Source organism: Triticum dicoccoides, chromosome 1A (genome assembly GCF_002162155.2).
Source record: "Triticum dicoccoides isolate Atlit2015 ecotype Zavitan chromosome 1A, WEW_v2.0, whole genome shotgun sequence".
Classification (NCBI taxonomy): domain Eukaryota; kingdom Viridiplantae; phylum Streptophyta; class Magnoliopsida; order Poales; family Poaceae; genus Triticum; species Triticum dicoccoides.
Window position 1 is genome coordinate 549,777,454 of NC_041380.1, and position 71,907 is coordinate 549,849,360.

General features: G+C 47.2%; 3 protein-coding genes and 1 non-coding gene across 5 annotated transcripts; 3 read left to right on the top strand and 1 right to left on the bottom strand.

Annotated features, from left to right (window-relative positions):
* The first annotated feature begins 21,839 nt into the window (after positions 1–21,839).
* On the top strand, positions 21,840–21,912 carry TRNAV-UAC. Its single transcript has one exon. It is a non-coding gene; the product is annotated as a tRNA-Val (tRNA).
* An 80-nt stretch (positions 21,913–21,992) lies between these two features.
* Positions 21,993–22,965, top strand: LOC119325796. 2 transcript variants are annotated; one of them, XM_037599548.1, is made up of 2 exons: positions 21,993–22,369; positions 22,588–22,965. In XM_037599548.1, the coding sequence occupies exon 1, from the start codon at positions 22,021–22,023 to the stop codon at positions 22,285–22,287; it is 267 nt and encodes an 88-aa protein (XP_037455445.1). In that variant the 5' UTR covers positions 21,993–22,020; the 3' UTR covers positions 22,288–22,369; positions 22,588–22,965. The 2 variants fall into 2 exon arrangements, with proteins under 2 accessions (XP_037455445.1, XP_037455504.1); XM_037599607.1 differs by lacking the exon at positions 22,588–22,965 and adding an exon at positions 22,473–22,578.
* Positions 22,966–25,256: 2,291 nt separating this feature from the next.
* LOC119325954 (nuclear transcription factor Y subunit C-3-like) lies at positions 25,257–25,971 on the top strand. The gene has a single exon (XM_037599699.1). It carries the CDS (start codon positions 25,359–25,361, stop codon positions 25,764–25,766), a length of 408 nt encoding a protein of 135 aa, XP_037455596.1. The 5' UTR covers positions 25,257–25,358; the 3' UTR covers positions 25,767–25,971.
* Positions 25,972–31,285: 5,314 nt separating this feature from the next.
* LOC119288319 (pre-mRNA cleavage factor Im 25 kDa subunit 2-like) lies at positions 31,286–35,827 on the bottom strand. The gene is made up of 7 exons (XM_037567943.1): positions 35,546–35,827; positions 34,735–34,780; positions 34,487–34,580; positions 34,317–34,390; positions 33,590–33,676; positions 33,398–33,508; positions 31,286–31,707 (listed from the first exon to the last, which is right to left on the bottom strand). Exons 1-7 carry the CDS (start codon positions 35,671–35,673, stop codon positions 31,636–31,638), a joined length of 612 nt encoding a protein of 203 aa, XP_037423840.1. The 5' UTR covers positions 35,674–35,827; the 3' UTR covers positions 31,286–31,635.
* Positions 35,828–71,907: the final 36,080 nt, after the last annotated feature.

A 71,907-nucleotide genomic window follows, 5' to 3' on the forward strand; every position in this document is an offset into this window, starting at 1 on the left:
CCCAGCTGCGCCAGCTCCCTGTCAATATCTACGGCAGCACTCACGAGACTCTCCGTCCAGTGCTCCACATTCTCCCTAAAAGCATTCTGGGCGGCGGCGGCACTCGCCAGCAGCGCCTTGTCGGCCTTGATCTCCTCCTTCAAGGCCACCTCCTACTCCCTGGCGCCGTCCAGCGTCTTGGTCAAAGTGGTCAGCTTCAACTCAAGATCTGCGTTGGAGTCCTTGGCGGCGCTGAGCTCCTTGCCCTTCTCGGCGAGACGAGCCTGCAGCTATGAATGGCTGTAGGCGTCCTTCTCCCGCTCACGCTTGAGCGCGGCAAGCTCCTCACCGCTCGCCTTGAGATCGGCCTCCAGCTGCGCCACCTTCGTCTCCAGCTCCTTCTTGGCGGCCTCGGCGGCTGTGGCAGCATCCTCCGCTTGCTTGAGGGCTCCGCCGAATGTTCGCTCACGCACGGCAAGCTCCTCCTCGTGGGCGTCAAGGTTGACCTTCCGCTGCACCAGCTCGCCCTCCTGCGTAGACAGCTTTTCAGCGGCAAGCCGCCGTTGCTCTTCGACTTCAGCCTTCTCGAGGAAGAAGGCCTTCTACTCTTCGGCGAGTTGCTCCCGCTCCTCTGCCAGGGACCGGAGAGCTTCCTGGTTGAGGCCCCGGAGCTCCTCCGCGCGCTTCTCGATGTCTGCTCCCGCCATCGCGACAAGTGCCTCACGGGATTCCAGCTTGGCTTGCCGCGCGCGGTAGAGCGACAACAGCTTCCGCAGCAACCGCTCCTCCTCAGGCTCGCCGCTGCTGCTGCTCGGCGCGTCAACTGGCGTCAGCCCAGCGGAGGCGAGCACCTCTCCATCAAAGCTCTCTCCCTCGACCGGCGCCCTGGAGCTTGACGCCCAGGGGAGGTTGATGAAGACGCCATCGTCGGCCTTCAAGTAGACGCCTGGCTGGGGCTCTTCGGAGCCTGGCGCTGCAGCAGCGGCGGACGGGTCGGCGGTCGACATAGCGCCTAGCGCTCCTGCGGCCTCAGGGCCGTCAGTGCGATCGCCAGACCCCTCGCCAGCTGCGGCGGCGGCAGCTTTGGTGGCCTCATCGCCGGCGGGATCATCAGCGCCGGCTGCTTCTTCAGTGGCAGCGGCGTCGTCAGCAGCAACCTCGGTCTCCATTGGCTCCGCAGCAGATGGGTCTGATGGCCGGAAAAGTGAGAAAAGTCAAGCAAATATCCAAAAAGAAGAAGATCAAAAGAAGAAGAACCCAAGGGAAGTTTTGAAGCGAGAGGCTTACCTGTACCGGGTTCTGCAGTCGTGGTCTCCGCCGCTGGAGGGCCGCTGGTGCTGTCCCTTGCTGGAGAACTCTCCCTTGCCGGAGACTTCTCCCTTGCCGGAGAACTCTCCCTTGCCGGAGGACTCTCCCTTGGCATTTCGGGGGCGGCCTCCGGGCACTCCTGGTGGGGCTGCTCTGCTCCTACACAAACCAACAGTCAGATGTCAGCAAATAAATAGTATCCGTGCGCGCCTAACAGCGGAAAGTGAACCATATGCTTACGCTGGGGGCTGCTCTGGAGAACAGCTGCCGGGTCCGGCAAGGTTGTCTCGGACGCACCCCCTACTGTCGCGGTGGGTTCGTCCTCGATGATAATCACCGGGACCTTGGCCCTCTTCGCTGCTCTCTGGGCCAGAGTCCTAAAAAGGAATAAGTCCAGAGTAAAGCAAATGAGATACAAGACAAAACAGCAAGAATTGAAGAACTACAAGTACAACAAGAGAATCTTACTCTTCTTCTTCCTCATCGGAGCTGAACGCGGAGAAGTCAAAGTCCGGCTCACGTCCGGCGCGAGGAGGCGGAGGAGTAGTTTCCCTTGGCCGCTTGGCGGGAACAGTGGCGGTGGTCTAAGAGGACCCCGCTCCGGCTGCCGCCGCGGCGTGAGAAGCGGCAGGAGCAGAAGCGGTGGTCCGGGTGGACCCCGCTCCAGTTGCCGCAGCAGCGTGAGGTGCTCCCGCGGCAACAGTGCTTGCCGTGGTGGAGCGTGTCGCGCGGCGCGGCGGCTGTTGACTCGCCCGCCGCTCCGCTACGTCCCCGGCCTTGCGGAGACGCCTTCTTGGTGGGGATGGAGGCTCTGCTTGTGGCGAGCTGCCTGAAGATGAGGAGGAAGAGGAGTTGATCTCCAGCGAGCCGCTCGTATCCTCGGCGGGCTCGTTCGACTCGACGCCATGCCCGGAAAGTTCTTTCTCGCCGACGGGCTCCTCTCGCTCGGCACGGCTTGCCGCCTCTGCTACATCTGCCTCCTCCACGGTGAATCCAAATTCGCTCGCGGTTGCGGCTGCCGCCGCCTCTTCCAGCATAGTGGCGATGCGTGTCATCTCTGCATCAGTGGTGTCACGGGTGACGCTATCCGTTTCGTCGGAGCGGACCGGCACTTCTACCAAGCCGTCAAAAAACTCCTGCACGACGTTGTCTGCAGGCTCTTGCCAAGTTGGGACAATTCCATGCGAATCACACAGCGGCATCATTGCACGGATGCGGTCGAGCGCGGAGTTGTTGCACAGCGGAACGACACCCTGCGGCAACCTGAACACTTCAGGATGTTGAGGGTCGTACTTGAACAGCTCCTGGAGCATCGCGTTAAGCTCCAGAACAGTGAAGTTGAAGTTGAGGCTCGGACGCAGCCTAATGATATCCGCCGCATTCTTGAATTCCCAGGCAGGTCTCCCCCGTTCCTGCAGGGGGGCGATGCGGCGACGAAGAAAATCTGCGCCAACAGCGCCTACAGTGAGCCCGGCAAGCCTGAGGCGTAGGATCCGGGTGATGGCAATCTTCAGCCTATCATCTTCTGGGGCCACGTCACTCCAATCGCTGCCGCGTGCTACTGGGGCTTGGCGTCGGGCGGTAAACGGCTGCAGGTTCTCCTCGTCAATCCAGCACCAGTCTGCTCTCCATTCCTCCCACTTGCCGCGGACCTCTCCCTCCAGATAAGTATCCTTCTTGCCGGCCCTTGAGATCCAGGCGATTCCGCCGGATAAAGGCTCTCCTCTCTCTACTCGAGGCATAAAGAAGTGGCGAAAAAGGGCTACATTGGGATGGACTCCGACAAAGTTTTCGCAGAGATGTGCGAAAACTGCCATGGTCAGAACGGCATTGGGGGTGAAGTCAAGGAGTTGGAACTCGTAGGTGTTCATAATATCGCAAAAAAACTCAGAGAAAGGCGGGCAGAGCCCGCAGTAGAAGAACAAGGCGAAGAAGGGATATCCGTTTGGAGCCATTTTCCAAGCGGCGGCTGGAAGTACCTTCGTGCGCGGATGCGCTCGCGTCTCCGTCGACCAGAAGAGGTAATAATTCTCCCTCAGCTCCCTCGCGGCGAGCTTGGGGGGGAAGATTGCCCGCTCCTTTCGCAGCGCCACAAGCCGCTGCGCCTCGGTCGACTTCACAACCTTCCCCTTGTCGGCTCTCGGAGCCATGGCGGAAGTGGTGGAGGAGGTCGACGGCGTTGGTGGTGCTGGTGGCGATGGGAGGCGGGGCGCTGCTATCTTTCAGCTTTGGAAAGACGAGGGGGCGGCGGAGATTTCCGAGATTGGAGTAGCAACCGGCGAATGGGCGAACTACCCCTGTTTCCCCTGCTTATAAAGAGGGAGGGGGTGGACGTTCCGCCTTTCCGAATAAAGAAACCACCCATGATCTCTCCCACGATGCCGCATTCAACGCGTGCCGTTCGGGGAGGGCGCGGTGGATACGGGGAGAGATACGGCGTAACCCAGGCCGCGCGTGCCCGTGCCCTGTTTTGGGCCTGGCCCAACAGCACTCGGCACCGTGTATGGCCCAGGCCCGGGGGCTCCTATCGGTGTACTAGAGTAGGGGTACCCTAGTATCCCGAACTTGTGCACGGGCAGTCGCAGCATCCCGTGGCAAGGCTTGCCGGGTGACCGCCAAGATCCTCCGTAGTTCCTTTGGAGCCATTCAAGAACAAAGTATCCAAGCCAAGGAGACAAGACCCCGGCAAGAGGAGCTTGCCGGGAAGGCCAACCAAGGCATCTCAAGGAACTTGCCGCGATGCGCCACGCGTCCCGGCAAGGCCCGGTGAGCGACAAGCTCCCGGACGCGACAAGACAACGACCGCAGCAAGGCGCTTGCCGCGGCAAGCCACCACTCTGTACCCGCGCTCCAGCACATCCACCAACTTGTCCCTCTGGGACCCTTCCAGGCGTACGTGGCGGGAGGCTGTGCAGCCAGCGGTGAGCGGTGGCAAGCGGCGCTGACAAGATAGTCATCGTGACGAGCGGTGACGTCCCTGACGGTCCCTTTTGCACTATTTAGGCGACGCAGACGGGCATTTAATGCCCTTGTCTCTTGCCGTCAGGGTTAGGTATGATACACTGTAGCGGGTAGCTGTACCAACTGCAACACCTTTCCATTTTTACCCTTGTCTACGTTGCCACCTGTCGGTGACCCCTTGAGCATATAAAAGGAGGCCCATGCGTAACGTAGGAGGGGGGAAAAGAGAACACTCACGCTCGGTCTCGTTAGCTGCTGGAGAGTACTGTAGCACTCCGCGCTCCCGAGCAAGAACTCAATACAAACCACAAAGCAGGAATAGGGTTTTACGCATCTGTGCGGCCCGAACCTGGGTAAACTGCTCGTGTGCTTTGCCTCGATCCGCTCTTTGTGCGACCCACGCCCCCGCCGAACCGAAAGGGACTCGGTCCGCCGGTCCCATAGGTGCTCGTGGATTAGTCCCCCGGCATACTTTAACTTGTTCAGGATGTGTATAAGTTCTAATATTGGTTTTACGAACAACAGTTGAAGCTTTAGCATGATCCTTTATTCTAACAGGGAAAGGTGGTTTCTCAATATAAGAAGTAGGAACAATAGGATCATTATAAGTGACAGTCTTTTCTTCAACTTTAATAGGTGCAGCTACTTTTACCTCTATGGAAGGATGATATTTAAACCACTTCTCCTTAGGGAGATCAACATAAGTAGCAAAAGATTCACAGAAAGAAGCTACTATCTCAGAGTTAAGTCCATATTTAGTGCTAAACTTACAGAAAATATCGGTATCCATGAAAGATTTAACACAATCAAACTTAGGTGTCATACCTGACTCCTTACCTTCGTCGAGGTCCCAATCTTTAGAGTTGCGTTTAATTCTATCCAGTAAATTCCATCTGAATTCAATAGTCTTCATCATAAAAGAGCCAACACAAGAAGTATCGAGCATGTTGCGGTTTTTTCAGAAAGCCGAGCATAAAAACTTTGCATAATTATTTCTCTCGGGAGCTCATGATTGGGGCATGAATATAACATTGATTTAAGCCTCCCCCAAGCTTGAGCGATGATTTCTCCTTCGCGAGGCCAAAAATTATATATGTAATTGCGATCACGATGAACAAGATGCATAGGGTAATACTTTTGATGAAATTCCAACTTCAATCTTTTATAGTCCCAGAATCTCATATCATCACATAGCCTATACCATATCAATGTGTCTCCCTTCAAAGATAAAGGGAAGACCTTCTTCTTAGCAACATCATCGGGTATACCTGCAAGCTTAAATAATCCACAAACTTCATCCACATATATTAAGTGCTCATCGGGATGCTTTGTTCCATCTCCTGTAAAAGGGTTAGCTAGCGGTTTTTTCCATCATAGCCGCAGGAAATTCAAAAGGAGTTTCATTTTCAATAGGTTAAGTAGGTTGAGGAGCAACTCTTTGCTCTACTAGATGGGGTGAAGATACCCCGAACAAGCCCCTCAGAGAATTACTTTCCATAGTAACAAGTGACAATAAATTTCAGCACACTATATAATTTTTTCCTTACCAAATTCCACCTACCAAAGGCGCTACACTCCCCGGCAAGGGCGCCAGAAAAGAGTCTTGATGACCCACAAGTATAGGGGATCTATCATAGTCCTTTCGATAAGTAAGAGTGTCGAACCCAACGAGGAGCAGAAGGAAATGATAAGCGGTTTTCAGCAAGGTATTCTCTGCAAGTACTGAAATAAGTGGTAACAGATAGTTTTGTGATATGATAAATTAAAATGAGCAACAAGCAACAAAAGTAAATAAAGTGCAGCAAGGTGGCCCAATCCTTTTGTAGCAAAGGACAAGCCAGAACAAACTCTTATAATAGGAAAAGCGCTCCCGAGGACACATGGGAATATCGTCAAGCTAGTTTTCATCATGTTCATATGATTCGCGTTCGCTACTTTGATAATTTGATATGTGGGTGGACCGGTGCTTGGGTATTGTTCTTACTTGAACAAGCATCCCACTTATGATTAACCTCTATTGCAAGCATCTACAACTACAACAAAAGTATTAAGGTAAACCTAACCATAGCATGAAACATATGGATCCAAATCAGCCCCTTACGAAGCAACGCATAAACTAGGGTTTAAGCTTCTGTCACTCTAGCAACCCATCATCTACTTATTACTTCCCAATGCCTTCCTCTAGGCCCAAATAATGGTGAAGTGTTATGTAGTCGACGTTCACATAACACCACTAGAGGCTAGACAACATACATCTTATCAAAATATCAAACGAATACCAAATTCACATGACTACTCATAGCAAGACTTCTCCCTTGTCCTCAGGAACGAATCTAATTACTCACAAAGCATATTCATGTTCATAATCAGAGGGGTAATAATATGCATATAGGATCTGAACATATGATCTTCCACCAATTAAACCAACTAGCATCAACTACAAGGAGTAATCAACACTACTAGCAACCTACTAGCACCAATCCCGGACTTTGTGACAAGAATTGGATACAAGAGATGAACTAGGGTTTGGACATGAGATGGTGCTGGTGAAGATGTTGATGGAGATTGCCCTCTCCCGATGAGAGGAGCGTTGGTGATGACGATGGTGATGATTTCCCCCTCCAGGAAGGAAGTATCCCCGGCAGAACAGCTCTGCCGGAGCTCTAGATTGGATCCGCCAAGGTTCCGCCTCGTGGTGGCGGAGTCTCGTCCCGAAAAGTTCCTCCTTCTTCTTTTCTCATCGAAAGACCTCATATAGGAGAAGATGGGCATCGGAGAGCCACCAGGGGGCCCACGAGATAGGGGGGCGCACCCTAGGGGGGGCGCCCCCCACCCTCGTGAGCAGGGTGTGGGCCCCCTGGCCTTCACCTTTGGCGTGGATTTTTCTTTATTTCTTTTAGGACGTTCTGTGGAGTTTTAGGACTTTTGGAGTTGCACAGAATAGGTCTCTGTCGGTGTCAAAACCAGCGGATCTCGGGTAGGGGGTCCCGAACTATGCGTCTAGGCCGGATGGTAACAGGAGGCAGGGGACATGATGTTTTACCCAGGTTCGGGCCCTCTTGATGGAGGTAAAACCCTACGTCCTGCTTGATTAATATTGATGATATGGGTAGTACAAGAGTAGATCTACCACGAGATCAGAGAGGCTAAACCCTAGAAGCTAACCTATGGTATGATTGTATGTTATGGTTGTTGTCCTACGAACTAAAACCCTTTGGTTTATATAGACACCGGAGAGGGTTAGGGTTACACAAGGTCGGTTACAAAGGAGGAGATATCCATATCCGTATTGCCTAGCTTGCCTTCCATGCCAAGTAGAGTCCCATCCGGACACGAGACGAAGTCTTCAATCTTGTATCTTCATAGTCTAACAGTCCGGCCAATGGAGATAGTCTGGCTGTCCGGAGACCCCCTAATCCAGGACTCCCTCAGTAGCCCCTGAACCAGGCTTCAATGATGATGAGTCCGGCGCGCAGTATTATCTTCGGCATTGGAAGGCGGGTTCCTCTCCAAATTCTGTGTACCTGTCAAAATAATGTCCGGTTTCTTGTGAATGTTTGTACTCCTTGGCTTCCACGCCTAATAATGGCCACTTTCCACGTGTCGAGCGAATGCGAAGAGCCAGGGTGTTTTCACATTTACCCCCCTAGCTGTGTGAATGAGCCGCCTATTTAAAAATATGAGGATTCAGATCCAAATCACACCATCCCCCCTTGGCGAGCCTTCATCGGAGCGCACCCGACAGAGATCCATTCCATCATGGCCGGTTGACGCAGCTCCTCCTCTCGCACCCCCAGCTCCAAGCCTGGAGATTGGGAGAGATGTTCCATCCCGCACAGCAAATTAGTGATGCTTCAGTCCAAGGGATTTCTTCCCCCAGCATACCTGGTCCCGGTTTGAGCCGGGCTTGCCACCTATAATGGCGGAGAGCAAGCAGAGAGCCTTCCCAATCCCTCCAAGGGAGAGAGGATATGCCTTGTCCCTTATTTAGTAAGAGGGCTCGGATTCCCAATTCATCCGTTTCTCCGGGGGCTCCTGGAGTTCTATGGCCTCCAGTTGCACAACCTTACACCTGCCTCCCTACTGCATATCGCGGGATTCGTAGCCCTCTGTGAGTTGTTTTTGGGCTGTGAGGCTCATTTCACTCTGTGGAAGAAGCTGTTCTGCCTTGTGCCCCGTTCTCGGAAGGGGTCAATATATCAAGTGGGCGGAGCCAAAGTGTGGTGTATTGCCGGGACCGGATACCTGTCCGGGACCCCAAAGAAGACGTCCGAAGACTGGCCTTCAGAATGGTTTTATATAGAAGACGTCCCCCTCCCGGATCCTATTCGGATCGGCCTTCTGGAGTTCGACAATGCCCCTTTGAAGAAGCGCCGGAGCTGGCGCCCACGGAGCTCTCTGGAGGAAGATGACAGGGACATTCTTTACCTGATGAGCCGGATAAGTTTTTTAGCTCCATCCGGATTGAACATGATCGAGGTCATGGCCATATGCATCATGCGGGGGGTGCAGCCGCTTCAGTATAGAGGCCACCCCATGTGGGATTTCAACGGGGAGGATGACGCCACCCGCCACGGCCGCAAAGGGCCGGGATCGGCTGCTGATCTAATAAAGATCTTATCCACTTTGTACAAGGGAGAAGAGGAGGAATTCCTCCATGTCAACCCGCAGGGCGGATTTTCTATGTACAATCCTCTGAGTTGGGTAAGCAGAGACTTTTTATCGCCCATCCATTTCGTATTCCCGTAGTTAAGTATTCATTCTAGTGATTTCATCGCAGGAGCTGCGCCAGGCTGTAAAGGAGATAAACAGCCCTCCTCCACAGCCTGAGGACCCTGGACGGTCTCTTGACCTGGCCTCCCAGGAGGATCCGGACATATCTGTGGAGCTGATCGATGGGGTATTTTACCAACGGAGTAATGACAACACCTTGGTGGCCATCATGGCCGATTACCCTGGGCTAGTTCCAGCCTCACAGGTGACTGAGACCGAAGTCCCAGCACTTCAAAAGGGATCCATACTTGCGCTTTTTTGATTGCCGTATAACAACCGTGTTTTGCAGGGGAGGTCCTCGAGGCCGAAGGCCGAGCCTACGGCGACTGGCCAACAAGGGGCCGCGAGGTCAAGCAGGCTTAAAAGACCCGCAGTACGGATTGAGACACCGGCGCAGCGGTATGGTGCGTTGTCCTTATTGCAAGATATTATTCTCAAAGGCATATTAACGCCCATGCCTTTTTTTCAGGAAAAAGAGCGCTCGCCGGACTATACCCAGAGAGGCTGCCAATTGCGCCTCCACAAGCCAGGCCCCAAGGCCGGATTCGGAGGCGGGAACGAACACAAGGCGTGCGTCGGGTGCTCCTCCGACAGAGGATGCGGATAAACTATCCGCCACCCATTCTGAGGTGGAAAGTGCCATGAACCACAGGCGTCGCCGGACTGTTCTTCGTGACGCTTGTTTCTCCCAAGAGGCATTGGATGCCTTCAACTCGGGAGACGTGCACCTCCGTGCCGCTCAAACAGTTAGGATAACCAATTTAAGGATCATTTGTTTATGCAGGTTCTTATAGAAAAGAATACTCAACTGTCCCAGGAGCTGGAAGAGTGCAAAGCCCAACTTCAGGCCGCACTGGCCGCAGCAGGGGAGCCCAAAGAGACCCCCTCTGGTAACATTTCCTTCAAATGATAAGTATCATATAGAATGCAGCGTGTATGCAGATCTGACGATAAATTTGCAGATGATGCTGGAGTAAATCCGGATAAGCAATAGCTCCAATGTCAGCTAAAGGCCGGTGAGAACGTGCTTACGAGGGTGAGACAGGAGAAAAATGATCTCCAAGATGCCAACACCAAGCTGGGCGTGGAACTACAAGATGTTCGCGCCCAACTGTCGGACTCTGTGAAGGAAAATCGGCGGCTTCGACGCAGCATATTTAGTAAGTGCTTGAACGAACTATGAAAAAGAGTTCGGCGAGGAAGCTGGCTGACAGAGTTATGTCTGTAGGTATGTTAACAGGTCGTCCTACCGAGGAAATGCCCGGTTCAATGGGTGACCTTCTTCCCGAGCTCTTACAGCTGCACGAACGAGTTCGGCAGGTGATGCAAGGCGTTGCCCAGGCCTTGTGGCCATCCGTCTCCATACCCGAAGGCCTTGGAGAGCTTGCAGAAAAGCTAAAGGGAGTGTGGCGGCGCTTCCGATTATGGAAGATATCGGCCTGCCGTCAGGGCGCCAGGGAAGCCTGGGCGATGGTGAAGACACATTACACAAAGGCTGACCCGAACCACATGGCCGAAGTTGGACCTGTGGGGCCCGATGGGAAGGAGATCCCTGTGAGCTTAGTGTACGGCCAAGTAGAATTGGCCGCAAAGTATTCCCAACAGGACTGTAGACTAGACAGCCTGTTGGATGGTATTGAAGAGGAATTCAACCAGTCAAATTGACTATATAATTTTAAAGTGACATGTATAATGCCTTCTAGCCGGATTGTAGATCGTTTGTCGTGGCGGACCTTTTCGCTTCAACCTCGGGAACCGATAGTCCGGAGTGTATCCGAATGCCCTCTCGGTTATGTAAGAACTGGGGCATGCGTGCAGACCAGGCGTAGGGGTCATTAGTGCTTTATCAGACAAGTGCCCAACTAGTTATGTTATATTACATGGGTAGTAAGAAACATCTTCCAGAGAGAATAGTTTCGTTAAGGGTTCCTTTCCCTAGGTAAGCATGCCCTAAAGTGCATGTACGGACTGCGATAAGAAGCGCAGAAAAATCATCTCGGGGCAGATATGGATAAAAGTCATATTTTGTTCACCGACCGAATATTCCCTTAAGAACGCTAGATTTCGGCTTCACCCAGTCTGAGGTACACGTCCGGCTGACCCGGCGGTAACAATCGCAGAGGTGCTCCCCTTATGCCCTAGCCGAATTAACGGGAACGTAGGGCATAAATACAAGAGCCAGGCAACCCAGCTTGGTCAAAACTTAAGTCATATCGATGCATATAATGGTGAAAAAAGGTACATGCGGAAGTATAACACATGTGTTGGGCGTGAGGCCCAGGTAAATAACTTAAGCTTCTGTGAAAGAAGCCCCCAGGTATAAAGAGTGCGGCTAGAACATCTGTTATGTATGAGTGAGGCGCAAGGTGACCCTTGAAGGCCTAGAAAAATAGAAGAAAGAAAGGGAAACAAGACAGATGATGCATATGCAGAAAATGGACAAAGGGAGGGGACTAACATAAAGTCTGGTGCTAGGCGTAGAATCTTCAGAGCCTGGTTGCATTCCATGGGTTCGGCTCGAGTCGACTAGTCGATGCATCCCGCAGTCGGTATGCTCCACCGGTCAGAACTTGGTCGATAATGAAGGGACCTTCCCATTTGGGCTCGAGCTTGTTCTTGTTCTTATCCGGCAACCGTAGAACTAATTCGCCAACGTTATAAGTTTTGGCCCGTACTTCTCTGCTTTGGTATCTGCGAGCCTGTTGCTGGTAAAATGCGGAACGGGCTTTGGCTACATCACGCTCTTCCTCCAAGGTGTCCAGACTGTCCTGCCGATCGAGCTCGGCTTCTCTTTCTTCGTACATGTGCACCCGAGGTGAGTCATGAATTATGTCACAGGGCAGGACTGCCTCTGCACCGTACACCATAAAAAACGGTGTATATCCGGTACTACGATTCGGCGTGGTCCGCAGCCCCCAGAGTACAGAGTCGAGCTCCTCTACCCAGTGCGTGTCAGACTCCGTTAAGGAGCGCACTAATCTAGGTTTAATGCCACTCATTATAAGACCATTTTCTCGTTCAACCTGACCGTTGGTTTGTGGGTGATAGACTGAAGCATAATCGAGCTTGATGCCCATTTTGCTGCACCAGAGTTTTACCTCGTCGACCGTGAAGTTCGTGTCATTATCAGTGATGATGCTGTGGGGGACGTCGTAACGGTGTACGACCCCGGATATGAAATCTATCACCGGTCCGGATTCGGCTATTTTAACCGGTTTAGCCTCTATCCATTTGGTGAATTTATCCACCATGACCAATAAGTATTTTTTCTTGTGGGTTCCCCCTTTAAGGGGTCCAACCATGTCAAGCCCCCAGACCGCGAAGGGCCATGTAATGGGGATTGTTCAGAGGGCGGTGGGTGGCATGTGGCTTTGATTTGCAAAGAGCTGGCAACCGGTGCAACGTTGGACCAAGTCCTGTGCATCTGCCCGGGCCGTTGGCCAATAGAATCATGTACGGAAGGCCTTGCTTACAAGAGCCCGGGCTGCGGCGTGATGACCGCCAAGTCCGGCATGAGTTTCTGCTAAGAGGTTCCGCCCCTCCTCTTCGGAGATGCACCTTTGAAGGGCTCCGGTAGCGCTTTTTTTGTACAATTCTCCCTCATGGACCCTGTAGGCCTTGGATCGCCGCACTATGCAGCGTGCCTCATTTTGGTCCTCCGGAAGTTCCTGTCTAGTTAGGTAGGTCAGAAATGGTTCTGTCCACGGGGAAACAATGGCCATTATTTCGTGGGTTGATTGTGTTATTTCGGTGGCGGAGCCTCCGATTGTGTCAAAGAGTTCGGTATCAGGTATTTTGGCTGGGTCCGGACTGTTGTTACCGGTGTCCCCTTCCCATGCTACGGATGGCTTGAAGAGCCGTTCCAGAAATATGTTGGGAGGTACTGCATCGCGTTTTGCGCCGATGCGGGCGAGGATATCCGCCGCCTGATTGTTTTCCCGAGTCACATGGTGAAATTCGAGCCCCTCGAACCAAGCTGACATTTTTAGGACGGCATTGCGATAAGCTGCCATTTTCGGATCCTTGGCATCAAAGTCTCCATTTATTTGGGATATCGCGAGGTTCGAATCCCCGCGCACCTCTAGGCGTTGAATGCCCATGGATACTGCCATCCGGAGACCATGTAGAAGGGCCTCATATTCGGCTGCATTGTTGGAGTCCGTATACATTATCTGTAGTACGTGTTGAATGGTACCTCCTGTTGGGGACGTCAAAACGACGCCAGCCCCCAGACCAGCCAACATTTTGGAGCCGTCAAAGTGCATGATCCAGTTTGAATATGTGTCGTACTCTTTAGGGAGTTCGGCTTCCGTCCACTCAGCGACGAAGTCAGCCAAAACTTGCGACTTAATAGCTCGCCGTGGCTTGTAAGTTATGTCGAACGGGAGGAGCTCAATGGCCCATTTGGCAATCCGGCCCGTCGCATTGCGGTTGTTTATAATATCGTTAAGTGGTACTTTCAAGGCTACCATTATCGAACACTCTTGAAAGTAGTGTCACAGCTTCCGGGATGCCATAAGTACCGCGTACGCTATCTTTTGATAATGCGGGTACCGTGATTTGCATGGAGTAAGGACAGTGGACACATAGTAAACCGGCTTTTGAAGGGGGAATTTGTGTCCGTCCACTTCTCGCTCGACGACGAGCACTGCGCTTACTACTTGATGAGTTGCCGCAATGTATAATAGCATTGGTTCGCCAATGTTTGGCGCGGCCAGGACTGGGTTTGTTGCCAATATGGCTTTTATTTCGTTGAGTCCGGCCGAGGCAGCGTCCGTCCACTCGAAGTGTTCGGTGCGCCGGAGGAGGCGATAAAGGGGTAATGCCTTTTCTGCCAAGTGGGAGATAAAGCGGCTTAGAGCTGCCACGCATCCAGTCAATTTTTGTATTTGTTTGAGGTCTGTTGGGGTAGCCAACTGTGACAACGCTTGGATTTTGGTCGGATTAGCTTCAATACCTCTACTAGAGACAATGAATCCCAGGAGCTTTCCCGCTGGTACGCCGAAAACGCATTTTTCCGGATTGAGCTTGATGTCATGTGTTCAGAGGTTGTCGAATGTGATCCTCAAGTCATCTACTAGAGTTTCGACGTGCTTGGTTTTAACGACCACGTCATCCACGTATGCCTCCACTGTTTTGCCTATCTGATTTACCAGACATGTCTGAATCATGCGCTGATATGTTGCGCTGGCGTTTTTGAGCCCGAAGGGCATTGTGTTGAAGCAGAATGGGCCGTATGGTGTGATGAATGCCGTTGCGGCTTGGACTGGCTCCGCCATTTTAATTTGATGGTAGCCGGAGTATGCGTCGAGGAAACACAATGAATCGTGTCCTGCGGTAGCATCGATGATTTGATCGATGCGGGGGAGGGGGAAGGGGTCCTTTGGGCAGGCCTTGTTAAGGTCCTTAAAATCAACGCATAGGCGCCAGGATGTGTCCTTCTTTGGTACCATCACCAGGTTTGCTAGCCATTCCGGATGTTTTATGTCTCTGATGAATCCGGTCTCCAATAGCTTGTCTAGTTCCTCTCCCATGGATTGTCTCTTAGGCTCGAAGAAACGTCGAAGAGCCTGCTTGACTGGCTTGAATCCTTTTAGGATCTTTAGGCTGTGCTCGGCCAGCCTGCGTGGGATTCCTGGCATGTCTGAGGGGTGCCAAGCAAAAATGTCCCAGTTCTCGCGTAGGAACTCTCGCAGTGCGGCGTCGACATCAGGGTTTAATTGTGCCCCGATGGAAGCTGTTTTTGTAGGGTCCATTTGATGGACTTGGAATTTGACTATTTCGTCCGCCGGTTTAAAGGAGGTGGACTTGGATCTTTTATCGAGTATCATATCGTCCCTGTTTATCGTGGAGCGCAGCACAGTTAGTTCCTCGGCCGCTAGGGCTTCGGATAGTGCCTCGAGGGCCAGTGCGGCTGTCTTATTTTTGGTGCAGAGTGCTATGTCCGGATCACTAGCAAGAGTGATGATTCCGTTGGGCCCGAGCATTTTGAGCTTCATGTACCCGTAATGGGGTATGGCTTGGAAGATTGTAAACGCCTCCCACCCTAGTAGAGCGTGGTATCCGCTGCTAAATGGGGCCACTTGGAATGTAATTTCTTCGGACCTGTAATTATCCGGCGTGCCGAATACCACATCTAGTGTGATTTTCCCGGCATAGCGTGCTTCCTGACTGGGGATGATTCCTCTAAAGGTTGTGCTACTTTTCTTAATGCGGCTCTAGTCTATTTCCATATTTTGAAGAGTTTCCTCATAGATGAGGTTTAATCCGCTGTCACCATCCACGAGTACCTTGGTGAATCGAAAGTCGTCCACGATTGGACTAAGGACCAGTGCGGCCGGTGCTCGGGCTGTTCGGAATTTGGGTTCGTCACTGGCATTGAAGGTAATAGCCGTGTCACTCCAAGGATTTATTTCTGCTATGTGGCAGATTTCGGCCATGCTGCGGAGTGTTCGTTTGTGTCTATTATTTGACGCGAAGGTCTCATAGACCGTTAACACCGTATTGTCGTCCGCGGGATGGTGCTCTGTGGTTTTTGGGAGGAGTAGATCCTCACCACTTTTGGCCACCTGCCGGAGTATCCAACATGCTCTAAGGCTGTGCGTTGGTATTGCATCCGCTGTACTATGAATTTTGCAGGGTCCGTTGAGCCATCCTTCCAGTACGGTTCCTTGCCCCGTAGAGGGCTTTTGTTTTTTGGTAGTTAACCCAGGTGTATTGTGATAATGCACCCTTTTATTTCGGACTAGGTTTGTATTCAGGGCCGGATTATCCCAAAACTTTGTTTCGGTTTTCCAGGCGCTCTCCATCGCACAGTACTTTCGTACTATGGACACCAAGTCGGTAAAGCATGTAATTTTGCGGCGACTTATGGCGTTGAGGATTCCCTTGTCCGTGCAATTATTGAAGAAGAATGAAATTGCATCTTCCTCGCGACAGTCCTTAATCCTGTTCATGACCAGGAGGAATCTGGCCCAGTAATGGTGTACTGTTTCTTCGAGCTCTTGCCTAATTTGGGATAGATCGCGTATGTTTGGGTGGGTGGGTGGAATTGAATCCGAATCCTTACCCAATCTGAGACTTAGGGGCCAAGGAGTTTCCGAACTTGAAAGTTTGGATTCTTGGATGTTTTCCGATAAATCTAGCCCGCTGCCTGATTCTAGGTTCAGGCCTTGAGTGACGTCCTCCCCTCCGCGAGTATCCGGCTTGGAGGGATCGGGAATCCGGACATAGCTAGTCCTTAAGATAGATGAAGGGTTGCCGCATTGTTCCTCCACCACTGCAACGTGATGGGTGACTTGGGAGAGTTGATCTCTCTCAGATCGGGTTTAGGCCCAATCTGATCGTAGTCTGTAGCGACTCCCAGGGCGGCGATGCGATCCAAGAGCTCGTTCGGGGAAGAGAGCTCCATTGGATCTAACTGCTCGGCGAGTTCCAAGTTGACGTGAAGATTACTTTCGATGACCCGAGAAGTCATCGTCGGCGTAGCGGCCGAACAGGCAGTCATAAGAAAACCACCTAGCCGGAGAGTTTGGCCGATAGCCAAAGCTCCCTCAGCAATAGTGTCGTCTTTAAAGACGGGATGAGACATCCTTCCTGGTGCTGACGGCACAACGGAAATCTCAATGAAAGCACCAATGTCGGTGTCAAAACCGGCGGATCTCGGGTAGGGGGTCCCGAACTATGCATCTAGGCCAGATGGTAACAGGAGGCAGGGGACATGATGTTTTACCCAGGTTCAGGCCCTCTTGATGGAGGTAAAACCCTACATCCTGCTTGATTAATATTGATGATATGGGTAGTACAAGAGTAGATCTACCACGAGATCAGAGAGGCTAAACCCTAGAAGCTAGCCTATGGTATGATTGTATGTTATGGTTGTTGTCCTACGGACTAAAACCCTTCGGTTTATATAGACACCGGAGAGGGTTAGGGTTACACAAGGTCGGTTACAAAGGAGGAGATATCCATATCCGTATTGCCTAGCTTGCCTTCCACGCCAAGTAGAGTCCCATCCGGACACGAGACGAAGTCTTCAATCTTGTATCTTCATAGTCTAATAGTCCGGCCAATGGAGATAGTCCGGCTGTCCGGAGACCCCCTAATCCAGAACTCCCTCAGTCTCTAATATTTGCTCCTTTTCCAAACCAGAATTCCAGCTGACGGCATTCTCCCTTTTTATGTAAACCTTGTAAAATAAGAGAGAATAGCCATAAGTATTGTGACATAAAGTGAAATAACAGTCCATAATGCAATAAATATCGATATAAAAGCATGATGCAAAATGGACGTATCAGGGAGCCTAACAAAGAATCGGAGATGTCTTGTAGATGTTTGGGGATGATCCATACCCATCGGTAACGACAACCCGGGTCGGGTTCGGGTAAGTTTTCGGACACGCGTGAGGGGTCGATGCACTATGCAAAGAGGGGTTAGGAGAATGAGGTCAAGTGTGTGGTTGGACTGAGAAGAGAGAGGAGGAATGCAACCCGACAACCGTTTCCGGAGACCGGAAACGTCTGACGATAGACCAGCTATAATGCAGCTATATGTTTAACGATTAGGCTATCAAACGAGCTCCGAATGCGACGAAAATTGACAGGCGGTCTATCTACACTATAATAAGACCGCACGCCAACTTTCAACCCATTTTAAGAACATTTTTATGCCACTTATAAAATAATATTTCGGAGGTGCCGCGGGCGCGTGCAAGTGTGTCTGGGTTCAGAACGGACAACGGAAAGAATGAGGAGACCGGGACGGATGCAAGTTTTGAAAACATGATGATGCAATGCACATGATGACATGGCAAGATGCGACACGCAAGCAAAAGACAAGGCAACAACAACGAATAACTGGAAGACACCTGGCGCGTCGGTCTTGGGGCGTCACAACAACCAAACAATCTGATTAAACCCCATCGTTTTCCCCTTAATGATCGTGCCTTGCTACCCTTTCTGTCACTGGGTGAAGACACCACAAGAATGAACCCATCACAAAGCACCTCTCTCGCTGAAGATAAATCAATCTAGTTGGCAAAGCCAAATAGATAGATCAGAGAGAAATACAAAGCTATGACAATCATGCATATTGAAGTTCAGAAAAGAATCTTTCAATGAATAATATGATCATAAACCCACAATTCATTGGATCTCAACAAACACACTGCAAAAGAAGATTACATTGAATAGAACTCCAAGAAGATTGAGGAGAACATTGTATTGAAGATCGGAGAGAAAGCAAAAGCCATTTAGCTACTAGATATTGTTGGAAATATGCCCTAGAGGCAATAATAAAGTGGTTGTTATTATATTTCCTTAATCATGATAAAGGTTTATTATTCATGCTAGAATTGTATTGACCGGAAACTTAAATACACGTGTGGATACATAAACAAATACCGTGTCCCTAGTGAGCCTCTACTAGACTAGCTCGTTGATTAAAGATGGTTAAGGTTTCCTAACCATAGACATGAGTTGTCATTTGATAACGGGGTCACATCATTAGTAGAATGATGTGATGGACAAGACCCATCCGTTAGCATAGCATATGATCGTTCAATTTATTGCTAGTGCTTTCTTAATGTCAAATACATATTCCTTCGACCATGAGATCATGCAACTCCCGGATACCGGAGGAATACCTTGTGTGCTATCAAACATCACTTCATAACTGGTTGATCATAAAGGTGCTCTACAGGTATCTCCGAACGTGTTTGTTGAGTTGGCATGAATCAAGATTGGGATTTGTCACTCTGTATGACAGAGAGGTATCTCAGGGCCCTCTCGGTAATACAACATCACAAGAAGCTTGCAAGCAAAGTGACTAAGGAGTTAGTTACAAGATTATGTATTACGGAATGAGTAAAGAGACTTGCCGATAACGGGATTGAACTAGGTATAGAGATACCGACGATCGAATCTCGGGCAAGTAACATACCAATAGACAAAGGGTTCGACCGATAAAGATCTTCGTAGAATATGTAGGAACCAATATGGGCATCCAAGTCCTGCTATTGGTTATTGATCGGAGAAGTGTCTTGGTCATGTCTACATCATTCTCAAACCTGTAGGGTCCGCATGCTTAACGTTCATTGATGATATAGTACTATATGAGTTATGTGAGTTGGTGACCGAATGTTGTTCAGAGCCCTGGATGAGATCACGGACATGACGAATGAGCTCTGGAATGGTCTGGAGGTAACGATTGATATATAGGATGAAGGTATTCATGACGGGCAGCAAGGTTGATGTAGAAGCCCTCAGTGATCGAATCCCCCTCCGGCAGAATGCCAGAAAAGGCCCCAAGATGGGATCTCACGAGAACAGAAGCTTGGGGCAGCGGAAAAGTATTTTTTTGGTGTGCCCTCTGGTATACAGGGAATATTTGGGTATTCATGGACTTGATATTAGGGTTAGAGGTGCCACGGTGGGCCCACAAGCTCATAGGGCACCCCCTAGGGTGCGCCTGGTGAGCTTGTGGCTCATCCGTGGCTCTTCTGGCCTCCTCCCGAAGCTTCCCAGGTGTCTTCTGGCCCAAGAAAAATCGTCAAAAAGTTTCATTCCGTTTGGACTTCGTTTGGTATTGATTTTCTGTAAAAGACAAAAACAAGGAAAAAACAACAACTGACACTGGGCACTAGGTTAATAAGTTAGTCCCAAAAATGATATAAAATAGTATAATAGTGCATATAAAACATCAAGATGGATAATATAATAGCATGAAACAATAAAAAATTATAGATACGTTGGAGACGTATCAAAGGGTTACTAAAATAATAATGATTGCCCATGTGTGTTTATTAAGAAATCTAAAAATGGATTTTGTATTATTTCGGTGTATGTGGATGACCTAAATATCATTGGGACTACACAATAAATACATGAGGCAAGTAATCATCTTAAAACGGAGTATGGGGTCAAAGATCTACGTAAGACTAAATTTTATTTAGGCTTACAACTTGAACATCTCCCTTCGAGAATTGTCTTCTTATATCCAAAAGATTCTTGAGAAATTTCATATGGATAAAGCATGTCCATCGAAAACATAAATGGAAGGCCCATTAGACCTAAGGGTGATGATGAAGAGGTATTATGACTTGAGTTTCCTTACCTCAGTGCTATTGGAGCACTAATGTATCTAGCGAACTGCACCAGGCCTGGTATATCGTTTGTAGTAAATTTATTGGCTAGATTCAGTGCATCACCAATGAAGAGGCATTGGGTTGGTGTGAAGAACATTTTTAGATATCTTCAAGGCACCAAAGATCTTGGTTTGTTCAATGAGAAAAAAACAGGATAAGACCATGGTGGCATATTTTGATGTTGGATACTTGTCTGATCCCCATAATGACAGATCATAATCTGGTTTTGTCTTCTTGAGTGGAGGTACAACCATAGTAAAATGAAATAAAAATATTCCGAGATGGCAAATATTCGGAGATGACTATGAAAACATGTCTCAGGATCCTCGAACTGAAAGAGAGGTTCATAGGGATCAAGAATCCTGATTCTCGGTATTTGGAATGGATCCAATTCTATTGAGTCTGACTCATAGTGATCATTTCTCTTTAGCAAAGAATGACCTTGGTTATCAAAGGATTGAACAACCGAGATCCATTTACTTATGATACCTAGTTGGCATTGATAACAAGGATCTAATGACAAAACAAACTCTGGTGGCTACGTCCACGAATCATTCCGAAATTACTGCTTTGTTTGAAGCATCACATGAATGTGTATGGCTTCGCAAAATGATTAATTTTATTGAAAATTCAAGTGGGATTGGATCATTGGAATCACCCGCCATTATCTATGAAGATAATTATGCATGTATTACACATATGCAAACAGGTTATATAAAGAATAATATCACAAAGCATATTTCTCCTAAATTATTTGATCCCCATGAGTTACAGCAAAGTACGGAGATAAATATTTTGCAAAAGAAGTCATGTAATAATCATGTTGATTTTTTTACAAAGTCATTATCAAGTTCTTTATTTGAGAAGTATATCAATGAAATTGGTATGAAACGACTTCGAGATTTGCAAAGTTCAGGGGTAGTGTATCCTTGAATGATAGTATGTCTGTGATCCTTGGATCTTTGATATAGCACACTTTTCATTTATAAGTTTTTCCTGAATGGTTCCTTATGGAAGGTTTTAATGAGGCAATAGTAATGTAGGCATTGTGATATGTCATTTTCTCCTTATTTCTTCAATGGGTTTTTCAAATGAGTTCTTGATGGCATATTGTACATATCTCCTCATATTTTTCCTACATGATTTTTGGAGGAGGCTACTCAAGATGTTGATGATGATGTTTATAAGAATAATTGAAGCGGAGATTAGGGAGAATGTTAGGATTAATTAATTAGTTTAATTAAAAGAAACCCCTGCTTAGGAAAACCAACATACGGTTTCTCTCCTGACGGACCGCGTCCTAATATAACAGACGCGTCCTTCTAATCCCATCTCTTGTAATGATCGCATATGTGCGGCGCGTCCCTTCCGGGGATATAAATCTGTACATCATCACAATCAATCAATATTGATTGTTACTATTCACTATTGTTTCTTTAAAATAACAAATGGCTATACCCCGCAAAAAAAATTAACAAATGGCTATAACTTATAGCCAAACAACAGCGTAACTTTGAATACGTACTACTTATATTCACAAAAAAAGAAAAGAATACGGACCACTTGACTTGACAGAACTGCAAACCTTTAAACGGTTGGCCACTGATCTTAGGCGTGGCGAAAGATCACGCTGATTAGAAAAATAAAATGTTTAGATTTCGTTTCTACAACAGAAGCTGCTGTGGTGTAGTGGTTATCACGTCAGTCTTACACACTGAAGGTCTCCGGTTCGATCCCGGGCAGCAGCACCTTTTTTCTATTAATCTTTTTCATCTTTTCGGCATGCCAACCCTTCAAGAGAAACTGCTGGTTCAGCTGCAGCGTCACATCGTCGCGTCAACCCGAGAGAGGCAGAGATGAGGGGCGGCGGGCGGGCGCGGCAGAACGCGATCCGGTCGGGCATCGTGGTGCTGGGCGCCGCGGCATTCGCCTACCTCTCCTACCGCGTCGGATTCAAGCCCTACCTCGACCGCGCCCAGGAGGCCATGGACTACCAAATCCACAGCTCCGACCACGCCGCAGCCGCAGCCGCCGCCGCCTCCTGGGAGGACCAGCCCGGTCACCCGGAGGGCGACGGCGGCCTCGCGCCGTCCAGGGACCCGGCCACCGTGCTCCGCGACTGACTCGCCCCGCCGTCAGGGGGCTTCCGCGGCAGCTTGGCTCGTTGTGGCATTTCGCCGAACGCTTTGTAAGCGGATAATAAAGGTACTGGAACTGAACTGTTTTGGCACTGGAATGAATTTCCTTGCTGTTATTGCTGGTATGGTCTCAAATAAGTTAATCCATGCATGATTCTGTCATCATACAGTTAGTTCACTGAAAACTCACCTGCGCTGCTCACCTGATGTGAAGATGCTGAAACTGTGATTGGTGGCTGTAGTTGACCAGGCAGTTTTGAGATTAATTGGCTTTGCAAATTGTAGGACCAGGAAGCAGAACATCTTCTAGATTCCAGCGACATTGTTGCAGATCTGTGTGATCCTAATGGGAAATCTCGTTTGCCCCATGTTCTTGCGCCGACTTACTCACGGTAGCGATTAATCACCTATCGTTGCAATTTGAGTGATGTAGAGATGTTAGTTCTTCAGGAGCTTGAAGAATGTAGGTCTTGCCCTCATATTTGGAGATAGTTTCCTCTCCTATGTAGGGCGTTGTCTTTCTTAGTGCGACATTTTCTTGCCTGCCAGGCACAGTTGCATCGTCCCATGTAAACGCGGCCTGCCGCTGGACACTCTGTATTATTTCTCCTTTCCTCTAATACATCGGCACGCAAGCCTTTTGCGTGTCCGCAAAAAAAAAAAGGTCTTGCCCTTCGTACCTAGACTTGTTTTGGTCGAGTGCTTTATGCAGGGTCGGCAGATACGGTAGAAATAAAGAAAACATTGGTTCGAGAGCAAACATGCCAAAGGCCAACAGAACTTTGTGATTTCATTTCACTGAATTGGGTACAGAAACAAGGTGAAAGAGAGAAAGGAGTTTGCTTCTTCTCTTATCGGCTCATTTGGTTTCAGGGTCTCCCCCGGGGATCCTGACCTTTTTCCGGTGCGTGAAAACCACGTGGAATCTCTGGCCAGGGAGAACCAGCGCCACATTTGGACGACCCGATCCATGGGGCGGCCCAGCCCGAACCCTCCTCTTTTCCCGGGCAGAAGTTCCACGCCTACGCACTCGTGGCGAATCTCCCCGTGCCGTCTCCCTCGCGACGATGCGACTCGCAGCTCGTCCTGGCGAAGACCACCAAATGACCATCCAAAACAGGAGAACTCCCCTGTGGAAGCTCATGTGCCGTTGAAATTTCCCTCTCGGGGTTTACTGCCCTGGGTTGTCCTCCCGCAGCCACCAAACAAAGCCTAAAAGGCAAGAAGTTGTCACTGGGTTGGGAGATCATCAGAATATGTTGGTGTCCTATGACCGTTATGTGGTTCCGAAGGTAATAAAAAGGAAAACGAGGATATGCAGGGCGAATTGCACAAGGGGAGGCGTTGGAGCATCCGAAGCGACCACGGAAAGGGCTGTTTTGTGATATATTAAAAAAGTGTGAGACAACATTACGAATTTTGAAACTTGGCAGGATGGGGCATCAGGGAGGAGACAAAAGCACGATGATGGCAGCCGGGTAGGAGGATGAGGCCTTCCATAACCTCGACACATTGCAGACACGAATTTGCTTAGGGGGAGGTATAAAATTTGTTGGCATGCAAAGTTGAGGGTGCGAATTTTGATTTTGAAGTTGAGGGACCAAATTAACATGCGCTAGTTGATAAGTTGAGGGACGAAATATGAAATTATTTCTTATACATAATAAAGGATTACATTCTTGGCCAGTCTAGGATAACCGAGATATCCGTGAGTGAATCGAGATCCCAAACTGCACATACTCTTGTCTTTGTAGATGGCCAATTGACATAAATCATGTGCCACCTCATTCAACTATCTCCGAGCATCTTGTGCCTTGAACTTCTTGCGATGGGCAGATCACTGCCATAATTCAGCCCATCTTGATCTTCAAAATCTACTATTTGTGCCAGTGCCATAACTCAGTAGGAAAATGAACCTGCAACATGTTCTAGACAAAATATCTCCTTTCTAGAGAAAACTTTTCAATGTTTCCAAAGAATAATAATGTCAACATTGTTGATTAAATTTCCCCAAAAAAACATTGTTGATTAAAAATCATTCTACCAGTGCCAATAAATATTTTATCCGTCTAGTTCGAGAAAATTGCTCATGTATCCAAGTTAAAGGTACGCACATCTCGTTTTGTACTCTCAAAACAAGTGCAGAATCGCTAGCTCCCCAAATTTTACAAACTAGCAGAAATTTGCTTCACCTAAAAAAAGGCAAAAAAAAATTGCTTCACCTAAAAAAATTTGCTTAGAAAATGTTCTGGAAAGTAGAACTGTCGAAAAATGATAAACAAGTAGAAAGTCAACCTATGAGCCCTGATCTGGTGTGTGTTGCCGGTTCTATGCCCGCAGACACGCTAGCTACTATGGCGCCAACTGGCATAGGGTACCGTGTTCATTTGTCCATATTTTGTCAAACTTGCATATGTACTGCATTTGTTTTGTATGCCTTGTAATGCCAATACCGTAACATGCGATACATAATACGTATATACAAGAATACATACGCTACTAGCTAAAACTGCGCTTTACACCGGCGCTTACGCACCGCGAAAAGGACGCCTTCAAAATACGGCCGGGATGCTCCTCGGTGCCATCGCCTCCTTGACCGTGGATACGGAGAGAGACTCTCGCTGTCCGAGCGACAGGTGCGCTCACGCAGCGCAAGCACAAGGCTGCAAGCAACAGCGTCCAACGAGAGCTACGCCCCTCATTTATCTACCCGCGTTCGTACACCATCGCGATCCCAACCACCGTCTCCCATGATTTGTTTACGCGAATCTCTACATGCGCGAAAGATCAATCATACCGGTCTCTGTCGAAACTGCCGGCCCCGGCCACCTCCGGTTGCGGGCCGGCCATGGACAGCAGCCGCCACGACCACGCGCTCCCTTCCTTGTTCGCGGGTCAAACGGCGTGCGTATATAAGATCCCGTCCATGGCCGCGCTCGATTGGAGGTTGCACCGTTCGTTTGTTTGTTATAGAACTCATAGCTATAGATAGCTCCTTGCACGGCGGCGAGAAGATTAGGTAGCTAGCTAGCACCGGGTCGGCGGCGATCTAGAGGATGAGGATTTCGAGGCCGTACTCGGGGGTGTCCAGAAGCGGGGCGACGGCGAGGACGGGGCCGCACGCGCTGCCGCTGGCGCGGATCAAGAAGATCATGAAGCGGTCGGCGGGGGACGGCAGCGGGGGCTACGGCGCCGGGGCCAGGATGATCTCGGGCGAGGCGCCCGTGGTGTTCTCCAGGGCGTGCGAGCTGTTCGTCGCCGAGCTGACGCAGGCCGCCTGGGCCGCCACGCTCGAGGGCCGGCGCCGGACCGTGCACGCCGAGGACGTCGCCGCCGCCGTCAGGGACACCGACCTCTTCGACTTCCTCGTCGACGTCGTCAAGCCCAGGCCAGGTGACGACGGCGTCGGCGACGGAGTCGGCCTCGCGCCGGCCGCCGGTGTCCACGGCGGCGCGCTCGACTAGAAACTTGTCGGTGCAATGCATGCATGCATGCATGCGCGCTCGTCGTGGCTTGTGGAATCAAACTGTGCCGCGATTAATTGCACTAATTCCGTTCATGTTGATTTTACCTGCTCTACTGCTGCCAATACAAGCAGAATGACGCAGCGGTGCAACTAGCACGATTTGATTAACTTGTACTGCCGCACACTACACTGGAACTGTATTTCTACATTTGTCGTTCCATTTCTACTGTTGTTAAGGAATATTTGAAGATTTTTCATTGCTACGAAATCAATAGAGAATCTGTCTTTTATACAAAAGGTTTTCGTTGATTACAAGCTATTGGAGAGGTTCATGACATTTTTCTATGATGTAACCAAACGACTTTTTGGTGACAATTTGTGTAATGTCCAAACCCTTACAAACGAAAAGGCAAAGATATTCTGTCCTTGCATCTCTAGGATCTGGCAAGTCAAACAAGCTGCAACATCAACTAAATAAACATGCTGCAATATGACAAAATTACTAGAATGAGTGCACCCATTTTCTAGAATTTAGTAAACATATATTTGTAAATTTTGAATAATCCCGGAAAACCTCACACACACAAGAAGAAATGGAACAAATACACGACTTTGGGGGCTAAGGTATCACGAAACCACAACTCAAGATTTTAACAAAAACCACAACTCTAAGACTAACCGGTAACAAAAACCCAAAATCTCCGGTTGAACACAACTCTAACGACCAAGCCCCACCAGTCATAGACACAAAGTAGTGAAATGATTTTTAGCCTGAGCTCACATTAGAGTCGGCTTGAGCTAAGTCGACTAGACATGAGGCGAACCGAGCCGAACTCAAAATGGACTTGCATAGATGTTTTATTAATCGGCTGAAGATTTTCCAAATTGATCGTTTAAGATGTTTTGAATTACTGTATTTTTTAAAGTTTATTGAAATCTTCAAATTTTTGAAGAAAATTTGGCTAAATCCTACATTTTTGCAAATTTAAACTGGCTGAAAATTCCCCATATTGATCATTCAATATGTTTAGAATTACGAGAATGATTTCAGTTTTTCCCAAAAAAGGAATTTTGGCCACATATATAGAAAAATTATGCAAACTTTGAATTTTTAGCCCATTTTATGATTTTGAGATTTCTTCATGCTTTAATTTTATAAGTTAGCTGACGTTGGCTCTGCTAAAACCGACCTCTTTTTCAATAAAATAATATGAGCCCTTTGCGACTTGAATAAAAATGAGAATCATTTTGATTGAAGATATAACATTCTCCTATAAAATGGATACACGGAGTTAACATATGTTTAGTAGAAGTCAGCTACTCCATCCATCTAATAATGTGAAACGTTATTACATCCAATATGTGACCTTGGATGTAATAACATCTTGCATTATGAGGCGGAGGGAGTATTATACTATTATTATCCACAATAAATAAATAAACTATGATTTTGAAAATATATATTCCTTTAACATTGAATCTTTGATAGAAACGTTTTCACCTTCTTGGAAATTTATAGGGCTTTTTCATGATGTAACCAAACAACCTTTTTTTTGTGTAAAAATTTCGATCTATTCATTTTCAATCATGATAGTACAACAAACACTAAAAATAATAAAAACTACGTCTAGATCCATAGACCATCTAGCGACGACTACAAGCACTGAAGCCGCTATTATCGCCCCTCCCTTGACGAAGCCGGGCAAAATTTGTTGTAGTATAGTCGGAAAGTCGTCGTGCTAAGGTCACATAGGACCAGCGCAATAGAACAGCAATCGCCGCCGATGAAGAGTAGCGTAGATCAGAAGAATCCAACCTGAAGACACAAGAACAAAGCTGAACGACGAACAAATCCGAGCAAATCCATCAAAGACGGATCTGCCGGAGACACAACCCCACACGTCCACCGACGATGCTAGAAGCACCACCGAAAACGGGGCCTAAACATGAAGAACCTTATTCCATCTTCAGGAAGCCGCCGCCGTCTCATCTTACTCAACAGGATACAAACCCTAATAAAACTCGAAGAAATATCTAAAAACGAAGCCCTTCCACCGTCAAGGGCCAAGATTCACTCCGCTCCCATGGCCCTAAGGCCACCGAAGATGAGCGGACCGCCGGCGGCGCCGGCGGGAGGCCAAACAACCTTTGATCCATGACATGGCATGGCTCCACAATATCAGTCAGTTCAGAATACGCTTGTCAGTTCAGAATACGCTTGTCAAATGTATTCTCATGGTTTTCAGAAAATATGATCATTTGCGAAAACATATAACGTGAGTCATGATATCTTCTTAGAATGGCCCAAACAATACAGATTTTCGTGGAAATTGAAAATTTAAATGACATCCTCAAATGCCATGTCAAATTATCAAATCTGCCTAACAAACTACACTCTCACTCTGAGAAAAACTAGTACACCAAAAATCTTGACGTCGGCGGCGGCAATGAGCCTCCTGGAAGCCCGCCTCTCGTCCGTCGCCAAGAACTGCACCCGCCGGCAGCTCAACCAGATCCATGGCCTCCTCCTCACCTCCTCCCTCCACCGCCTCCCGGGCCTGCCCGCCCTCCTCGTCCGCCGCGCCGCCGACGTCGGCGACATGGCCCACGCCGACCTGCTCTTCTCCTCGTTCCTCCGGTCGGGGGCGCCGCCTGACGCCGCCCTCTACAACGCCATGATCCGCGGGCGCTCCTACCACGGCCCCCACGAGCGCGCGCTGGAGCTGTTCGACGAGATGCCGCGCCGGGGCCTGGTGGCTGACGGATTCACCTACCCGTACGTCCTGGACGCGTGCGCGCGGCTCCGGGCGCGGCGGCGCGGCGAGGGCGTCCACGGCCGGGTCCTGAAGGAGGGGCTCGACCACGTGCCGGCCGTCGGGAGCTCGCTGCTCGCATTCTACGTCTCCGTCGGCGGCGGCTCGCTGGGCGACGCGCGGAGGCTGTTCGACGGATTGCGCGTCAGGTCCGTGGGCCTGTCGAACCACATGATAGCGGAGCACGCCAAGGCCGGGGACGTCGGCTCCGCGCGAGAGGTCTTCGACGCGATGCCAGACAGGGACGTCGTGTCGTGGAACACAATGCTCGCCGTGCACGTCAGGTCGGGCGACATCGCGGCAGCGAAGGAGCTCTTCGCGGAGATGCCGGAGAGGGACGTGGTGTCTTGGACAACGATGCTGAGGGCGCTGTCCGTCGCCGGCGACTTCGCCGGCATGAGGAGCCTGTTCAGCCGGATGCCGGAGAGGAACCTGGTGTCCTGGAACTGCGTGCTCTCGAGCTACACCAGGCACGGCAGGTTCTCGCAGGCGCTCCGCCTCTTCCCATGGATGCTGCTCGAAGGCCACACGCCCAACAGCTTCACCGTCGTGTCGCTCCTCTCGGCCTGCGAGCACCTCCGGAAGCTCCGGATGGGCCGGTGGGTGCACGCCAACCTGGTGACGCCGGCGCTGCAGGCCCACGCCGCCGTCGGGACGGCGCTGTTGGAGATGTACGCCATGTGCTGCGACGTAGCCCGCGCGCTCGTCGTCTTCTTCAAGATGCGCGGCAAGGACGTGTTCGCCTGGAACGTGATGATCAGGGGCCTGGCGGTGCACGGGCGGGCCGGCGACGCGCTCAGGCTGTTCGACCTCATGAAGCGGCAGGGCTTCCGGCCCGACCGCTTCACCTTCATGGGCGTGCTGCTGGCGTGCAGCCACGGGGGGCTCGTCGGCGAAGGGCGCAGGGCGTTCGACGCGATGCAGAGGGACCACGGCGTCCGCCCCTCGCCGGAGCACTAGGCTGCCTGGTCGACCTGCTCTGCCGTGGCGGCGATGTCGACGGGGCGGTGAGCGTGGTGCGCGCGATGCCTTGCCGGCCGGACCGGGGGGTCTGGAGGGCGCTGCTCGGCGGGTGCGGCGTTCGGGCTGGCCTCGGGTCGGCCGAGGATGCGGCGACGGCGACGGGTGGCTGGTCGGTGGACGGCGAGCGTGCGCCGTTGAGCGATCTCTTCAAGATAAGCAAGTAGATATGCGAACCAGTAATTCAGACGGCGCTCACTGACTTGTCCGAGCTGGGTGAAGCCTCCTCTATATAACTTTGGTCGAATCCCTCGTTCATCGTCACCTCGATAGCATTGTTCCTCGCCCTCACCTCGCGTGTTGCCATGGCTGTCGACGGCGAGCAGCGCGCCACCGCGGTAAAGAACCCCACCATTGCCTACCGGGTCGCCTCTATATGCGACATGCTCGACGAGCATGACGCCACCAAGACGCCTATGAGCGCTAGCCGAGTTGCTGCCATGTACTCCATTGAAAGGTTGGAAGACTTGTGATGCCCATGGAAGTCGGAAGAGGTGGAAAAGGAGACAAATCCTCTAAATTAGCCATGTTGCTCCCACCAACCATGCTCTGCAGATTATTACGGGCTATGTCAGGTTTCATGATTTAGCATAGATTAATGAAAATAAATCTGTTGATTGGGTGTTATGGGTTTAAAGGTTTTCCAGGTATCCTCAGTTCAATTGATTGCACTTGTTGACAATGGAAGAACAAAAAGGCCATCATCATACTCAGCAGTGACATCAAAGGGACTTGTGGATTTGACATGCTTGGTTCTCACAACAACATTAGTGGGCTTCACTCCCGTGTTTAGAAGACTTTGTAATGGGGAAGTGTCGCCGTGCAAATACACTGTCAATGGGCACGATTACAATATGGGATACTACCTTGCTGCTGATATCTGTTATCAGTGGGCAACGTTTATGAAGACCATATCCGATCCTCGTGGTAACAAACAAAGCCACTTTACAACAATACAAAAACTAGGAAGGATGTGCAGAGAGCATTCAGAGTGCTCCAAACTCATTTGGGAATTGTCCATGGAGTTGCAGTGACGTGGGAATCGAAGACTTTGTGGCAGTTGATGATATGTTATGTTATTTTGCACAATATAATAGTTGAGGACGAGGATGAAGGGGCAACCCGAACCCAATATTATTGAGAAATCTGAAGAACAAGATGTAGATCAGATTCAGATTTAATCTTCGAGACCAACAGATGCATGTGCAACTACCACAATGAAAATCAAAGAGCTTAATGTTTGAATTATGCAATTACAATAAATTTTATGTTTAAACCATGTATTTCACTACAAACAAATGTTATTTACATGTGATATTTATGTGTATGATAGATATGCATGGATTTGATGATTTTGATGAGTGGCTATTCGGCAGGACATATGAGGAGCCGTCCAACACTGTCCAGGGTCACGCCAAGTCCGGCTATAGATGCTCCATGGCCGGATTTGTCAAGTCCAGCTATAGATGCTCCATGGCCGTACACAGACATTTAGGGAGGACGGTTTTGCCAAGTCCGGCTATAGATGCTCCATGGCCGGATTTGCACCGAGTTACCGGCTGGTGTCACTCAATCTCTGTGATCTGGCGTTGTGGCATGTGAGATCAAAAGGAGGAAAATATAAGTATATAGTGATAATACAGACATAGACAAGCCAGCAACTGTATAAAATGCATAGCGTCAGTGACGAAGAACCGATGCACCGTAGTTACTACTACAGGAGACCATAGCAATCATACAGACATACGTGCATTGCTACGTACGTACGTACATACACATGAACAGATTAGCGCGCCGGAGCAACAACCGATTACCATCCAAATAATAATACACCACGTATCTAACCAGCCTGAGCTGCATGAACAGCATGCATCGCCAAATAAAAGACAGTCGGAATGAGCATCTAGTTTATGAAAATTGGCGCCTAAATAAGGAGTCATGCTAAGTTGATCAGCATCTAGTTTGGTGCTTCGTCCAAGATCCATCTCAATACATCTTACTGGACTAATCTTCACATCTCATCACCACTACTGATTACGAGCTCACCATGTTGAACTGGAACCTGGACAGCTGCTGCGGGATGGTGGAAATCACTGGTCCATACCGCTGCATCCACATACAGAACAAAATTCAGACTATTTCATACAAGCATCATGAAATAACAAAATTTAAACTGCACATGGAAATATGCAAAGCACTGTAAAAAAAAAAAGCAAACTCTGCACGGTCGCATGAAATAACAAAAAGAAAACTGCAGGTTTCAAGGATCCTATTCCTATCACCTGGCTACAGAGTAAATATCCATATGGATATTTAACAACTAAGCCAGTATTGACAGCACCAAAAATGACTTATATTGCAGGTTTTTAACTGGACAGGACAGGGTACTTTCTCAGTCAAATATAGATGGAAAGTAGAACAAAATAGTGAAGCAAAACAAAATTGCTTGTAGTGGGATACATCTTTGTGAAGAAAAAGGTATTATCACTGGGGCCCTTTTTTAGTGTGTGCTTGGTTGGAGGTATGTAATGGAATGGTTCCAGATATTGGTACCATTCTGGTGTTTCGTTGCGAGCACTCAGCAAATCAGAATGAAAATAAGATGGTCCCACAAACAGGAATGTTCGCCCAGATTCACAACATGTTGATAACGCAAAATCGGCCTAAACGACCAATTCATTGCTGCATTCATTCGTCATGTGGTCTCTATCTCACTGTAAACAAAAAAGAAAACCCTATCTCTTGTCCATCTCTGTGGCGGCACACACATCTTGGTGGCTGTAAATGGGAGGCGAGACAGCAACTGTTGCTAGGTGGTGTAGAAGCAGTGGGCCAGCACTCCTTTTGGAGTGCTGGGCAGCTGCTGGGTTGGAGCTGCTATGGGCAAGATGCTGGGCGTAGCAGCTGATGGGACTCGGCATCTGCTAGGAGACTAGGAGGTGACCAGAACCGCGAGCAGAGGAAGGAGCAAAGGTGGGCTTCCGAAGAGCAAGGGAATATCATGGAAATGGCCAGACAAATGAAGCTCAAGGTATGCATGCAAAAACAAAATCCTAGCTAGTTAATTGGTCAGGTATCTGTTGGATTTCGAGGCACATTCCAGAGTTAATTGTTGTTACATTGCTCACCACTGAGATTATATTTTACAGTTCATGTACATTACAAATATTTCTTTAATTTGTCATGCGCGTACATTACATTACAATTATTTCTTTAATTTGTCTAACTAGTTGGTTTGGGTGACTAGGTATGTCATGAAGAACTTTGGATGACTAGTTTTTGTGAAGCCTTACATATGAACTTCGTATGGTTGCATGGACTATTGTAGAGAACGGTTATTGGTACAGCATAAATCGGTGCTTCATACTTTTAAACTTTCGGCAGTGTTTATGTCTGATGTCTATATTTGTCATGCGTGTGCATGCTTATTATTAATTGTTTGTGCTGGAAATACAAATGAAATGCTCCTGAAAATTCAAATGAGCTATTGGTGAAATTTACACGTATGCAAGAGGCAACATTACCCTTCATATCAAGAAGGGACTCAAACTATATTCATTCCATGCATCCATCCAGCAAACCACAGAATGGAAGCATCCCATTCAATAATGGCATTCCCTCAACCAAACAAAATCTGGAATGATTGTATTTTTCGTTCCAAACACTTAGATTTAACCATTCCATCCTACTTGGTTCCCAGCCAAACAGAACCTGAAGGCATATATTTGAGGGATGGGTACAGTGCTTCCAAACAGCATTAAAAGTGAACTTTCACCATAAGATGAGTGCTGCTTACCTGAACATTGTCATACAGTTCAAACAGTGGAACAGCAAGTAGCTTCAAGTTCCTTGGAACAGCAAAATACTCCCTTTCAGTTAGGTGAACAATGAAAAGCTTCTTGCACTCCTGTTCATCAAATTGGTCATTTCCATTCCTGAATCCCAAATCCTAATAATAGATGGTTACAAGAAAAACTCAAGAGTGTACCTTGGGCTTTGTTATATGTGGAGGGCAGTAAGGATACATCACGGTTTCAAAGTTTGGCCTCCACCATTCAGCAACACACTCTCCAACCTGAAAGTAACAAGCATATTAGAACTTTATCTGAATGGATACAGTTTACAGATCTATCATTTACATGGATCTCACCACAACAAAGTCAGCATGATAATTAACAAAACCGGAGCCTAAAGTTACGGTAAGCAGAGGCTAGGACAGGAAAGTTCTCCCTGATTCGACATACTTCATATTTTGGTGAATACATCAAAACCATTACAGAGACATCCGCTCAAAAGTTAGAACCTTGTTGTACAAACGTGTAGACGCAAAGAAGATAGCATGCGCCAGTATGACAGTACGCAGTTAACACTGGAAAGTGTGTTAACGATTTTCTGTAATTAACACACAAGGTAATGTTCCAATTTAGGTGCAGCCACAATATAGGCCATAAGGAGCTATATAATGTTATTATTGCATGACTTAAATGAGGAATGACTATAACAACCATGTTAAGTGAACAGGTTATGGGGCGCTGAAATGGAAGTTCAATTTTTCTTTCTTCTAGATGCAGATAACCTTCTCTACTACTGAGTTAACTATGATCCAGCAAGGTACAAAGTGAACAGATACAACTTGAAGGCCCAAAAATATAAGTAATGAGATATGGTCATTCACCATTAACAAAAATGAAACTGAATTCCTCTTGGTTCATTACCTGCCAGTTAGGTGGAAAGGAAGGTGAGTTAACTGCAAGCTTGCTGCATAGCTTCCTTTTCAGGCCCTCAATTTCTGCAGGATTCCAGTCACAAGAGTGAACAGCTAAAGACTCATGATGGTACCAAATAAGAAAGATATGATAGAAAAGCTGAGCAACCAAAAACTCACCACTTTCTCCAGGCTTCAACCGTCCACCAGGAAGTTTGCAAAATGTGTTTCCAATTTGCAACAACAGTATGTGGGGGTGGTTGTGCTCTTGCACCTATATAAGACAATCCAAGTGAATATTTCAGTTTATTTGACAAATTACTACAGCCATAACCCACTGTAACTGCAGGAATTTTGCTGACAACTGGATGTTTCAGGCACAAGAATGCAAATAACAGTAACTATGAGATGGATGAATACAAACATACCAATAGAATTGCTTCAACACTTGTCCGCATTCCTTCTTTCATGTAGCTGTCATTTGCACAAGTAATTAGTGGGTTAACTGATGATCCATTTGACAGAATAAGGTTACACTACTTAGCAGAGTAGCCAAGTGTTCAGGGGATACTTAGGAGACAACATAGAATGTACATAAATCTAGCAACCAGTTGAAGAAACAGCACAAGAATCTATATGGGCTCTCTTTATGAAATATGATATGATACATATTAGCTTGACATTCCAGGCTAGTATTCCAACAAATTATCATGTACAATGCTCCATAATAGTTACCAGTTACTTCCTTACAAGAAAGGGATCTGCCAAGCACTATGCTCAAAAGCTAGAGCTGCCAGTAAGATCTAGTGATTGTTATTGTAGTTCCCTTGCAACACACATCCAGTACAGGCACTACACAGAGGCACAAAGCACCTGAAGCCAAGGTATTACTTGAACAGATTGCTCGGCATTACTTAAAGTCAACACCCTAAGTTTAAAGCCATTCCAATAACGAAATTTCATGTATTGACATACATACAGATGCAAAAACAGTAGACTTCATGAACAGTAATGAAGCAACTTCGACAGTACCTAAATAAGGGCCAAAATAAGGCATTCTCAAATTTTGTCTAAAATATGCAAGAAAGTGGCACTGACGAGGGAGGTCTTCGACCCAACAAAAACCGCATATGATGCGAGCTCTAGGGTTTAGGGTTTCCGGGAGAAGAGGACACCAGGGCCAGGGGCACATCTGGATCAGGGAGGCGGGGGAGGGGGACGGCGGGGAGGCGCACTCACTTGACCTTCATGCGAGCGAGGCGGTCGGCGACGGAGGTGTCCTTCTCCATCTTGGCCTCCTTGGTGCCGAACGTGTAGTTGGCGAGCGGGTACACGTTCACCACCGGCGAGGACGGAGCGCCCACCATCTCTTCCTCCGCTTCGCTTCGCCGGGCGCTGGCTCTTTCTTCTCGGGATCCGGTGGTTGCCGGCGGTGGCGGTGGCGGCGGGGGAGGAGAGGTGGTGCGGGCTTTTTTTGTGTGAGCGTCGGGGCTGTTCTTGTTTGTGGTTGTGGGGGTGGTGGGTTGGGCGTCTATCGATCGCGGGCTCGCCGCTTTGACCATGGCACATGTGGGCCTTGTGACTTTTTTTTCTTTTTCTTGAAACAGTGTGGGCCTGTGATTTTCCAGCAACGACCAGGAGTAAGAAAAAAAAATACTATTCCCTTCATCCCATAATATAAAAATGTTTTTAAAACGTGCATATTATAAGAGATAATATACACGTTTTAAGAGATAATATGTTTTGGATAAACGAATATGGTGGAACCAGCCCACCGGGATTTCGACCGTCAAAGTTTTACATCACAAGCAAAGTAAGTATACCTTAAATGGTTAGTTTTCTTGTAGTGGGACCAGCCCATCCGGATTCAAGTCCTGGCACGAGTGCTCGCATATTTCCTAGATTTACTTTAAAAATTATGATGCTATTCTTTTAGTGGTATGATATGTAAGTTTACTATTAGGTACCTGTGGCGACTTCGTCAATCTTTATTGCAGAACTTCACCCTAGATGATGTTTATGATGACAGGTTCCTCCTGCATGGCACACCTTTGTCCTCTAGACAGGCCTATTCCATCTTCACCTATGAGGACGGCATTGATCCTTTCGCCAAGCTTATTTGGTCCTCCAAGGTTCATATTGAGGTCAAGATTTTTTGGTTGGCTCCTCTTTAAGGATCGTCTCAACACCATGCACAACCTCCACGAGAAAGATGATCACTGATGATTCAATCTATCGTCGACATGATGCCCAAGTGGAGGATGTTACTCACTTGTCCGTTCATTGCCCGATTGCAGTTCAGGTGTGGGCTACCGCACCACATTCACTTGCTGCAATAACATGGCTTAGCCGGTTGGACTCAACTATGACATTTGACCTTCGGTCCCTTTCTCTATTCCTTGGAAATTTTGTGACTCTAGGGATGCTCGTGTTTTCTGCAATGAAGATCACACAACTAGGGCTACAATTATGAATCTTGTAAATGAGCTCTCTCTCACACACACCCTCTCTGTGTGTGTGTGTGTGTGTGTGTTTGTTTAGATTTACTCATAAAAAAGTGGTTGTCGTGTCTTCGCGCAAATACCTTTCCCTGCACGCTAGCGCACTCTTGTTACCTCGCCTTTGCCGCTTTGAATAATGTATTTAGGTGGGGATACACGAATGACAACATGCCAACATGGGCGACCGATGAATTCATTTCATTTGGTACAATGGATACACGTTTATTGTTGGGAATATGAGCAATTTACTGAATGATTTTATTGACAGAAATACTAGATAAAGCATGACTAGTATAGCAGTGATAAAACGAGTCATGCATTCTGACAGAGAGAAGGTAAATAACATCTGCATATATAAACTGTAGCCTAGCATATCTAGAGCAGGCAGTAGAGGTAGTTGCATATATGGAGTAGAAGCTAACACATGTAGGGCAAGTACTACTACGAGAAAACTGTGGCATGACAACTAACAGAAAGAAGAAGAACACATACGTGATAGCAGCTGCTGCAGTACTGGACTTGGGGTCGGTGTCCTCGCCAGCCATGTCGTCGAGGAGGTTGTCGACGTCGGGGAAGTAGTCGTCGTCGGGGAAGTAGTCGTCGGAGTCCGGGGCTTCCGTGACGAAGAAGTCAGTAGTCGCGCCGAGCGCTCCCCAAAAAACCTTATCACCCTTCTCCTGTACATGACTCAAAGAGGTGCGGATTTGGAGGCCTACTGTCCCGACTCGTGGTGCACGCCGCAAGCCGGTATGAGGAAGACAACAGCAGCTCAGAGATTGGAACCGGTGGCGAGAGGAAGGAGAAGTTCTGGTGCATCTCTCTGAGAGGAGCGACCTCCCTTTTATAGGCGCAAGAGAAGAAGGCGAGAGGTTGCGCCGGGAGCTGAAGGGAATGCGGGAGACGAAACGAACAAGCAGCAGCCGAAGGGTGCAGCGTTCGTATTCAATGTCCACTACAGCAAAAACTTTCTAGCTCCCGAGTGGCCTTTCGTACACCCGTAGTGCGTGGCAAAAATTTAGACATCGGCTTGGCTCATTCCCGCAACCCGCGTCGTGACGCGACGTGACGTGGCGTGGCGTGGCGTGGCGAGGCGGGCGGCGAAGGAGGAGCGCGCGTGGATGTCCCTCTTGTATTCATGCTCATACAAGTGGGGAAAGAACCTCCCTTATAAGGAGGTCCAACTCCCACTAAACTAGCAATGTGGGACTAAACTTTAGTAGTATCTCTTACCTTGCACAAATGGGATAAGTGGGCCTCAAGGATTTATTTAGGAATTTCTGAAATAGTTATTGGGCTGTCCCACAATAGACTAAATTCCAGCAATCCCCACCAGATCCCAGAGGCACACAACAATTTGCCTTTGGTTCCAAAACACTATTTGATATACCGGTATTGCAGTGGAGACTGATAAGTTGAACTTCCACCTAGAACTCTATGCTAGACTAGTAAGCAACTTGAACAGTGGACTGGGCCTTGAACTGCAAGTTTTATGCGAATCTAGCTTCACATAAAGCCTTAATCGATACTAGGCTACCGTGGGTCTTCCCCGCGGGTGGAGCTTATGCGTCATGCTCCGTGACATTTTATGAGTTTACTAGAGAGAACCCTACTCTCATAGATTGCGACGTTCGACAATCAGACTCATATAGGTGTGTGCTACCTCTTGAGCACTTGCGTTGGTTTTCCCTTGAAGAGGAAAGGGTGATGCAGCAGAGTAGCATAAGTATTCCCCTCTGTTTTTGAGAACCAAGGTATCAATCCAGTAGGAGGCCACGCACGAGTCCCTCGTACCTACACAAACAAATAAATCCTCCCAACCAACACGATAAGGGGTTGTCAATCCCTACACGGTCACTTACGAGAGTGAGATCTGATAGATATGATAAGATAATATTTTTGGTATTTTTATGATAAAGATGCAAAGTAAAATAAAAGGCAATAAAAATAGCTAGGTATTGGAAGATTAATATGATGAAAGATAGACCCGGGGGCCATAGGTTTCACTAGTGGCTTCTCTCGAGAGCATAAGTATTCACGATGGGTAAACAAATTATTGTTGAGCAATTGACAGAATTGAGCATAGTTATGAGAATATCTAGGTATGATCATGTATATAGGCATCATCAAGTAGACCGACTCCTGCCTGCATCTACTACTATTACTCCACACATCGACCGCTATCCAGCATGCATCTAGAGTATTAAGTTCAAGAGAACAGAGTAACGCTTTAAGCAAGATGACATGATGTAGAGGGATAAACTCATGCAATATGAAATAAACCCCATCTTGTTATCCTCGATGGCAACAATACAATACGTGCCTTGCTGCCCCTACTGTCACTGGGAAAGGACACCGCAAGATTGTACCCAAAGCTAAGCACTTCTCCCATTGCAAGAAAGATCAATCTAGTAGGCCAAACCAAACTGATAATTCAAAGAGGCTTGCAAAGATAACCAATCAAACATAAAAGAATTCAGAGAAGATTCAAATATTGTTCATAGATAAACTGGATCATAAACCCACAATTCATCGGTCTCAACAAACACACCGCAAAAAAAGATTACATCGAATAGATCTCCACAAGAGAGGGGGAGAACTTTGTATTGACATCCAAAAAGAGAGAAGAAGCCATCTAGCTAATAACTATGGACCCGTAGGTCTGAGGTAAACTACTCACACTTCATCGGAAGGGCTATGGTGTTGATGTAGAAGCCCTCCATGGTCGATGCCCCCTTCGGCGGATCTCCGGAACAGGCCCCAAGATGGGATCTCGTGGATACAGAAAGTTACGGTGATGGAATTAGGGTTTTGGCTTCGTATCTGGTAGATTGGGGGTACGTAGGTATATATAGGAGGAAGGAGTACGTCGGTGGAGCAACAGGGGTCCCACGAGGGTGAAGGGCGCGCCCAGGGGGTAGGCGCGCCCCCTACCTCGTGGCTCCTGGTTGATGCCTTGACGTAGGGTCCAAGTCCTCTGGATCATGTTCGCTCCAAAAATCACGTTCCCAAAGGTTTCATTCCGTTTGGACTCCGTTTGATATTCTTTTTCTGCGAAACCCTAAAATAGGCAAAAAAACAACAATTCTGGGCTGGGCCTCGGGTTAATAGGTTAGTCCCAAAAATAATATAAAAGTGTATAATAAATCCCAATAATGTCCAAAACAGAATATAATATAGCATGGAACAATAAAAAATTATAGATACCTTGGAGACGTATCAAGCATCCCCAAGCTTAATTCCTGCTCGTCCTCGAGTAGGTAAATGATAAAAACATAATTTTTGATGTGAAATGCTACTTGGCATAATTTCAATGTAATTCTCTTAATTGTGGTATGAATATTCAGATCCGAAAGATTCAAGACAAAAGTTTAATATTGACATAGAAATAATAATACTTCAAGCATACTAACTAAGCAATTATGTCTCTTCAAAATAACATGGCCAAAGAAAGTTATCCCTACAAAATCATATGGTCTGGCTATGCTCCATCTTCACCACACAAAGTATTCAAATCATGCACAACCCCGATGACAAGCCAAGCAATTGTTTCATACTTTTAATGTTCTCAAACTTTTTCAATCCTCACGCAATACATGAGCGTGGGCCATCGACATAGCACTATAGGTGGAATAGAATGGTGGTTGTGGAGGAGAAAAAAAGGGAGAAGATAGTCTCACATCAATTAGGCGTATCAACGGGCTATGGAGATGCCCATCAATAGATATCAATGTGAGTGAGTAGGGATTGCCATGCAACGGATGCACTAGAGCTATAAATATATGAAAGCTAAACAAAAAGAAACTAAGTGGGTGTGCATCCAACTTGCTTGCTCACGAAGACCTAGGGCATTTTGAGGAAGCCCATCGTTGGAATATACAAGCCAAGTTCTATAACGAAAAATTCCCACTAGTATATGAAAGTGATAACAAAGGAGACTCTCTATCATGAAGATCATGGTGCTACTTTGAAGCACAAGTGTGGAAAAAGGATAGTAGTATTGCCCCCTTTTTTTGTTTTTTGGGCCTTTTTTTCTTTGGCCTTTCTCTTTTTTTGGGACAATACTCTATGAATGATGATCATCACACTTCTATTTATTTACAACTCAATGATTACAACTCAATACTAGAACAAAGTATGACTCTATATGAATGCATGATGTCTACTACACAACCTTCTTCTTGTAGACTTTGTTGGGCCTCCAAGTGCAGAGGTTTGTAGGACAGTAGCAAATTTCCCTCGAGTGGATGACCTAAGGATTATCAATCCGTAGGAGGCGTAGGATGAAGATGGTCTCTCTCAAGCAACCCTGCAACCAAATAACAAAGAGTCTCTTGTGTCCCCAACACACCAAATACAATGGTAAATTGTATAGGTGCACTAGTTCGGCGAAGAGATAGTGATACAAGTGGTATATGGATAGTAGATAAAGGTTTTTGTAATCTGAAATTATAAAAACAGCAAGGTAACTAATGATAAAGGTGAGCGTAAACGGTATTGCAATGATAGGAAACAAGGCCTAGGGTTCATACTTTTACTAGTGCAAGTCCTCTCAACAATAATAACATAATTGGATCACATAACTATCCCTCAACATGCAATAAAGAGTCACTCCAAAGTAACTAATAGCAGAGAACAAACGAAGAGATTATGGTAGGGTACGAAACCACCTCAAAGTTATTCTTTCCAATCAATCCGTTGGGCTATTCCTATAAGTGTCACAAACAACCCTAGAGTTCGTACTAGAATAACACCTTAAGACACAAATCAACCAAAACCCTAATGTCACCTAGATACTCCAATGTCACCTCAAGTATCTGTGGGTATGATTATACGATATGCATCACACAATCTCCGATTCATCTATTCAACCAACACATAGAACCTCAAAGAGTGCCCCAAAGTTTCTACCAGAGAATCACGACGAAAACGTGTGCCAACCCCTATGCATAGGTTCATGGGCGAAACCCGCAAGTTGATCACCAAAACATACATCAAGTGAATCACATGGTATCCCATTGTCACCACAAATACGCGCGACAATTCATACATCAAGTGTTCTCAAATCTTTAAAGACTCAATCCGATAAGATAACTTCAAAGGGGAAACTCAATCCATTACAAGAGAGTAGAGGGGGAGGAGAAACATAAGATCCAACTATAATAGCAAAGCTCGCGATACATCAAGATCGTGCCAAATCAAGAACACGAGAGAGAGAGAGAGAGATCAAACACATAGCTACTGGTACATATGTTGGAAATATGCCCTAGAGGCAATAATAAATTAGTTATTATTATATTTCATTGTTCATGATAATCGTTTATTATCCATGCTAGAATTGTATTGATAGGAAACTCAGATACAGGTGTGGATACATAGACAACACCATGTCCCTAGTAAGCCTCTAGTTGACTAGCTCGTTGATCAATAGATGGTTACGGTTTCCTGACCATGGACATTGGATGTTGTTGATAACGGGATCACATCATTAGGAGAATGATGTGATGGACAAGACCCAATCCTAAGCCTAGCACAAGATCGTGTAGTTCGTATGCTAAAGCTTTTCTAATGTCAAGTATCATTTCCTTAGACCATGAGATTGTGCAACTCCCGGATACCATAGGAGTGCTTTGGGTGTGCCAAACGTCACAACGTAACTGGGTGGCTATAAAGGTGCACCACGGGTATCTCCAAAAGTGTCTGTTGGGTTGGCACGAATCGAGACTGGGATTTGTCACTCCGTGTAACGGAGAGGTATCTCTGGGCCCACTCGGTAGGACATCATCATAATGTGCACAATGTGACCAAGGAGTTGATCACAGGATGATGTGTTACGGAACGAGTAAAGAGACTTGCTGGTAACGAGATTGAACAAGGTATCGGGATACCGACAATCGAATCTCGGGCAAGTATCGTACCGATAGACAAAGGGAATTGTATACGGGATTGATTGAATCCTTGACATCGTGGTTCATCCGATGAGATCATCGTGGAGCATGTGGGAGCCAACATGGGTATCCAGATCCAGCTGTTGGTTATTGACTGGAGAGTTGTCTCGGCCATGTCTGCATGACTCCCGAGCCCGTAGGGTATACACACTTAATGTTTGATGATGCTAGGGTTAAATGGAATAGATGTACGTGGTTACCGAATGTTGTTCAGAGTCCCGGATGAGATCCCGGACGTCACGAGTAGTTCCGGAATGGTCCGGAGGTAAAGATTTATATATGGGAAGTCATCATACGGTCACCGGAACAATTCAGGGGGTTACCGGTATTGTACCGGGACCACCGAAGGGGTTCCGGGGGTCCACCGGGAGGGTCCATGTCGGTGTCAAAACCGGCGGATCTCGGGTAGGAGGTCCCGAACTGTGCGTCTAGGCAGATGGTAACAGGAGACAATGGACACGATGTTTTTACCCAGGTTCGAGCCCTCTCGATGGAGGTAAAACCCTACTCCTGCTTGATTAATATTGCTGATATGGGTAGTACAAGAGTAGATCTACCACGAGATCAAGGAGGTTAAACCCTAGAAACTATCCTATGGTATGATTGTTGTTCGTCCTATGGACTAAAACCCTTCGGTTTATATAGACACCGGAGAGGGCTAGGGTTACACAGAGTCGGTTACAATGGTAGGAGATCTACATATCTGTATCGCCAAGCTTGCCTTCCACGCCAAGGAAAGTCCCTTCCGGACACGGGACGAAGTCTTCAATCTTGTATCTTCATAGTCCAGGAGTCCGGCCGAAGGTATAGTCCGGCTATCCGGACACCCCCTAATCCAGGACTCCCCCAGTAGCCCCTGAACCAGGCTTCAATGACGACGAGTCCGGCGCGCAGATTGTCTTCGGCATTGCAAGGCGGGTTCCTCCTCCAAGTACTTCATAGAAGATTTTGAACACAAAGGTAGTGTCCGGCTCTGCAAAATAAGTTTCCACATATTGCCATAGAGAGAATAATATTTACACAAATCTAATCTGCTGACGTATTCCGTAGCATGACATCACACCACGGCCAAGTCTTTATTCGAATCGTTTTACTGTCCCACCTCAGCGCGTTTAGCGAGGCGGTTTCCTTGGCACGTCTTGTCAAAGCAGAGATCATGTCCCGTTATTCCGGGATTCTCATCAATACGGGCATGGGTAACCCAACCGCGCCATTGAGTACGTCGCTTGGGAGATAAGCGAGTTTTACCAGGCTGGTGGGGACGCATAGTCGCGTCCGCCCATATAAGGGGATAAGGATCCACCTTTTCATCCACGCCTTCTTCCTCCTTTGCCTATCCATTTCCGCGCACTCGAGCTCCAGCGCCCAAGTCCGCACACCCCACCTCAACCTTCTCCAGCCATGTCCGGAGCAGGAGGCAAGTGGATGGTCTCCTCCGTCACGGAGGGACACATCAAAAAACTGAGGATGGCCGGATACTTGTCTAACGACATTGCGCACCGACTTCCCGAAGAGGGGCAGCTCATCCCCACCCTAGGCCCCATGAGAGGGTGGTGTTCCTCCCCCATTTCCTTCGCGGACTGGGCTTCCCTCTCCACCCATTTGTCCGGGGGCTCATGTTCTACTACGGCCTGGATTTCCACGATCTGGCCCCGAACTTTGTCCTCAACATCTCGGCGTTTATCGTCGTGTGCGAGGCTTTCCTCTGCATCCGCCCCCATTTCGGCCTATGGCTCAAGACTTTCAATGTCAAGCCGAAGGTGGTGCACGGCACCCAGGCGGAGTGCGGAGGCGCCATGGTGGGCAAGATGCCCAACGTCCTATGGTTCAAGGGCTCCTTCGTGGAGACCCTAAAGGGGTGGCAATCGGGATGGTTTTACATCACCGAGCCGCGCGACCCTGAATGGGTCGCAGCCCCCGAGTTCCGATCCGGACCCCCTATGCGGCTCACCTCCTAGAAAGGGACGGGTCTGTCGTGGGGTAAAAAAGGAGAGCTGACCGGACTCCAAACATGCATCTAAACCCTGGTGGATAAGAAGCTCAAACTTGTCAATGTAGTCCAGGTTATGCTCATCCGCCGGATCCTCCCGTGTCAACAACGGGCTTTCAACCTGTGGGAGTTCGACCCGGTGCAGCACCGAACTCTGAGCAGGCTCTTCGACACGACGTACGAAGATGCCTGGAAGGTGCTTTTCAAGGGCGCCGAGGCCCCCGCATCCGCTACCGAGGATCGTGGATTTAGCACACAGCGTCACGCTAGTGCGGTAAGATGTTTTTACCTTTTACAGGGTATTAGTTTTTCATAGTTTGACTCCATGCGGGATCTAAGCTCCCTTACCTTTGACAGGATTGGCAGGAGACATCCGGACAGATCAACTGTCCGGCTCCTTTGCCCGAAGGCCCAGCGGACGCTCGCTTGGCGAAGCTGCTGGTTCCGGCACCCTATGTGGTGCCAGAGAAGAAGGCCAAGAAGAAGGCCACGGGGACTCGAAAGAGTGCCCGGTGCCTGGAGGCGTCGGATTCATCATCCGACGAATCCAAGACACACTCCTCCCATGAAGACGAGGAGGAGGAAGAAGAGACCTCTCCCCCTCCAGTGGGGGGAGGGAAGAAAAGGAAGGCCGCCCCAACTGGGGAGGCCGAAGGGTCCAAGAAGGGGAAGACCCTTCCTCCGGACTACTCCACCAACGCCGACGACGGCGAAGGAGTGGCCGCACAGGGCCAAGCCCCTGGCGAGATCGTAAGTATTCGGACACCAGAGCAATTCATAGTGTTCCTTTCTTGCACAACTCCTCCTTACGCCGAATATGACTATGCAATCCGCCCAAGGCCGGGCTCGACGAGTCATCGAGCGGCTCCCTGGATTCGTCGGACGTGAATTCACTTCCGCCCGCTACCTCCCCCCACCCTACGGACGACGCCGAGGTGCTGCCCCAACAGGTTCCAAGCCAGGAGGAGGTGGTCCCGGAGGCGCCGCAAGGCGACCTCCCGGACTCCAGGCGCAAAGGGGATAAAACCCCAAGGGCTCCGAGTCCGGCCTTGAGACGGACACCGCACCGGAACCTTCAACGGTTCCGGACTCCGGTAGGTAGCCTCCTTCCAAGAGGAGCAAGCTTACCGAGCCGGTGACCTCCGTCTAACCGGAGGCACCGGACAATTTGCTGGAGGTGCTTAATGGCGCCTCCATCAACGAGGAGCACCGCACTATTATGAGTGCGGTGATCCAGAAGGTTCAGTCCGCCAAGAGCGGACTGACTAAAGCCTGTGCCAGCCTTCTAACAGGCTTTGAGGTAAGTAAAGAATATGTAAAAATATTACCACATAGACAATAGCCCCTGATGCTCTGTTCGGCGTTCGGAAAGAAAATCCGAATAGAGGATCTAATAACATTCGCAGGAGTCTAACATAATCAAGTCAATATGCATATGCAGGCTTCGCTGCTGGCCTCCGCCGCACTGACTGCGGAGGTGGATACGCTGAAGCAAAACCTCGCGCGGTCTGAGAACGAGCTCGGCCATGCCAAGAGGCAACTTGAGGAGAAGGAAGGTAAGTAATACCTTGCGCAAGTATATAGAGAAGATGTGGTTGCAAAAAATGACAGGATCAACGTGCTATTATAGGGGCCACGACTGAGGTGGCAACCCTTAAGAAAGCGTTGTCCGAGGCCAAAAACAGAGCGGCCACGTAGTGCACAGAGAGAGGGAAGCAGGAGGCGCGGGTGGAAGAGGTGCAGAAAGAGCTCCAGGATCTCGTGAAAAAACACAAGAGTTTGGAGCTTGACTCAAAGACGCAAGCGTCCGAGCTTGCAGCAGCCCTTGAAAGCGCGAAGTCTGCCAAGGCCAAAGCCCAGAAAGCCCTCCAAGAAATTGAAGCGATGAAGAAGATAGCGGCGGGTAAGGCATTCATTATGCAAAGCAAGCACGTGATAGTGAATTACTTGTTACTTACCCGAGTCCGGAGCTCTCCAGGAGCATTCGCAGATTTGCCCCGCAGTGCGTCTGATGCCGCCGCCTACTACCGAGCCGAGAAGGGGAGCTCGACGAAGAAGGTGTTCTGGTCTCAGTATGCTGAGGCCGGACACCTGGTGCCTTTGAGCGACCAGCTGAAGCAAATGGTCGAGCTCCACAAGGTGGCCGAACAGGCCATAAAGGGCCTCATAGTTCGGCATTGGCCTAGAGAGGCTCTGCCTGGGATCCACTTCGGGCTGGTGAGGCGGCTGGTGGATGCCCATCCACGGCTTGAAGTAATCAAGTGCTCTGTCTGCATTGAAGGTGCCCGTAGGGCGCTTGCCCGTGCTAAAGTGCACTAGGGCAAGATGGATGCGGAGAAGCTCGTGAAGGACGGGCCGCCACCGGGCAAGGAGCATCGTGTCCCGGAAGCGTATTATGAGGGCGTCTTGAAGGGTGCCCGCCTTATAGCGGATGAATGCTCCAAAGATGTAATTTTTGAGTAAACTCGCATTTGTGATCCCGTACGCTGAAAACTTGTTCATATGCGCTAAGCAACGCTTTTGAATTTAAAACATTACCTTCTGTGCGGCCGTTTATCAAATTTGAGAGATGGCGAGTCGTCGGCTTCTGCCCCCATACCACGAGTGCTGGGGTGTTCAGGATAAACATGAGCGCTCTTTTTCCCATTCTTGGGTCCTTCGAGGGAGGCGCTCAACACAACGAACAAGGCAATCGGACTATAATGCTTGAACACTCTCACTTAGCCATAGAATTCTATAATTTTAAATTTTGGCGAAGCCCCTAGTGTTCGGAAGACCAAGTTCGGGGCGCTATCCACGCCTAGGCCGGACAAAGCTGACTCCTCGCTCTAAGCGGCATAAGTCTTTAGGGACTCGAAAACCTCTCGAACAGCGACCAGCTCTCGCCTCATCATGACGGCCAGTTTTAGCTTTCTCTACTGAGGTGCTTAGCCCAGCTCAACTGGGGCACAATCGCAGTAGTTCTCCTAGTGCTACCTTAGCCGATATAACGGAACGTAAGGTACCAAAACATAGGAGCCGGGCAAACCCAACTATTGACCCAAGACATGATTCGGAGCCGATGCATATAATGCTATAAGTTCGGGGTGCCGCACTTGTGAAAGTGTTCGGACTTCTCACATCGTATTGTGGGGTACTTAAGCCCCTGGCGTATTGGCCGTACCAAAGTGTATGGGTACAACATGTCATTAATGAACATATATTCGTAAAAAAGAGTAATGCAATAATAGATGGAAGCTATGCATTGTTTATTTAAAAAAGCTGCGATCAAAGCAGAACGATACAAATAGTGCAATAAGCAAAAGATGGGACTATTTAACATGTCCTTTCCAGGGGCGAGCTGCGGAATGTTATGTGAAACGGGTATACTGCTCGTTATAGAGACCACCTTAGAGTTCCATAGTGCGGTGTAGCTTTCTGCTTCCCTGATTGTATCGTTTGTGCGGCAATTGTACTGCCGGACAAGCCTTCCGAAGAATGGAGTCCTGAAAATAAGAGAAACTTAAGAAATCGGCAGCCCATAGTGTGGTTGAAGCCGCGTTTCGGGCGTGCCGTGATGGTGCCCCTCCCCCTGTGCCCATGGTATTTCCAGAGCGTAGTTATGTACGCGCAACACTGGTTTCGCAAGTTCGCGAGGGCTGGGGTTGGGGCCGCATTGCTACGCTTGCTCGGAATGTGCCAGACGGTCTTGTTGTAGGTTACTCCGGGCGCGCTTGACGGTGTCCAGACGTTTAATGGCCGGACTGGAGAATTGCATTGAGAGGCTGCTTTGTACTTCCGCTACGATAGCCGCCGTATGCTCCTCCGTTCGGAGAGAGTGTTCGGTGTTTCCATTGACCGTGATGACTCCTCGAGGGCCTGGCATCTTGAGCTTGAGGTATGCCTAGTGCGGCACCGCATTGAACTTGGCAAATGCGGTTCGCCCGAGCAGTGCGTGATAACCACTGCGGAACGGGACTATGTCGAAGATTAACTCCTCGCTTCGGAAATTATCCAGAGATCCGAAGACCACTTCAAGTGTAACTGATCCTGTACAGTTGGCCTCTACACCTGGTATGACGCCTTTAAAGGTCGTTTTAGTGGGTTTAATCCTTGAGGGATCGATGCCCATTTTCCGCACTGTATCCTGATAAAGCAGGTTCAGGCTGCTGCCACCGTCCATAAGGACTCTAGTAAGGTGAAATTCGTCAATAATTGGGTCTAGAACCAATGCGGCGAATCCGCCATGACGGATGCTAGTGGGGTGGTCCCTTCGATCAAAAGTGATCGGGCAGGAAGACCATGGGTTGAACTTTGGGGCGACTGGCTCCATCGTGTATACGTCCCTTAGCGCATGCTTCCACTCCCTCTTGGGGACATGGGTTGCGTATATCATGTTCACCGTCCGCACTTGTGGGGGAAAACCTTTCTGTCCACTGTTGTTCGACAGTCGGGGCTCCTCCTCGTCATCGCTATGCAGCCCCTTGTCTCTGCTTTCGGCATTTAACTTGCCTGCCTGCTTGAACACCCAACAATCCCTGTTGGTGTGATTGGCTGGTTTTTCGGGGGTGCCATGTATCTGGCATGAGCGGTCGAGTATTCGGTCCAAACTGGACGGGCCCGGAGTATTTCTTTTGAATGGCTTTTTCCGCTGACCGGGTTTAGAGCCTCTGAATCCGGCATTAACCGTCGTATCCTCAGTATTGTCGCCGTTAATGCGGCGCCTTTGAATTTCTTCATCATCCGCATCCCAACCTTGCTGACCATAGTCCGGCCAGGGCTCTCTTGATAAAGAGAGAGACTTTAGTGAATTCATAATATCGCCGAAGGGCAAGTGCTGAAAGATGTCCGCGGCGGTGAACTCCATGATCGGCGCCTAATCGGGTTCGATCGGTAGGGGCGTGGAGGGCTCGGAGTATGGCTCCTTGGAGTCATGGGATTCGCAGAGAATAGGGCTGGTGTTCGGCTCGATCGCCGTAGAGATTGCAGCCCCCGAGGCGGTGTCCAACCACCCATCCTCGATTGGCGTAGTTGGCTCCGAATTAAGGGTCAAAGCTGATGCGGGTGCGGCCTCCAGGGCACTGTTCGGCGGCAGAGCTAGATCATGCCCATCATGACAGTGCGGCGCGCTCGGCTGTGGCTCGATTCGTCGAAGATCAAGTCTCCGCGGAGGTCGGCCGTGTAGCTCAAACTTCCAAATCTGACCCGATGGCCAGGGGCGTAGCTTTCGATCTGCTCCAGATGACCAAGCGAATTGGCCCGCAGTGCAAAGCCGCCGAGTACGAAGATCTGTCCGGGGAGAAAGGTCTCACCCTGGATCGCATCGCTGTTGATGATCGGAGAAGACATCGGGCCTAAAAGTGATGACACAGAGGAACTCTCAATGAAAGCACCAATGTCGGTGTCAAAACCGGCGGATCTCGGGTAGGGGGTCCCGAACTGTGCGTCTATGCAGATGGTAACAGGAGACAAGGGACACGATGTTTTTACCCAGGTTCGGGCCCTCTCGATGGAGGTAAAACCCTACTCCTGCTTGATTAATATTGATGATATGGGTAGTACAAGAGTAGATCTACCACGAGATCAAGGAGGCTAAACCCTAGAAGCTAGCCTATGGTATGATTGTTGTTCGTCCTACGGACTAAAACCCTTCGGTTTATATAGACACCGGAGAGGGCTAGGGTTACACAGAGTCGGTTACAATGGTAGGAGATCTACATATCCGTATCGCCAAGCTTGCCTTCCACGCCAAGGAAAGTCCCTTCCGGACACGGGACGAAGTCTTCAATCTTGTATCTTCATAGTCCAGGAGTCCGGTCGAAGGTATAGTCCGGCTATCTGGACACCCCCTAATCCAGGATTCCCTCAGTCCACTTGCCCCGGAGGGCCCTATGGGCCGTGTGTGGAGAGGGACCAGCCCCTTAGTGGGCTGGGCGCCTCCCCCCTAGGGCCCATGCGCCTAGGGTTTGGGGGAACCCTAAAGGGGGGCGCCCCCCTTGCCTAGGGGGGCAAGGCAACCCCCCTGGCCGCTGCCCCCTCCTTAGATTGGATCTGAGGGGGGCGGACCCCCTCTCCCTTGCCCCTATATATATGTGGGGGTGGGAGGGCAGCCGCACCCCAAGTTCTGGCGCAGCCCTCCCCCTCTCCCAAGTCCTCCTCCTCTCCCGCGGTACTTGGCGAAGCCCTGCAGGATTGCCACGCTCCTCGTTCACCACCACGCCGCCGTGCTGCTGCTGGATGGAGTCTTCCCCAACCTCTCCTTCTCCCTTGCTGGATCAAGGCATGGGAGACGTCACCGGGCTGCCCGTGTGTTGAACGCGGAGGCGCCATTGTTCGGCGCTTAGATCGGAATCAACCACGATCTAAATCGCTGCGAGTACGACTTCTTCATCTGCGTTCTTGCAACGCTTCCGCTTAGCGATCTACAAGGGTATGTAGATGCACTCCCCTTCCCCTCGTTGCTAGATTACTCCATAGATTGATCTTAGTGATGCGTAGAAAATTTTAAATTTTTGCTATGATCCCCAACAGTGGTATCTGAGCCAGGTTTATGCGTAGTTTCTATGCACGAGTAGAACACAAGTTGTTGTGGGCGTCGATTTTGTCAATTTACTTGCCGTTACTAGTCTTATCTTGATTCGGCGGCATCATGGGATGAAGCGGCCCGGACCGACCTTACACGTACTCTTACGTGAGACAGGTTCCACCGACTGACATGCACTAGTTGCATAAGGTGGCTAGCGGGTGTCTGTCTCTCCCACTTTAGTCGGATCGGATTCGATGAAAAGGGTCCTTATGAAGGGTAAATAGAAATTGGCATATCACGTTGTGGTTTTGGCGTAGGTAAGAAACGTTCTTGCTAGAAACCTATAGCAGCCACGTAAAAAAATTGCAACAACAATTAGAGGACGTCTAACTTGTTTTTGCAGCATATGCCTTGTGATGTGATATGGCCAAAAGGATGTGATGAATGATATATGTGATGTATGAGATTGATCATGTTCTTGTAATAGGAATCACGACTTGCATGTCGATGAGTATGACAACCGGCAGGAGCCATAGGAGTTGTCTTAATTTATTTATGACCTGCGTGTCAACTTAAACGTCATGTAATTACTTTACTTTATTGCTAAACCATTAGCCATAGTAGTAGAAGTAATAGTTGACGAGACGACTTCATGAAGACACGATGATGGAGATCATGGTGTCATGCCGGTGACGATGATGATCATGGCGCCCCGAAGATGGAGATCAAAAGGAGCAAACTGATATTGGCCATATCATGTCACTATTTGATTGCATGTGATGTTTATCATGTTTTACATCTTATTTGCTTAGAACGACGGTAGCTTAAATAAGATGATCCCTCGCAATAATTTCAAGAAAGTGTTCCCCCTAACTGTGCACCGTTGCGAAGGTTCCTTGTTTCGAAGCACCACGTGATGATCGGGTGTGATAGATTCTAATGTTCGAATACAACGGGTGTAAGCCAGATTTACACACGCAATACACTTAGGTTGACTTGACGAGCCTAGCATGTACAGACATGGCCTCGGAACACGGAAGACCGAAAGGTCGAACATGAGTCGTATAGAAGATACGATCAACATGAAGATGTTCATCGATGATGACTAGTCCGTCTCACGTGATGATCGGACACGGCCTAGTTGACTCGGATCATGTATCACTTAGATGACTAGAGGGATGTCTATCTGAGTGGGAGTTCATTAAGTAATTTGATTAGATGAACTTAATTATCATGAACATAGTCTAAATTGTCTTCGCAAATATGTTGTAGATAAATAGCTCACGTTGTAGCTCCCTGTTTCAATACGTTCCTAGAGAAAGACTAAGTTGAAAGATATGGTAAGCAATGATGCGGACTGGGTCCATAGTCCGAGGAGTGTCCTCACTGCTACACAGAAGGCTTACGTCTTTGATGCACCGCTTGATGTGCAAACCCCTACAAAGTCGTCTGTGGATGTTGTGAACACCTGACAGACACATCCTGATGACTACTTGATAGTTTAGTGCACTATACTTTACGGCTTAGAATCGGGATTCCAATGATGTTTTGAACGCCATAAGACATATGAGATGTTCCAAGAGCTGAAATTGGGATTTCAGGCTCATGCCCGTGTTGAGAGGTATGAGACCTCTGACAAGTTCTTTTGCCAACAAGATGGAGGAGAATAGCTCAGCTAGTGAGCATGTGCTCAGAATGTCTGGGTGCTACAATCACTTAAATCAAGTGGGAGTTAAACTTCCAGATAAGATAGTGATTGATAGAGTTCTCTAGTCACTATCACTAAGCTACTAGATCTTCATGATGAACTATGACATGCAAGGGATGGAGTTGATCCCGGAGCTGTTCGCGGTGCTTAAGACCGCAAAAGGTAGAAATCAAGAAGGAGCATCAAGTGTTGATGGTTTAACAAGACCACTAGTTTCAAGAAGGGCAAGGGCTAGAAGGGAAACTTCATGAATGGCAAACCAGTTACCGATCAAGTGAAGGAACCCAAGGTTGAACCCAAACCAGAGACTAAGTGCTTCTATTGTAAGGGGAATGGTCACTGGTAGCGGAACTACCCCAAATACATGGTAGATAAGAAGGCTGGCAACTTCAACAAGTATATATGTATTATTAATGTGTACCTCACTAGTACTCCTGGTAGCACCTGGGTATTGGATACTGGTTCAGTTACTATTATTGGTGACTTGAAGCAAAAGCTACAGACTAAACAGAGACTGGCTAAGGGCAAGGTGACGATGTGTGTTGGAAGTGTTTCCAAAGTTGATGAGATCACCATCGCATGCTCCATCTGCCTTCCGGATTAGTATTGAACCTAGATAAATGTTATCAGGTGTATACGTTGAGCATGAATATGATTAGATCATGTTCATTGCAATACGTTTATTCATTTAAGTTAGAGAATAATGGTTATTCTGTTTACATGAATAATACCTTTCATGGTCATGCACCCTATGTGAATGGTTCATTGAATCTCGGTCATGGTAATACACATGTTCACGCCAAAAGATGTAGAGTTAATAATGATAGTACCACTTTCTTGTGGCACTGCCGCTTAGGTCATATTGGCGTAAGATGCATGAAGAAACTCCATGTCGATGGATGTTTGGAGTCACTTGATTTTGAATCGCTTGACACATGCGAGCCATGCCTCATGGGCAGGATGACTAAGACCCCGTTTTCAGGTAAAATAAAACGGGCAAGTGACTTGTTCAAAATCATACATGCTGATGCGTGTGATCCAATGAGAATTGAAGCGTGCGGTGGATATCGCTATTTTCTCATCTTCACTGATGATTTGAGTAGATATAGGTATATTTACTTAATGAAGCACAAGTCTGAAACGTTTGAAAAGTTCAAGCGATTTCAGAGTGAAGTTAAGAACCATCATAACAAGAAGATCAAATTCCTACGATCTGATCAATGATAATTTCTAAGTTATGAGTTTGGCAATCACTTAAGACATTGTGGAATTGATTCACAGTTGAAGCTACCTGGAACACCACTGGGTTATGGTGTGTCCGGACGTCGTAATCGAACCTTATGAGATATGGTGCGATCTATGATGTCTCTTACCGATCTACCGTTTCATTTTGAGGTTATGCGTTAGAGACAGCTGCATTCACTTTAGAAATGACACCAGCTAAGTCCGTTGAGACGACGTCGTGTGAACATTGCTTTGGCAAGAAACCAAAGTTGTCGTTTCTTAATGTTTGGGGCTGCGATGCTTAAGGCTTCAGCCGGAGAAGCTCGAACCCAAAGCGGACAAACACATCTTCATAGGATACCCAAAGGTGACAGTTGGGTACACCTTCTATCTTAGATCCGAGGGCAAATTGTTTGTCGCTAAGAACGAGTCCTTTCTCGAGAAGGAGTTTCTCTCAAAAGAATTGAGTGGGAGGAAGATAGAACTTGATGAGGTTGTCGAACCTTTATTTCAACCAGAGAGTGATGCAACACAGAAAGATGTTTTCTGTGGCACCTACGTCTGTTGAAGAGGAAGTTAATGATAGTGATCATGAAGCTTCAGATCAAGTTGCTATCAAACCTCATAGGTCGACAAGGATATGTACTACTCCTGAGTGGTACGGTAATCCTGTCTTAGATATCATGTTGTTAGAAAACAATGAACCTACGAGCTATGGAGAAGCGATGGTGGGCCCGTATTCCAACAAATGGTTAGAAGCCATGAAATCCGAGATAGGATCCATGTATCAGAACAAAGTATGGACTTTGGTGGACTTGCCCGATGATCGGCAAGCCATTGAGATAAATGGATCTTTAAGAAGAAGACGGACGTGGGCGGTAATGTTACCGTCTATGAAGCTCGACTTGCGGGAAAGAGTCTTTTCACAAGTTCAAGGAGTTGACTATGATGAGAATTTCTCACCCGTAGCGATGCTTAAGTCCGTCGGAATCATGTTAGCATTAGCTGTATTTTTCGATTATGAATTCTGACAGATGGATGTCAAAAACAAGTTTTCTTACCAGTTTTCGTAAGAAAGAGTTGTATGTGATACAATCAAAGTTTTGTTGATCCTAAGGATGCTAAAAGGTATGCTGGCTCCAGTGATCCTTCTGTGGACTAGAGCAAGCATCTCATAGTCAGAATATATGCTTTGATGGAGTGATCAAAGCTTTTAGGTTTATACAATGTTTGCTAGAAACTTGTATTTACAAGAAAGTGAGTGGGAGCACTACAACATTTCTGATAAGTATATGTGGATGACATATTGTTAATCCGAAATAATGTAGAATTTCTGGAAAGCATAAACGGTTGTTTGAAGAGTGTTTTTCAAAGGAAGACCTGGATAAAGCTGCTTACATATTGGGCATCAAGATCTATAGAGATAGATCAAGACGCCTGATGATACTTTCAAAGAACGCACACCTTGACATGATTTTGAAGGAGTTCAAAATAGATCAGTCAAAGAAGGGGTTCTTACCTGAGTTGTAAGGTGTGAAGTTGAGTAAGACTCAAAGATTGACCACGGCAGAAGTGTAATGCCCCGAGACCGATGTGCCAGGTGTCCTCCAGTTATTCGCTATTGTTGCTTTGTCATTGCTTGCGTGTCATGCATTGCATACCATGTCATCATGTGCATTTCATTTGCATACATGTTTGTCTCATGCGTCCGAGCATTTTCCCCGTTGTCCGTTTTGCAATCCGGCGCTCCTATGTCACCCGGTGTCCCTTTCTACCTCTTTTCGTGTGCGGGTGTTAAATATTTTCGAATTGGATCGAGACTTGTCATGCGGCCTTGGTTTACTACCAGTAGACCACCTGTCAAGTTTCGTGTCATTTGGACTTTGTTTGATACTCCAACGGTTAACCGAGGGACCAAAAAGGCCTCGTGTGTGTTGCAGCCCAACACCTCTCCAAAAGTGGACCAAAACCCATCTAAACCTCCTCCATCATCTAGATCGTTCGATCACGATCGCGTGGCCGCAAACCGCACCTCATTTGGACATTCCTAGCTCCCTCTACCTCTATATATAGACCCCTTCATTTTCGTTTTTGGATCTTTTCCTCGAAACCCTAGATCTCATCTCCCTCCGCGCCGCCGGACATGTCCGCGCCCGCCGGACGAAGTCCCGCCGCCACCCCACTCCGTCCAATCAGGAGAGGCCACTTCATCGCGACGCCGCCCTTGTCCACTCCCCTCGTGCCATCTGTCCGCCGTCCCCGCGGCCGCGGCCCGCCGAGCCCATCGCGGGCCCGCGCGAGCCCGATCGCGCCGTTCGCCGCGCCTGAACCAGGAGCCCCGCTCCCGCAGCCGATCGAAGGAAGGAGCCCCTCGATCCGCGCCCCCCATTGCCAGCGCATCCTTGCCGCCCGTCTCCGGCGACCGTGCCTCGCCGGAGCACGCTGCGCTGCCGGTTGTCTTCGCCGCCGACCAGGCCTGGCTCCCCCGTGCCCTGCTCCTTCCTCTCTCCCCTGACCGGATCTGGAGGGGCCATGCCCGGAGCCGTCCGCTGCGTCCTTCCTTGCATCCATTCCCGGCGGTCGCGCCCGCCGACGTCGCCGGAGAAGCCACCCTACTGCCGCCGGCGTCCCTTGCTCTCCTGCGCCGCCGCCATGGCTTCCTGCGTGTGAGGTTCGCGCGAGGAGGACGACGCCCTTGCCTCTGGGCCTCCTCCCGCGTATGTGGGCCGCCATGCCAGATCCGGCCCGACCTGACTCCTCCTCAGCTGGGCCTCGGCCCATGGTGAGAACCTGTTTAAACCCCACCCGTGCGTCTATTAATTATTTCGCGCTCATCATGTTTTTTTTCTGGAAAACTGCTAAGTCCCCAGATCTGATGTTACTTTTATGCATTTTCCATCGCTCATAACTCATCATCCGTAGCTCCGTTTCGTGTGTGTAGCATATCAAAATGTTCGTCTCGACGAGTACATCATTTCATCTCACTGCATCATTTTCATTTGAGCTCATCTTGATGCCCGAAATGTCGTTGGAAGAGGGCTATGCGATGAATTTGTCAGATCTGTTTCAGCAAATGGCATTTTGGCATTTTTGCCATGTTTAATGTGTGCTTGCTATGATCCTGAGCTCTACATGTGTTTTGTTATATGCCATGCCATCTTTGCAGTGGTGCTTGCCATGTATTTTTGTGATATTTTTGGTGACTAGCACAACCTTGCAAAGTAGCATAATCGGTAATGCTGATTTCAGGGACTTAGAATTTCACTAAGTCCTTGTCCTGCTTTTGTCGGTATGCCATATGTTCATGTTGTTTCCTAGTGATCCGTGCCTCTTTTGAGGATGATCAGTAAGAATGATTTGTTAAAATTGTGGTGCTCTATCCATCCATGTCTTTGTTTGAATTTATGGAGCACCCTAGATTGAGTCAATCGAGCTCTACTTTTGCTATATCGTGAATCTTGGCAGATTGTTGACATGTTTAGCAATTTTGCCGAGGATGTTGCTATTGATCCGTGCATGCTATGTTGTTGTTCTTGCCATGTCTTGCTTCTATGCCATGTCTTCTTGATGGGTGTATGCTTAGTTTGTCATGCCATGCTCTGTAGTGAGTGCATCGAGCTCGTAAACATGCCTACTCGTTAACTGATTTGCATGCTCTAGTTTTTCACTAAGTCTGAATCTGTTTATGTTTTTGCCATGTTCGCATGCTTGCAATTGTATTTTCTGATCCCTTTTGGCTCAAGGTCACTAAGGGACTTTTGTTAAGTGCTTTGAGTAGCTTCATGCCATGCCTTGCTTCGCCATGACATGTTCCTGTAGCATGTAGTTTTCTTGCTGTAAAGATTGCTACCTGATGATAAATTCCAGACTTGTGTTAAGTTTACTAAGTCTGAAACCTGTTATCATTTGCACTTTTGTCATGCTTGTTTGGACCTGTTAATGAGTGAATTAGCCGTAGCTCAGTGTTTATCTTTTGTCAAGCATCATGAGTGGATCCCTGCCATGTATTTTGTTGCCATGTTTGAGTGCTGTAGCATATTTATCTTGATGCATCTAGATGGCTACTTGCTATTTATCGCAGACCGGTGCCATATTTGTTTTGCTTGCCATTTCCAAACCGTGCATCCGATTCCGGTGATCTTTATATCGATTTCAACCGAAATCACCTCATCTTTCCAGTGGCACTCTTGGATTTCCAAGTTGAGGCCAGGTTCAATCATTCCTTTCCAAATAATGCATCTGCATCACATACCGCATCCCGCATATCATACCATGTTCATGTGTTGGTTGTTTACTATGCTGTGTGCTTCTTTCCGGTGTTGCTTATTCGGGTTGGTTCCGTTATCGTCGCATTTGTGAGGACCCGTTCGACTACGTCCGTTTGTCTTCTTCATGGACTCGTTCTTCTTCCTTGCAGGATTTCAGGCAAGATGACCATACCCTCGAAATCACTTCTATATTTGCTTGCTAGTTGCTCGCTCTTTTGCTATGCCTATGCTGCGATACTTACCACTTGCTTATCATGCCTCCCATATTGTTAAGCCAAGCCTCTAACCCACCTTGTCCTAGCAAACCGTTGTTTGGCTATGTTACCGCTTTGCTCAGCCCCTCTTATAGCGTTGTTAGTTGCAGGTGAAGATGAAGTTTTGTACCTTGTTGGTACATGGACCTGTTGTTCCTTATTGGAACATGTTTACTTGTTGGGATATCACAATATACCTTATCTAATTTAATGCATCTATATACTTGGTAAAGGGTGGAAGGCTCGACCTTATGCCTGGTGTTTTGTTCCACTCTTGCCGCCCTAGTTTCCGTCATATCGGTGTTATGTTCCCGGATTTTGCGTTCCTCACATGGTTGGGTTATAATGGGAACCCCTTGACAGTTCGCCTTGAATAAAACTCCTTCAGCAAGGCCCAACATTGGTTTTACCATTTGCCACCTAGCCTTTTCTTTCCCTTGAGTCGGCCGGCTCAAGGGTCATCTTTATTTAAACCCCCGGGCCAGTGCTCCTCTGAGTGTTGGTCCAACCTGTCAGCTGCCGGTGGCCACCAGGGGCAACTCTGGGCTAGCCTACCGGAACCTTGGACAATCCGCTGTGCCCTGAGAAAGAGATATGTGCAGCTCCTATCGGGATTTGTCGGCACATTCGGGTGGCTTTGCTGGTCTTGTTTTACCATTGTCGAAATGTCTTGTAACCGGGATTCCGAGTCTGATTGGGTCTTCCCGCTAGAAGGAATATCCTTCATTGACTGTGATAGCTTGTGATGGGCTAAGTTGGGACACCCCTGCAGGGATTTGAACTTTCGAAAGCCGTGCCCGCGGTTATGGGCAGATGGGAATTTGTTAATGTCCGGTTGTAGAAAACCTGAAGATGACCTTAATTAAAATACATCAACCGCGTGTGTAACCGTGATGGTCTCTTCTCGGCGGAGTCCGGGAAGTGAACACGCTGTTGGAGTAATGCTTGACGTAGGTTGTTCTAGGATCACTTCTTGATCATAGTTGTTCGACCATGCCTTGCCTTCTCTTCTCGCTCTCATTTGCGTATGTTTAGCCACCATATATGCTAGTCGCTTGCTGCAGCTCCACCTCATACCTTTTGCCCTACCTATAAGCTTAAATAGTCTTGATCGCGAGGGTGCGAGATTGCTGAGTCCCCATGGCTCACAGATACTTCCAAAACCAACTTGCAGGTGCCGAGGATACCGTGCAGATGACGCAACCAAGCTCAAAGAGGAGCTCTATGAAGATCTTGTCCTTTGTGTTGTTTCGTTCTAGTCGATCAGTAGTGGAGCCCAGTTGGGACGATCGGGGATCTGTGTAGCATTTGGGGTAGTCTTCTTTTATTTTGGTTCCGTAGTCGGACCTTGATTGTATCGGGATGATGTAATGCTTTACTCATGTATTGTGTGAAGTGGCGATTGTAAGCCAACTATGTATCTCTTTCCCTTATGTATTACATGGGTTGTGTGAAGATTACCTCACTTGCGACATTGCTTTCAATGCGGTTATGCCTCTAAGTCGTGCTTCGACACGTGGGAGATATATCCGCATCGAGGGCGTTACAAGAAGAAAGAGGAAGGATGAAGGTCGTCCCCTATGCTTTTGTCATAGGCTCTATACGGTATGCCATGCTGAGTACCGCACCAGATGTGTGCCTTGCCACATGTCTGGCAAGAGGGTACAAAGGTGATCTAGGAGTGGATCACCAGATAGCAGTCAAAATTATCCTTAGGGGAATAAGGAAATGTTTCTCGGTTATGGAGGTGATAAAGAGTTCGACGTAAAGAGTTACGTCGATGCAAGCTTAACACCTATCCGGATAGCTCTGAGTAGAGATACCGGATACGTATAATGGAGCAACAATTTGGAATAGCTCCAAGTGGAACGTGGTAGCAGCATCTATGATATGACATAAAGTTTTGCAAAATACATAGGGATCTGAATATTGCAGACTCGTTGACTACAACCTCTCTCACAAGCATAACATGATCAAACCTAGAACTCATTGAGTGTTAATCACATAGTGATGAGAACTAGATTATTGAGTCTAGTAAACTCTTTGGATGTTGGTCACATGGCGATGTGACCTATGAGTGTTAATCACATGGCGATGTGAACTAGATTATTGACTCTAGTGCAAGTGGGAGACTGTTAGAAATATGCCCTAGAGGCAATAATAAATTAGTTATTATTATATTTGATTGTTCATGATAATCGTTTATTATCCATGCTAGAATTGTATTGATAGGAAACTCAGATACATGTGTGGATACATAGACAACACCATGTCCCTAGTAAGCCTCTAGTTGACTAGCTCGTTGATCAATAGATGGTTATGGTTTCCTAACCATGGACATTGGATGTCGTTGATAACGGGATCACATCATTAGGAGAATGATGTGATGGACAAGACCCAATCCTAAGCCTAGCACAAGATCGTGTAGTTCGTATGCTAAAGCTTTTCTAATGTCAAGTATCATTTCCTTAGACCATGAGATTGCGCAACTCCCGAATACTGTAGGAGTGGTTTGGGTGTGCCAAATGTCACAAGGTAACTGGGTGGCCATAAAGGTGCACTACGGGTATCTCGAAAGTGTCTGTTGGGTTGGCACGAATCGAGACTGGGATTTGTCACTCCGTGTAACGGAGAGGTATCTCTGGGCCCACTCGGTAGGAGATCATCATAATGTGCACAATGTGACCAAGGAGTTGATCACGGGATGATGTGTTATGGAACAAGTAAAGAGACTTGCTGGTAACGATATTGAACAAGGTATTGGGATACCGACGATCGAATCTCGGGCAAGTATCGTACCAATAGACAAAGGGAATCGTATACGAGATTGATTGAATCCTTGACATCGTGGTTCATTCGATGAGATCATCGTGGAGCATGTGGGAGCCAACATGGGTATCTAGATCCCGTTGTTGGTTATTGACCGGAGAGTTGTCTCGGCCATGTCTGCATGACTCCCGAGCCCGTAGGGTCTACACACTTCAGGTTCGATGACGCTAGGGTTATATGGAATAGATGTGCGTGGTTACCGAATGTTGTTCGGAGTCCCGGATGAGATCCCGGACGTCACTAGGAGTTCCGGAATGGTCCGTAGGTAAAGATTTATATATGGGAAGTCATCATACGGTCACCGGAACAATTTGGGGGGTTACCGGTATTGTACCAGGACCACCGAAGGGGTTCCGGGGGTCCACCGGGAGGGTCCACCTGCCCCGGAGGGCCCTATGGGCTGTGTGTGGAGAGGGACCAGCCCCTTAGTGGGCTGGGCGCCTCCCCCCTAGGGCCCATGCACCTAGGGTTTGGGGGAACCCTAAAGGGGGGCGCCCCCCTTGCCTTGAGGGGCAAGGCAACCCCCCTGGCCGCCGCCCCCTCCTCAGATTGGATCTGAGGGGGCCGGCCCCCCTCTCCCTTGCCCCATATATATGTGGGGGGTGGGAGGGCAGCCACACCCCAAGTTCTGGCGCAGCCCTTCCCCTCTCCCAAGTCCTCCTCCTCTCCCGCGGTGCTTGGCGAAGCCCTGTAGGATTGCCACACTCCTCCTTCACCACCACGCCGCCGTGCTGCTGCTGGATGGAGTCTTCCCCAACCTCTCCTTCTCCCCTTGCTGGATCAAGGCGTGGGAGATGTCACCGGGCTGCACGTGTGTTGAACGCGGAGGCGCCGTTGTTCGGCGCTTAGATCGGAATCAACCACGATCTGAATCGCTGCGAGTACGACTTCTTCATCCGCGTTCTTGCAACGCTTCTGCTTAGCGATCTACAAGGGTATGTAGATGCACTCCCCTTCCCCTCCATGCTAGATTACTCCATAGATTGATCTTGGTGATGCGTAGAAAATTTTAAATTTTTGCTACGATCCCCAACAACATACCCTCAGCCCTGAGGGAGAACTACTCCCTCCTCGTCATGGAGAGCACCAGGATGATGAAGATGGCCACCGGAGAGGGATTGCCCCCTCCGGCAGGGTGCCGGAATGGGTCTAGATTGGTTTTCGGTGGCTACGGAGGCTTCTGGCAGCGGAACTCTCGATCTATTGTCCTCTCTGATGTTTTTAGGGTATATGGAGATATATAGGCGGAAGAAGTACATCAGGGGGGCCACGAGGGGCCCACGAGGGTGGAGGGCGCGCCCTAGGGGGGTGGGCGCGCCCCCTACCTCGTAGCCTCCTCGAAGCTTCCCTTACGTGCACGTCAAGTCTTCTGGGCTTCTTTCCTTCCAAAAATGAGTTCCGCGAAGTTTCAGGTCAATTGGACTCCGTTTGGGTTTCCCTTTTCTTCGAAACCCTAAAACAAGGTAAAAATAGAAACTGGCACTGAGCTCTGAGTTAATAGGTTAGTCCCAAAAATAATATAAAAGTATATAATAAAGCCCATAAACATCCAAAACAGTAGATAATATAGCATGGAGCAATAAAAAATTATAGATACGTTGGAGACGTATCAGCATGCCCAAGCTTAACTCCTGCTCGTCCTCGAGTAGGTAAATGATAAAAATAGAATTTTTGATGTGGAGTGTTACTTGGCATAATTTCAATGTAATTCTTCTTAATTGTGGCATGAATATTCAGATCCGAAAGATTCAATATAAAAGTTCATATTGACATAAAAATAATAATACTTCAAGCATACTACCTAAGCAATCATGTCTTCTCAAAATAACATGGCCAAAGAAAGTTCATCCCTATAAAATCATATAGTTTAGTCATGTTCCATTTTCGTCACACAAGAATGCTCTCATCATGCACAACCCCGATGACAAGCCAAGCAATTGTTTCATACTTTAGTAATCTCAAACGTATAAACTTTCACGCAATATATGAGCGCGAGCCATGGACATAGCACTATGGGTGGAATAGAATATGATGATGGGGGTTATGTGGAGAAGACAAAAAGGAGAAAGTCTCACATCAACGAGCCTAATCAATGAGCTATGGAGATGCCCATCGATTGATGTTAATGCAAGGAGTAGGGATTGCCATGCAACGGATGCACTAGAGCTATAAATGTATGAAAGCTCAACAAAAGAAACTAAGTGGGTGTGCATCCAACTTGCTTGCTCACGAAGACCTAGGGCACTTGAGGAGGCCCATTGTTGGAATATACAATCCAAGTTCTATAATGAAAATTCCCACTAGTATATGAAAGTGACAAAACAAAAGACTCTTTATCATGAAGATTATGGTGCTACTTTGAAGCACAATTGTGGCAAAGGATAGTAGCATTGTCCCTTCTCTCTTTTTCTCTCATTTTTTTATTTTTTTGGACCTTCTCTTTTTTTATGGCCTTTCTCTTTTTTGGGGCCTTCTCTTTTTTGGGCCTTCTCTTTTTTATGGCATTTCTCTTTTTTTATTCCTCACTTGGGACAATGCTCTAGAAAATGATGATCATCACACTTCTATTTATTTACAACTCAATGATTACAACTCGATACTAGAACAAAGTATGACTCTATATGAAGGCCTCTGGTGGTGTACCGGGATGTGCAATGACTCATGAGTGACATGTATGAAAGAATTATGAACGGTGGCTTTGCCACAAATACGATGTCAACTACATGATCATGCAAAGCAATATGACAATGATGATGCGTGTCATAATAAACAGAACAGTGGAAAGTTGCATGGCAATATATCTCGAAATGGCTATGGAAATGCCATAATAGGTAGGTATGGTGGCTGTTTTGAGGAAGATATAAGGAGGTTTATGTGTGAAAGAGCGTATCATATCACGGGGTTTGGATGCACCAGCGAAGTTTGCACCAATTCTCAATGTGAGAAAGGGCAATGCACGGTACCGAAGAGGCTAGCAATGATGGAAGGGTAAGAGTGCGTATAATCCATGGACTCAACATTATTCATAAAGAACTCACATACTTATTGCAAAAATCTACAAGTCATCAAAAACCTCGGCACTACGCGCATGCTCCTAGGGGGATAGATTGGTAGGAAAAGACCATCGCTCGTCCCCGCCCGCCACTCATAAGGAAGACAATCAAAGAACGCCCCATGTTTCAAATTTGTTACACAATGGTCACCATACATGCATGCTACGGGACTTGCAAACTTCAACACAAGTATTCCTCAAATTCACAACTACTCAACTAGCACGACTTTGATATTATTACCTCCATATCTCAAAACAATCATCAAGCATCAAACTTCTCTTAGTATTCAAAACACTCATAAGAAAGTTTTACTAATATTGGATACCTAGCATATTAGGATTTTAAGAAAATTACCATGCTATTTAAGACTCTCAAAATAATCTAAGTGAAGCATGAGAGTTCATCTATTTCTATAAAATAAAACCACCACCGTGCTCTAAAAAGATATAAGTGAAACACTAGAGCAAACGACAAACTACTCCGAAAGATATAAGTGAAGATCAATGAGTAGTTGAATAATTATGCAACTATGTGAAGACTCTCTAACATTTAATAATTTCAGATCTTGGTATTTTATTCAAACAGCAATCAAAACAAAATAAAATAAAATAAAATGACGCTCCAAGCAAAACACATATCATGTGGCGAATAAAAATATAGCTCCAAGTAAAGTTACCGATGAACAAAGACGAAAGAGGGGATGCCTTCCGGGGCATCCCCAAGCTTAGGCTCTTGGTTGTCCTTGAATATTACCTTGGGGTGCCTTGGGCATCCCCAAGCTTAGGCTCTTGCCACTCCTTATTCCATAGTCCATCGAATCCTTACCCAAAACTTGAAAACTTCACAACAGAAAACTCGTAAACTCCGTTAGTATAAGAAAATAAATCACCACTTCAAGGTACTGTAATGAACTCATTATTTATTTATATTGGTGTTAAACCTACTGTATTACAACTTCTCTATGGTTTATAAACTCTTTTACTAGCCATAGATTCATTAAAATAAGCAAACAAGACATGAAAAACAGAATCTGTCAAAAACAGAACAATCTGTAGTAATCTGGATCACACGTATACTTATGGAACTCAGAAAATTCTCAAATAAATTTCTGGACGTGAGGAATTTATCTATTAATCATCTTCAAAAATAATTAACTAAATATCAATCTCCAAATAAAAATGGCAGCAATTCTCGTGAGTGCTAAATTTTCTGTTTTTTACAGCATGATCGCAAAGACTTTCCCCAAGTCTTCCCAAAGGTTCTACTTGGCACAAACACTAATTAAAAGCATAAAACCACATATAAACAGAGGCTAGATAAATTATTTATTACTAAACAGGAGCAAAAAGCAAGGAACAAAAATAAAGTTGGGTTGCCTCCCAACAAGCACTATCGTTTAACGCCCCTAGCTAGGCATGATAATTTCAATGATGCTCACATAAAAGATAAGAATTGTAACATAAAGAGAGCATCATGAAGAATATGACTAGCACATTTAATCCTAACCCACTTCCTATGCATTGGGATTTTTTGAGCAAACAACTTATGGGAACAAGAATCAACTTGCATAGGAAGGTAGAACAAACATAACTTTAAAACTTTAAGCACATAGAGAGGAAACTTGATATTATTGCAATTCCTACAAGCATATATTCCTCCCTCATAATAATTTTCAGTAGCATCATGAATGAATTCAACAATATAACCAGCACCTAAAGCATTCTTTTCATGATCTACAAGCATAGAAAATTTACTATTCTCCACACAAGCAAAATTCTTCTCATGAATAATAGTGGGAGCAAACTCAACAAAATAATTATCATGTGATGCATAATCCAATTGAAAACTAAAATCGTGATGACAAGTTTCATGGATATCATTATTCTTTATAGCATACAAGTCATCACAATAACCATAATAGATAGCAAATTTGTTCTCATAATCAATTGGAACCTCTTCCGAAATACTGGATTCATCACAAAGTAAAGTCATGACCTCTCCAAATCCACTTTCATCAATATAATCATCATAAATAGGAGGCATGATTTCTTCATAATAAATTTGCTCATCAAAACTTGGGGGACAAAAAATATCATCTTCATCAAACATAGCTTCCCCAAGCTTGTGGCTTTGCATATCATTAACATCATGGATATTCAAGGAATTCATACTAACAACATTGCAATCATCATCATCATTCAAATATTTAGTGCCAAACATTTTATAGATTTCTTCTTCTAGCAGTTGAGCACAATTATCCTTTCCATCATACTCACGAAAGATATTAAAAAGGTAAAGCGTATGAGGCAAACTTAATTCCATTTTTTAATTTTCTTTTATAAACTAAACTAGTGATAAAACAAGAAACTAAAAGACTCGATTGCAAGATCTAAAGATATACCTTCAAGCGCTAACCTCCCCGACAACAGCGCTAGAAAAGAGCTTGATGTCTACTACACAACCTTCTTCTTGTAGACTTTGTTGGGCCTCCAAGTGCAGAGGTTTGTAGGACAGTAGCAAATTTCCCTCAAGTGGATGACCTAAGGTTTATCAATCCGTAGGAGGCGTAGGATGAAGATGGTCTCTCTCGAGCAACCCTGCAACCAAATAACAAAGAGTCTCTTGTGTCCCCAACACACCCAATACAATGGTAAATTGTATAGGTTCACTAGTTCGGCGAAGAGATAGTGATACAAGTGGTATATGGATAGTAGATAAAGGTTCTTGTAATCTGAAATTATAAAAACAGCAAGGTAACTAATGATAAAAGTGAGCGTAAACGGTATTGCAATGATAGGAAACAAGGCCTAGGGTTCATACTTTCACTAGTGCAAGTCCTCTCAACAATAATAGCATAATTGGATGACATAACTATCCCTCAACATGCAACAAAGAGTCACTCCAAAGTCACTAATAACGGAGAACAAACGAAGAGATTATGGTAGGGTACGAAACCATCTCAAAGTTATTCTTTCCAATCAATCCATTGGGCTATTCCTATAAGTGTCACAAACAGCCCTAGAGTTTGTTGGGGAACGTAGTAATTTCAAAATTTTCCTACGCACACGCAAGATCATGGTGATGCATAGCAACGAGAGGGGAGAGTGTGATCTATGTACCCTTGTAGACCGATAGCGGAAGCGTTAGCACAACGCGGTTGATGTAGTCGTACGTCTTCACGGCCCGACCGATCAAGCACCGAAACTACGGCACCTCCGAGTTTTAGCACACGTTCAGCTCGATGACGATCCCCGGACTCCGATCCAGCAAAGTGTCGGGGTAGAGTTCCGTCAGCACGACGGCGTGGTGACGATCTTGATGTACTACCGTCGCAGGGCTTCGCCTAAGCACCGCTACAATATTATCGAGGATTATGGTGGAAGGGGGCACCGCACACGCTAAGAATATGATCACTTGGATCAACTTGTGTCTAGCGGTGCCCCCTGCCCCCGTATATAAAGGAGCAAGGGGAGGAGGCCGGCCGGCCCCTATTGGCGCGCGAGGAGGAGTCCTCCTCCTAGTAGGAGTAGGACTCCTACTAGGAGGGGGAAGGAAGTGGGGAGGGAGAAGGAAAGGGGGGCGCCGCCCCCCCTCTCCTAGTCCAATTCGGACCAGGGTGGAGGAGGCGTGCGGCCCACCCTGGCTGCCCCTCTATCTCTCTACTAAGTCCCATATGGCCCATTACTTCTCCCAGTAGGGTTCCGATAACCCTCCGGCTCTCCGGTTTTCTCCGAAATCACCCAGAACACTTCCGGTGTCCGAATATAGCCGTCTAATATATCAATCTTTATGTCTCGACCATTTAGAGACTCCTCGTTATGTCCGTGATCACATCCGGGACTCTGAACTAACTTCGGTACATCAAAACTCATAAACTCATAATATAACTATCATCGAAACCTTAAGCGTGCGGACCCTACGGGTTCGAGAACAATGTAGACATGACCGAGACACGTCTCCGGTCAATAACCAATAGCGGAACCTGGATGCTCATATTGGCTCCTACATATTCTATGAAGATATTTATCGGTCAGACCGCATAACAACATACGTTGTTCCCTTTGTCATCGGTATTTTACTTGTCCGAGATTCGATCATCTTATCTCAATACCTAGTTCAATCTCGTTACCGGCAAGTCTCTTTACTCGTTTCATAATACATCATCTCGCAACTAACTCATTAGTTGAAATGCTTGCAAGGCTTATGTGATGTGCATTACCGAGAGGGCCCAGAGATACCTCTCCGACAATCGGAGTGACAAATCCTAATCTCGAAATACGCCAACCCAACATGTACCTTTGGAGACACCTATAGAGCTCCTTTATAATCACCCAGTTACGTTGTGACGTTTGGTAGCACACAAAGTGTTCCTTCGGCAAACGGGAGTTGCATAATCTCATAGTCATAGGAACATGTATAAGTCATGAAGAAAGCAATAGCAGCATACTAAACGATTGGGTGCTAGCTAATGGAATGGGTCATGTCAATCACATCATTCTCCTAATAATGTGATCCCATTAATCAAATGACAACACATGTCTATGGTTAGGAAACATAACCATCTTTGATTAATGAGCTAGTCAAGTAGAGGCATACTAGTGATGTTTGGTTTGTCTATGTATTCACACAAGTATTATGTTTCTGGATAATACAATTCTAGCATGAATAATAAACATTTATCATGATATAAGGAAATAAAATAATAACATTATTATTGCCTCTAGGGCATATTTCCTTCAGAGTTCGTACTAGAATAACACCTTAAGACACAAATCAACCAAAACCCTAATGTCACCTAGATACTCTAATGTCACCTCAAGTATCTGTGGGTATGATTGTACAATATGCATCACACAATCTCAGGTTCATCTATTCAACCAACACATAGAACCTCAAAGAGTGCCCCAAAGTTTCTACCGGAGAATCACGACGAAAACGTGTGCCAACCCCTATGCATAGGTTCATGGGCGGAACTCGCAAGTTTATCACCAAAACATACATCAAGTGAATCACGTGGTATCCCATTGTAATGGGTACTTGGTATGTTGACTTTTGCGTAGACCTCCCCGGCAATGGCGCCCGAAATCCTTCTTGCTACCTCTTGAGCACTTGCGTTGGTTTTCCCTTGAAGAGGAAAGGGTGATGCAGCAGAGTAGCGTAAGTATTTCCCTCAGTTTTTGAGAACCAAGGTATCAATGCAGTAGGAGGCCACGCACGATTCCCTCGTACCTACACAAACAAATAAATCCTCGCAACCAACACGATAAGGGGTTGTCAATCCCTACACAGTCACTTACGAGAGTGCGATCTGATAGATATGATAAGATAATATTTTTGGTATTTTTATGATAAAGATGCAAAGTAAAGTAAAAGGAAATAAAAATATCTAGGTATTGGATGATTAATATGATGGAAGATAGACCCGGGGGGCATAGGTTTCACTAGTGGCTTCTCTCGAGAGCATAAGTATTCACGACGGGTAAAGAAATTACTGTTGAGCAATTGACAGAATTGAGCATAGTTATGAGAATATATAGGTATGATCATGTATATAGGCATCACGTCCGAAACAAGTAGACTGACTACTGCCTGCATCTACTATGATTACTCCACACATCGACCGCTATCCAGCATGCATCTAGAGTATTAAGTTCAAGAGAGCAGAGTAACGCTTTAAGCAAGATGACATGATGTAGAGGGATAAACTCATACAATATGAAATAAACCCCATCTTGTTATCCTCGATGGCAACAATACAATACGTGCCTTGCTGCCCCTACTATCACTGGGAAAGGACACCGCAAGATTGAACCAAAAGCTAAGCACTTCTCCCATTGCAAGAAAGATCAATCTAGTAGGCCAAACCAAACTGATAATTCAAAGAGACTTGCAAAGATAACCAATCATACATAAAAGAATTCAGAGAAGATTCAAATATTGTTCATAGATAAACTGGATCATAAACCCACAATTCATCGGTCTCAACAAACACACCGCAAAAGAAGATTACATCGAATAGATCTCCACAAGAGAGGGGGAGAACTTTGTATTGAGATACAAAAAGAGAGAAGAAGCCATCTAGCTAATAACTATGGACCCGTAGGTCTGAGCTAAACTACTCACACTTCATCGGAAGGGCTATGGTGTTGATGTAGAAGCCCTCCGTGGTCGATGCCCCCTCCGACCGAGCTCCGGAACAGGCCCCAAGATGGGATCTCATGGATACAGAAAGTTATGGCGGTGGAATTAGGGTTTTGGCTCCGTATCTGGTAGTTTAGTGGTACGTAGGTATATATAGGAGGAAGGAGTACGTCGGCGGAGCAACAGGGGGCCCACGAGGGTGGAGGGAGCGCCCAGGGGGGTAGGCGCCTTCTACCTCATGGCCTCTTGGTTGATGTCTTGACGTAGGGTCCAAGTCCTCTGGATCATGTTCGTTCCGAAAATCGCGTTCCTGAAGGTTTCACTCCGTTTGGACTCCGTTTGATATTCTTTTTCTGCGAAACCCTAAAATAGGCAAAAAAACAACAATTCTGGGTTGGGCCTCCGGTTAATAGGTTAGTCCCAAAAATAATATAAAATTTTATAATAAACCCCAATAATGTCCAAAATAGAATATAATATATCGTGGAACAATCAAAAATTATAGATACGTTGGAGACGTATCAGTGTGTTCTTCAAAAGATGTTCTGCAAGACAACATCTCTACTTAAATGAGCCACTTAGAACACATTAAGATATACATCAACCTGCCATGCAGATTAGGAGAGTATTGCATCTTCATGGAGTGGTATTGTTATTTAGTAAGGATACTCTCCTCTCAGTTGATCAACAGCTTGTCTTCCACATCTAATTCACGGGATCTCCGATCACAAAGAATAGGTTACCACTGTGAACAACTCATATTGTGGGTCTCATACCCATCTCCCTCAATGCATTATCTATCACATTACGTGATAGACCCTTAGTAAAAGGATCTGCCAGATTTTTAGACATTTGGATATAATCCAATGCAATAACTCCGGAGTTTCTCATTTTCCTGACAGACTTTAACCTTCTTTGAACGTGTCTTGATGACTTCATGTTATCCTTTGAGATGCTCACTTTCGTGATCACAGTTTGATTGTCGCAGTTCATAAGGATACCCGGTACAGGTTTCTCAACAACCGGCAAGTCATTCAAGAGCCGGCGAAGCCAATCTGCTTCGACCGTAGCTATACCTAGTGTTGTGAGTTCTGCTTCCATTGTTGACCTCGTTAAGATGGTCTGCTTGCAAGACTTCCAAGAAACAGCGCCACTTCCATGAGTGAATACATTCCGCTCGTGG

Bases quoted from the DNA above. Each gene is read 5' to 3' on its own strand.
- LOC119325796 (XM_037599548.1), top strand. From the start codon at position 22,021: ATGAGGGGCGGCGGGCGGGCGCGGCAGAACGCGATCCGGTCGGGCATC.
- LOC119325954 (XM_037599699.1), top strand. From the start codon at position 25,359: ATGAGGATTTCGAGGCCGTACTCGGGGGTGTCCAGAAGCGGGGCGACG.
- LOC119288319 (XM_037567943.1), bottom strand. From the start codon at position 35,673: ATGGTGGGCGCTCCGTCCTCGCCGGTGGTGAACGTGTACCCGCTCGCC. The intron at 34,781-35,545 runs GTGAGTGCGCCT...TGCAAATGACAG, and splicing joins CTCGCTCGCATGAAGGTCAA to CTACATGAAAGAAGGAATGC. The intron at 34,581-34,734 runs GTATGTTTGTAT...TGTCTTATATAG, and splicing joins GTGTTGAAGCAATTCTATTG to GTGCAAGAGCACAACCACCC.